We start from the raw sequence: 71,295 nt of genomic DNA, 5'->3' as shown, positions 1-71,295 counted from the left end.
TCATCCAATCCACATAGGCAAAATAATCAGATCTCATGAATTTTTCAGACAAACATGATTACATTAAATTGTTTTCTTTCCAATAAAGGCTAATTAATACATGTTTTCAAGTAAATTTAGCACAATTTTAATTACTTTATGAATTGTATAATTAAAAATCAGAAAATGTCATTCATCAGGCTATAGCCTCAGTTTTGGTTCTGAAAACATTACTGCTATATATAAAGAAACTGTGAGCCTCTCTTGAACTCCACAATAAGCTGAAAAAGCTCCTTCCTTCTTTCCTTCCTTCCTTCCTTCCTCCCTCTCTTCCTTTTCTCCCTTCTTCCTTCACTCCTTCCCTCCCTTTCCTACTTCCCTTCCTCCTTTCCTGCCTTCCTTCTTTCCTTTTCCTTCTTTTTTGATATTACTTTTATCCAGTAACTACTATAGTGACCTTAGAGACTGTGAGACTCAGGATATGCCTCTGTGGACTCTGCTGCTGGAGGGTGAACCAAAGAAGCAATGATGGGAATCTTCTGTTATCAGAACAGCAATAGTGGATGCAAATATGGACCTGGGTTGATAGAGGAGAAGAAAAATGTTTAATGTATACGACATGATCCCATTCCTCTTGGAGGTGAACTGAAGAAATAATTGTGGTGAGCTAGGAAAAGTATGCCGAGAAGAACATCTGATTACATCCTAAGGAGAGTTAGCAGCACTTCAGAACTGGAGAGAAGCACACAGCACCCTCCTTTTGATTGCAGTCACTCCCTGGTCACTGTCCTAACAAATTAAACTGATGGTCTGGGTAGGGATACTGAAGGAAATGCCACATCATGTTCCAGATGCCCTTTCTGCCCTGGGGCAGTGATGGGGGTACGAGGGGGAAGGGAATGAGGTTTGCAGTGAGAGAGGTAACTGAGGTTGAACTTCTTTTTTTTTTTAGAAGAAAAAATTATTTACTCTAGTTTTTTTTGCAGTAAGATCTCTGTATTCTGATAAAACTCCATTCAGTCTCACAAATGTTTGTGGAGCCCTCATTATGTGGTAGGCTCTGTGTCAGTTGCTGTGCAAGATATAGACACAAACACAAGCTACTGTGTGTGTTGAGTAACTTCCTGTAAGAAGTGGCATTTGGAGAGTGACAGACACTTGGGAGGAGGCTCTGGGTATAAATGAAGCTGAGGGGAGGGGAAATGGAATGCAATGACGTAGGTTGGCGAGTTATGAGTGCGACTGCCTTTGATGGTCCTCAAGAAGTGCAAAGAGGCTGGGCATGGTGGCTCATGCGTGTAACCTAGCACTTTGGGAGGCTTAGGTAGGCAGATCACCTGAGGTCAGGAGTTCGAGACCAGCCTGACCAACATGATGAAACCCCATCTCTACAAAAAATACAAAAGTTAGCTGGGTGTGGTGGCAGGCACCAGCTACCTGGGAGGCTGAGGCAGTAGAATTGCTTGAACCCAGAGGCAGAGGTTGCAGTGAGCTGAGACTGCACCACTGCACTCCAGCCTGGGCAACAGAGTGAGACTCTGCTTCAAAAAGAAAAAAAGAAAAGAAAAGAAAAAAGTGCAAATAAAGAGTTTTGGTTGCACTGGTTGCATGATAATCGTTGTTGGTTGTTGAAGTATGTTTAAGTAAATTACTTTACCTCTCTAATCCCCTCACCAAGTCTTACCATAGGAAGGTAATTCTATTGACAGAAGAGGGAAAGAAAGCTCATCCAACTTTAATACATTATTCAAAGTGGAGCCAAGATGTGATACAAGATTTTCAGATTTCAGATTGAATGCATCTGCTTCAATCACTAAAAGACAGAAAAAGACCTTACCATAACTAACAGGAATATAACCTGGAGAAGTAGGAGTGCTGGGAGTGCAGGTGTGGGGCACAGGAAAATGAATATTTTGAGTCTCCTTCCTGGAAAGAAAGTGCTTGGGGGAAGTTTCTAATTTCCAGAGGCTTAGAAGAGTACAGATAAGGGAATGGTGACTGCCGGGAGAAATTGACCATTGCCTAACCGCCCGCTCAAACTAGGGCGAGCTCAGCAAAGACGCAGGCCCCACAGAGAGCCCTTGGTGAGGCACCACTCTCAGGTCTGGCAAACTTAAGGGGCGATTCAGGTGATGAACACGAGGAAAAAGAGAAAACAATTAGAAACTGAAGAAGATGGAGAGGTTCTTGAAGATGAATGCTTCAAGTTACAGTGGCTTGACTTCTCGATTCTGTCTTAATTCCAAACAAGGTTATCATGAGGCTCTCTCAGGGTTTTTGTTTAACTATTAAACAATTGAATTTATTTTGATCTCAGCAGTTTTCTTGTTAATGTTATTTTTGACTAAAAATATTTGATTATAGTAAAATATACATAACATAAAATTTATCATTTTAAACCATAAAGATACACCCAGTCTTAATTGTGGAATGAGTGTCATTGCAATGGCAGGAAGGAAGGGAGAATCCCAAAGCTCCATGAGCTCCTGCCATACCTCCTCACACTCCCATTCATGCTGTCACCACCAAAACCAGCCTTGGAGGCTCTTGGAACTAATCTTAACCTACCGCTTATGCAGTGGTGTGCTGAAGGCCAGTTGTTAAAGATTTATCAGCACACCACTGTTGTTATTCCTGTTTAAGTCAAACTTTATATTCTCCTCCCCTCCAGTTCCCCACCAACCACCACCTCCTCTCCCTCCCCTTTCTTCTCTTCCCCCTCTCTGCCCTTTTCTTAATCTCTTGCTTCTCCTCCTCCCATCCTCTCCTCCTCCTCCCATCCTCTCCTCCTCCTCCTTGTCCTCCTCCTCATTATCTCCATCATCATCACCATCGTGAAAGCTATGGTGTATTCAACATCTATCATGTGCCAGGCACTATCCTAAAGTGCTTTACACATGTTACTTAACTTTCACATCATCTCTGTAAAGCATATATTTCCCCCCCTCCCCTTTTTTCTCTTTTTTGAAATAGGGTCTCACTGTGTTGCCCTGGCTAGAGTGCAGTGGCTCGATTATGGCTCACTGCAGCCTCGAGCTTCTGCGCACAAGCAATCCTCCCACCTTAGCCTCTCAAATAACTGGGACTACAGGTGTATGCCACCATGGCTGACTAATGTTTTAAAATTTTTGTAGAGACAAAGTCTCACTGTGTCGCCCAGGCTGGTCTCGAACTCCTGGCCGCAAGTGATCCTTGGGAGGCCAAGGCCTCCCAAAATGCTGAGATTACAGGTGTGAGCCATGGCATTCAGACTTAAAGTAGGTATTTTGATCACAATAGCTACCATATACTGGATATGTAGGGGCCACGAGAAAACTTCCCCTTTGCCCTCTGAAGTTTCATTGAAAACTCGTCTTGCAAAACACAGATTAATTGCGGAAAATGCTTACAAATTTTTAAATATGTACATTGGGAGAATCACAGAATGATTACCCAACCCCCAGTGGAGTACAGAAGGTTACAGAACGCACGGGGGCTCAGAGTATGGCCAGAAACAGGTTCTGGTAATAAACCAGGTTATAGTGGCAAGGTAAGTTACATGAGAGAGAGAAAAAGAGAAAAGAGGAGCTCTGGCTAGTAAACATGGTCTTTTTCATGTAAATAAAACCTCACTGGTAGCAGCCCTCAGAGAAAATAGATGGTAAATGTTTCTTTCAGATGTTTAAAGGTGGCAGCCTCTCAGTTCGCCTTTCCCACGTGTAGCCCAGGGAAGTCCTGGTTGCATCAATGCAGATTTTCTGCAGATGCAAATCTCCCCCACAAGACAGCTTTCTGTCTCCCTGAGCAGTCATCTCAAAATATATCAAAGAAGGCCGGGCGCGGTGGCTCAAGCCTGTAATCCCAGCACTTTGGGAGGCCGAGACGGGCGGATCACGAGGTCAGGAGATCGAGACCATCCTGGCTAACACGGTGAAACCCCGCCTCTACTAAAAAATACAAAAAACTAGCCGGGTGAGGTGGCGGGCGCCTGTAGTCCCAGCTACTCGGGAGGCTGAGGCAGGAGAATGGCGTAAACCCAGGAGGCGGAGCTTGCAGTGAGCTGAGATCCAGCCACTGCACTCCAGCCTGGGCGACAGAGCAAGACTCCATCTCAAAAAAAAAAAAAATATATATATATATATCAAAGAAATTTATTTTGCGGTAAAATACTTTAATTTCCTTCAGATGCTTCCTGTGTGCTAGACACTGTGCTAAGTACTTTACATTTTATCATTTTATGTATACTATAAAAGGGTGTGTATGTGTGTGTGTATCTATCTATGCTATGTTGACCAAAACAAAGGCTAGAGGAGTCCTGTGTTTCTCTGCAACATCAATTTAAAATATTCTCTCAGATCTAGTCTTTTTTTTTTTTTTTTTTTGAGATGGAGTCTCGCTCTGTCGCCCAGGCTGGAGTGCAGTGGCCGGATCTCAGCTCACTGCAAGCTCCGCCTCCCGGGTTCACGCCATTCTCCTGCCTCAGCCTCCAGAGTAGCTGGGACTACAAGCGCCCGCCACCTCGCCCGGCTAGTTTTTTGTATTTTTTAGTAGAGACGGGGTTTCACCGTGTTAGCCAGGATGGTCTCGATCTCCTGACCTTGTGATCCGCCCGTCTCGGCCTCCCAAAGTGCTGGGATTACAGGCTTGAGCCACCGCGCCCGGCCCAGATCTAGTCTTTTTAGTCTAAAAAAGAAAAGAAAATTTTTAAAAAGAGCCAAATTTATGACTCTGCAACCTCCCTTCACATCACAAGATTATTTGAAGAAAGGCAAAGTGGTCACATTTGGAGAATCTGATATTCTTGGCTTGATGTCAATCTCAAGGAATGGGGAAGTTAATCCTGCTGCAGATGGCAGGAAAATTGCTTTTTTTTTTTTTTTTTTTTTTTAGACAGAGTCTTGCTCTGGTGGCCCAGGCTGGAGTGCAGTGGTGTGATCTCGGCTCACTGAAACCTCCACCCCCTGAGTTCAAGTGATTCTTGTGCCTCAGCCTCCCAAGTAGCTGGGATTACAGGGGCGTGCCATCATGCCCAGCTAGTGTTTTGTATTTTCAGTACAGACAGGGTTTCACCATGTTGGCCAGCCTGGTCTCGATCTCCTGGCCTCAGATGATCTGCCCGCCTCAGCCTCCCAAATTGTTGGGATTACAGGCATGAGCCACAGCTCCTGGCCAAATGGAATTTCAAAGTCCATTTGGTAACTAAGCACATGGAGAGCAAGATGAGACACAAAGTTCTGAGCTGAAAGAGCAGAGTCTAAGGAACGGTGCAGAACACAAAATGCTCAGAAGGAATGACTAATGACATTGCCACAATGTTCTCTGCCTGAGCAATTAGGTCACCCCAGGAAAACATGTAGCCATTTGAGGATGGAAAGGAGCTTTGTCTATGCCTTACAGCTACTCACTTTCTTGCAGGCTCTGAAAAAGCCAATGGGGGAGGTTCACAAATGATTCTGTCTAGGACTTTGCTACTCAGAGAGCAGTCTAGGGCTCAGCAGCCCTGTCATCACCTAGGAGCTTTTCACAGCATCTGGAGCCTCACGTGAGACTAAATCAGAATCTGCACTTTCCCAAGATTCCAGGTAATTCCCGTGCACGTTAAAGTTTGGAAAGGATTGCCTTAAGGAATATTAGATCACCAAGGAAGGAAAATGCAAATATAGGCTTCCAACCTGATCATGCCCCACTGTTCAAAGCCGTTAAGTAGCTCCTACTGCCCTTGCAATGAAGTCTACAGCTCCTCATTTACTCAAGTAGGAAATACCAGGTCAATTTAATTTGAGTTAGAAGAGATTTTAGAAAAATAAGGTAATGTCACTTTTTTTGATACCAGAGTTATGGAATAAAATTCATACCAGCCACCTAAGATTTTATCTAAATCTTTTAGCCTTTCCATATCAAACATTCCATGTGAAAATGACTTGGAGTTGTCTAAACTGGGCTACAAGGCTACCCCAAAAACAAAGGAAGTGTCAGGCACAAAACACTGAAGTATAGGGTCAACACCAGGAAGTACATGTGAAGAATATAAGATGTGGTCCATGACTTGGGGTACAAGGGTAGGAAAATGGAGAATGTTCCCAGAACAATTGGTGGCTATTGTGGATTTTACGGTATTTGAGGCGGGCTTGAAAGAAGAGACTGAAAATTAGGTTGAGATTACAGACAACACTATAAATGTTAGATGAAGGCTTTGAACTTTTGGACGTATTAACTGTTTCCAAGCATGGGATCTTAGTTTAATGTCTTCCTGTTTTGCAGGATGGCACTCAAATCATACCACACAAGCCATGTGAGCAGTTAAAAATATTTATGAAACACCTAAAGTATATAAAGTACGTGGCTAGGTTCTGGATAGGGGATGGGGAAGAAATTGAAGAATCAGTAACGTTTTCCTGGCTCCACAACCCAGTGGGCAAGACAGAGTACAAACAACTTAATGTTTTTCATTCTAACGGTAGATTGCCATTGCACTCATGTGGAACCACGGATTTTATCTATACACATTTTTAGTCATAAAAGTAGACCACAAGACAGGTGCAGCTTCTGGTTCTACTAGTCCAGCTAAGAGCATCTTCAAAGAGGAAAAGTGGCAACTGTGTACTGAAGACACAGGAGGAAGGACTAAAAGTCAAAGGTTACTTCTTATCTGTCAGACCGAGAGCACATCCCCTCATCCAGTCATTTCCAGGAACAGGCCTACCATGGGGATAATGGTCAGTCTGAAGCTATGGGATGGTCCTATCTGGTCATCTTGGCTGCTGGAAGCAAATAGTCACTTGGGTCTACAATCTTTTTAATTTCTTCAATTTCAATCTCTCTCTCTCTCATTCCCTTCCTCTCCTTCTCCCTCTCTCTTTGTAAGTAGTGCACAGATTTAATATCGAAGGTGTGGACGAGAAGAGTCAAACTCTATAAAATATTTGAAGAGATTTATTCTGAGTCAAATATGAGTGACCATGGCCCGTGACACAGCCCTCAGGAGGTCCTGAGAACATGTGTCCAAAGCGGTCAGGGCCCAGCTTGGTTTTATACATTTTAGAGAGGCATGAGACATCCATCAAATACATTGAAGAAACAGTTGGTTTGGTCCAGAAAGGTGGGACAATGAAAAGCCAGCGGTGGTGGGGCTTTCAGGTTATAGGTGAATTGAAACATTTTCTGGTTGACAATTGGTTGGGTTTGTCTAAAAATCTGGGATTCATAGAAAGGGATTGTTCAGGTTAAGATAAAAATTGTGGTGACCAAAGTTGTTTTGAAGTCTTATAGTGTCTGCCCTTAGAGACAATAGATGACAAATGTTTCCTATTCAGATCTTAGTTAATCTCTTTAGGATTGGGAGTGTCTGGAAGAAAAAGATCTAGCTATTTTAATAGAGATTCTTTACAGATGTAAATTTTCCCCTACAAAGAACAGCTTTGTGGGGCCATTTCAAAATATGGCAAAGAAACATGTTTTGGGGTAAAATATTTTTAATTTCTTCCTTGTCTTGTGATGTTAGGCCAGAGTCAGATTGAAAAGTAAGTCACGACATACAGGGTTAAATAAAATCCATCTAATGAGAATTTATGATTTGTAGGGCATGACTCCCCAAACCCCTTAGATAGGAATTTGGGCAAGAAAAAAAAATCAGAGTTTAATCTTCAAAGGTAAAGAGTCCCTTTTAGGGCCACATCTCTGAATATGCTACCACAAACCCCCAGCTACTTAACACCAGCTGGAGCAGAGAGTAAAACGGCGTAACTACTCTTCCTTCTGAATAAGGAGCTGTAACAACCCAAAAGCTGGGCCCTGGCACCCCTAAATGGAAAGAAAAATAAATTAAGATTTATTTATTTATTTGATTATTTTGAGACAGAGTCTTGCTCTGTTAACAGCTCAGGCTGGAGTGTAGTGGCGCTGTCCTGGCTCAATGCAACCTCTGCCTCCTGGGTTCAACGATTCTCCTGCCTCAGGCTCCCAAGTAGCTGGGATTACAGGCAACTGCCATCATGCCCAGCTAATTTTTGTATTTTAGTAGAGATGGAGTTTCTCCATGTTGGCCAGGCTGGTCTGGAACTCCTGACCTCAAGAGATCCACCCACCTCCACCTCCCAAAGTGCTTGGATTACAGGCATGAGCCACCACGCCTGGCAAAGATTTATTAACATTCATAGAGCCAGGTGTGGTGGTTCATGCCTGTAATCCCAGCACTCTGGGAGGCCAAGGCGGGAGGATCGTTTGAGCCCAGGAGTTCGAGACCAGCCTGAGAAACATAGGGAAACCCTCATCTCTACAAATAACTTAAAAAATTTGGCTGGGTGTGGTGCTGTTTGCCTGTAGTCCCAATTATTAGGGAGGCTGGTGTGGGAGGATCACCTGAGCCTGGGAGGTCAAGGCTGCAGTGAGTCATGATCATGCCACTGCACTCAGGCTGGGCAACACAGCAAGACCCTGTCTCAAAAAAAAAAAAAAAAATTAAAAGCAAAAAGGCTGGGTGCGGTGGCTCACACCTGTAATCCCAGCACTTTGGGAGGCCAAGGCAGGCAGATCACCTGTGGTCAGGAGTTTGAGACCAGCCTGGCCAACACGGTGAAACCCCATCTCTACTACAAATACAAAAATTAGCTGAGTGTGGTGGTGACTGCCTGTAATCCTAGCTAGTTGGGAGGCTGAGGCACAAGAATTACTTGAACCTGGGAGGTGGAGGTTGCATCGAGCCAAGGTCATGCCACTGCACTCCAGCCTGGGTGACAGAGTGAGACTCCATCTCAAAAATAAATAAATAAAAATGAAAAAGAGAAACAAACAAACAAAAATTCAAGCAAAGAATTTCCATGTGTAGGGGCCATGTCAGCTGATTGCTCTCACCTGGGCTTTTACTCAAAGAAGTATTACATCATGATAATACATTTATATTTTTTACGTATATATGTATACATAAATTACATATACATATAATTTTACATAGACATATATGTGTATGCGTAATTTTACATAAATGTATATGTAAAATATATAATATATACAAATATACATATACCATACACATATGTGGTAAAATATAACAAAATGTATTATCATAACCGTTTTTCAGTGTACAATTCAGTGGCATTAAGTACATTTACAGCATTGTGCAACTATCACTACAATCTCTCTCTAGAACTTTTCCATCATCCAAACAGAAACTCTGTGTCCATTAAGCAATAACTCCGGATTCCCCATCCTGCCAGGCCCGGCCAACTTCTGTTCTACTTTCTGTCTCTATGAATTTGTCTATTCTAGGTTTCTCATGTAAGTGGATTCATACAGATGCGTCCTTTTGCAGACAGTGGCTATTTAAGTCAGACAGGCAAGGAGGAAGAGAAACAGCCAAGCCAAATGTAGATTCCCTCGGTTCTTTCCTTCCCTGGTGCTTGTCTGGGCTTCTCCCCCATGCGAAATCATCAGTCTTTCTTCCTGGGACTTCTGTGTGGTGAGGATGCCACTAGACACCCTCTGGTAGCTTACAATGCAGTTCATTTCATCTCATTTCCTTCCTGTTTTGTACAGGGACTGATTTCCCCTTTGCTGACTGTCAGTTGAGTTCAAAACCAGGGTCAAAGCTCTGCTCACAGCACAAATCACTTCTTGTGAAGCCTGGCTGGGTTTTGGCCGGCAGCTGCTAGGCTTTCGGTCTTTTATGAGGCTGTCCTGGCCACAATGGAGCTTTGTGTGTGATCAAGGGGTGCTGGGCATGAGCCCGGCTGGGCTAGCTAACACGGTGAGTTGTCCCTGACACTCATGACTTTCAAGCCCTGTGTCCTGGAGGGCACTGTGATCTGGAAGTTCACCTTCCCCGTGAAAAAAACCCAAACCAGCCTCTCCTTTTCCTGCATGGTGATCCGTCTGTAATGATCAGTGACATTCTCAGAATTAACGATTCAGGAAATTCTTGGAAAGCCCACGCCTCAGCATTTAGTGCTTGGGAAATTCTACTGTGAGATCCCGGAGAGGACAGAGCAGACTTCCAGTGAGCATTCCTAACTTGAAAACCCTGTCCTTGAATGTTCCTCCTTAGTCCTAGAGATGCTCTTTCAGAATGTGAACCTCCTGCGTCTGTGATGAGATGTTGAGCGTCTATACTCGGATTTAGTAGGATGTCCATGTGATAGTGCCTAGGCCTGCCTTATGGCAGTTTTGATAAAGGTGATTTCAGAGTGGCTTCAGACAGGATGACTAAAGCCCACAATCTTGGTCCAAAATATCCTAATCTCCCTACAAGAATGATTTTCTTGCCTTGGACTATGTCCAATCTGCCAACTAGTACAGCTGTTTTTAGTGTTTGACTCACTGATTTACCTGGCATGACATTTCCTCTTGTTTCAAGATTCTTTCTCTGAGTTCCTCCTTACTCCTCTTTACCTTTAAATGTCCCTGAAACTGGCTCTTGTCTGGTCCCTTTATTTCATTTTTCTTCCATCTTGCTGGTGGTACAGCAGAAATTGGACATACGGTTTGGTGTTAGATACACCTGACTTCAAAGCCTAACTGTGCTACCTACTAGCTCTGTGACCTTGGGCAAGTTACTTAAACCTCTCTAAGTCATAGATTCCCCCTTGTGAGATGGGAACAATGATTTGTTATTCTCAGGGATGTTCACAGACTTGCTTAAAATAATAAGACAAAGCACCTGGCACATAGCCGATACTCAAAAGATGTTAGCATACACCCACACCTTTTTCTTTCTGATTCATTTAAGGTAAGCCCTTCCCAATCGGCCTTCACCTGACCTGAATTCCTAGGACACTGTATTTGGAATTTTAAATGTTCTAAATATCCAGAGTTCTTGCAGGTTGAAGCTGGTCTAGGCTCCAAACAGGCTGCCCCTAAGGGAAGCAGGGTGATTGGCAGCTAGTATTCATCTGACTTTGGTCATATTGATTCAAGATTTTATCTGAAGATGGCAGCAACTAGTACATGGTGCCACCGTTTAGCCACTCCATGCCAGAGGTACCAGGCAAGTAAAACCCAAATTACCAGTGCCTTTGCTCCATCCTGGAAACGACAAAGGACAAAGTCAAGGAACCCAGGAAAGTGCAACGGGATTTGGTTTTTTGCAGCAAGGAATCTTCTAAGAAAGCCAGGACCAGTATCTTCTAAGAAGGCCAGGACCGGTTCACCTATGTGTCATTACCAGCGCAGGCAGTTCAGAGGTCCTTCCCCGGGAGAAGTTAGGGTACCGCGAGAGAGGGGCTTAGCTCCCTCCCTCCCTCCCTTCCTTCCTTCCCTCCTTCCAGGACTTAGGTTCCTTCTTCCTTTCTTCCTTCCTGGGCTTAGGTTCCTTCCTTCCTTTGGCTTTGGTTCCTTCCTTCCTTCCTTCCTTTCCTTCCTGCCTTCCTTCCTCCCTCCCTCCCTTGGGTTCCTTCCTGCCTGCCTGCCTTCCTCTCTCCTTCCCTCCCTCCCTCCTTCCCTTCTTCTCCTTTCTTTCTTTTTTTTCTTTTTTTTTTTTTTTAGACAGAGTCTTGTTCTGTCGCCCAGGCTGGACTGCAATGGCGCCATCTCGGCTTACTGCAACCTCCGCCTCCCGGTTTGCTCCTGCTTCAGCCTCCCCAGTAGCCGGCATAACAGGCGCCCACCACCACCCCCGGCTAAATTTTATACTTTTAGTAGAGACAGGCGTTCACCATGTTGGCCAGGCTGGTCTCGAACTCCTAACCTCAAGTGATCCGTCCGCCTTGGCCTCCCAAAGTAGGTGCTGGGATCACAGGCGTGAACCACCGCACCCGGCCAGAGCTTAGGTTTCTATTCGTGACAACTTTCTGTATTGGTTGGCAGGTTCTCCTAGCACCACCATGATCTCAGGACTAATCGCTGCACACCCGTTATGGGATTCCAAACCTTCGCTGCAAGAAGACAAGGTGACGAGTTGCTGACAGTGAAAGCTGAACTAACACGGACAGTGAAGTGCTAAATGAGTCGGACTCCGACTCCAGGTGAAGCAGCCAGCAGAGGTCAGAGTGAGGCAGCTCACGTTCTGGGTAAGCTGCAGGTCGATTTCAGGGCCGACTCATCCAGATTACTCAATCTTCATTTCAGGCAATTGTATGACTGCTAAATACAGCTGCTTCGGGCATCTGGGGTTGGGAACTCATTTCTGCCAGGTCTTTGACCCCTGAAAGCGTCGTTGCGTCTGGCCCCGTGGGTAGGGCAGGGCGGGATTTCTAGGAGGACCAGCAGAGGGGCGCATGGGTGCGTGGTGCTGGGCCAGGGCGCCGCGGCACCGGTGTAGGAGCGCGCATGGCCACAGCTCCTTCCATCTCAGCGGCGTCTCAGTGCTGCAGCGGGAACGGCTGTTTGCTTCCCTGAGGAGCTTCTAGAGAGCTACGGTGGCCCCCGTGTGGGAGGTGGGGCGGGGGGCGTGGCGGCGTGGGCGTCTCTGTCCTCTCCTCGGTAGCTCTCCTCCCTCCCCTTTCTGCTGCTATGGGGAGCGCGGTGGCCACGGAACGCTGCCCCGAGCCGCGCGAGGGAGGACCCGACGCGCGGCGTTTACCCGGCGCAGCGTTCCACCGCCCGGGTTTGGCTGGGTGAGGCGGGCGGGGCCGGGGGCGAGAGTGCAGCGGCGTGGGACGGAGAGGGTGGTTAGAGAAAGGGAAGGGAGGGCAGCGGGAGAGCTGGGATGGTGCAAGGGGCGCCAGGGAGGTTTGTGCTCAGCAGAGACACCCAGGTATCTTAGTGTCGGGGGCCCCTTGGAGACAGTGGGAAGGGGCTCCTCGCGGGGTGGCGGATTTCAATCCCGTTGACTTTGTAGGGTGAGGTTGACCCTGTGTTCGGCTTGGGCCGGGAAGGGCGCAGAAGCGGGACCTCAGGGCACTTTTACGCAGGGCGATTCTCGGTGACTACAAAGCCTGCGTCCTGCGTCCTCCCAGGCGCAGTGTTCCGGGATGTGGCTTTTCTCTGTTCTTGTCCTCAACACAGCCAAAGTCGTGGCTATCTGGTGACAGAAAAACATTTTGCTACATAACTGAGCTAGGCTGGAGTGTGAAATCGCGGCGTGTTATTTGGTCCGAGCGCCCTACGTAGCAACTCCCCGCCTCTCGCCCCCCCGCCACCGCCACGCAGGACACTGTCAGGCGGGCGTTCCCCCAACCCGCCCCTTGTGAAGTCCACCTGCTGACACTGATATGGATCCCCTGCGAACTAGATGCTGTCCGCTTGGAGAACGTGGAGAACTTTCAGAGGAGGGGTTACTTCGCCTTGAGTGAAAATTAAGACTCAAAGGAAAAGGTACACTCAAGAGCTGCCCTTACTAGGTTATTTCTATGAAATTTGGAAGGATCTTTGAATTGAAGATGCGGTGGGAGCGCGCAGAGGACAGAGAATCCGTAAGCTTGAGTTTCTTAGACCCAGTTTCTTAAAGCCAAAGTAGCGGGGAGATCTTGGCAAGTCAAGAAACCTCTTTAAACTTCAGTTCCCTTGCCTGGGGGGGGAGGGGGGGAGGATACTCCAGCCGTACCCCACTGTGTGATTTCGAAGGTTAATGGCCTGAAGGGAGGGAGGTGTTTTGAAGCCTATAAAGTATCTTATGAAGGTATCCCCACATTTGCTGCCAGCTCAAACGCTGCCGGCCGCCGACAGAACCTTGTTTGGAGCCGAGTTAAGACAGCATGTTTATGGCAGTAATGGGGTTTTCATGATTACCAGTCCAGAGTGTCAGGACACATCTGTTTCTCAAACCCCAGTTTCTGCACTGCCACATGAAACTGCTCATTACTGAGTGACAGCACAGCACAGGAACTTTGCCTTTTTCATTAACTTCTTTAGGGCCTGTACAAAATGGGAGATGGTAGGAGCTTTGATGAAAATTGAGGGTCATAGCCTCGGAGAGGGGTGGATGGTTAGATTTGACTGGACATAGTCTTCATGCAACCGTTTAACTCCTAAAACATTGTTGGCTGAGTTCTTGTTTTTTGATACAGGGAACATTCTGTCAGAGCCAAGGTTAAACATCCAAGAGTAAACGTTTGTTGGTTTTGTTTTTTTTTTTTTTTTTTTTTTTGCATGATTTTAGAGGATTATAAGTGAAAAACTAAAGAAAGGATACATTGCTTGCTGACATATTTTCCCCCCACCCATCTGAAGGCACACATAATAGCACTGGAAAATTTGAATAGTTTCCCTTGTTACCAAATCTACATTCATATTTCTAATATGGAACGATTATTTCTAGTATGGAGAGAAATACGGAATTTCTAACATGGAAGATTTAGCATGGTGTGTTATTGTAACAATTTAGGCAGTTCTTGGATAAGTATGTCCAGCCTTCCAGAGACTATAAGTGTAGTAATATTAGTGCCTGTTAGTCATATTGTGTGTCTTCCTGATACCCAATTAGATCTCTGATTGTTTTTTCTTTTTAATTAAAAGGAGCTGAAAGATGACACAGTTAAGAAGCTGGAAAATAAAACTAGGTCTCTTTAACTGTGCTGTCTTATTCTGAACTGAAAGTCTTTCTGCAATAATAATGATGGTGATAATAAAGCTAACCTTCATAGGACATTGTGTACCAGACTGATACACGTACTACAATTCTGTTCATTGTCACACTATCCTTCATGGGGAGGTTAAGAGCATTGCTCAAAATCACACAGCTAATAAGTCATTTTTCTCAGATTGGCATAAAAATTATATTGAATTGGGTCCTGTGTGTGTGAGTATTTTAACTTTTGCATTGTGTTTTATCCCACACACGGAGGCGACATGGATGGTGAAACTAGGGGCTCTGGACAAGGTTCCAGAGTTTGGACTGAGCATGCTGCTGAGTGGCTATGTGGTCATCACTTTACTTCCTTTTCTGACCCATAACATGGTGATAATAATTCTACATCGAATGAATCCTTTGTTTCTAGTGAGCATAAAATATGCTCTGTGAAAGTAAAATACTCAGAATGTAAAAAGAAGAGTTTCAGATTCAAGCCTTTTTGTCATCAGTAGGCTGGAAAATGAATAGAAGTTAAAATAAACTATACACTTAATGCGATTTTTCCAACAATTATGTTGAAAAATTATTGTTTAAAAATGCATTCATTCCAATGATCCTTAGCTTTATATTTATTAAAAGAAGTAAATGTAAATTAGACCTCAAAGTTTTTTTTAAGAGGTAACGTTGAAAAGCACCCACAGTCAACAGGTGCTGTTCACTGGTTGATTTTAGATGATGAAAATTGCAGGCCAGGTGCGGTGGCTCACGCCTGTAATCCCAGCACTTTGGGAGGCCGAGACGGGTGGATCACGAGGGCAGGAGATTGAGACCATCCTGGCTAACACGGTGAAGCCCCGTCTCTACTAAAAATACAAAAATTAGCCGGGCATGGCGGCGGGCGCCTGTAGTCCCAGCTACTCGGGAGGCTGAGGCAGGAGAATGGTGTGAACCCGGGAGGCGGAGCTTGCAGTGAGTGGAGATCGCGCCACTGCACTCCAGCCTGGGCAACAGAGCAAGACTCTGTCTCAAAAAAAAAAAAAAAAGAAAAAAGAAAATTGTAGAGTAAGTACGTTTGTAGAAAATTGTAGAGTAAGTACAATCATAGAGTAAGTATAAGAAGAATTGTATTCAAAGGTATTGTATTATTCTTATAAAGAATTGTATTCTTATACTCTTTTACATTCTTTTTTTCCAACAAGCTACCGTTGATCAGAAAAGAACTGAATTCCAAAAATATACGTAGGGCACTTCCCTATTCTCTCTGTATTTACTTGGAAATGATTCTTAGTTTTTGGCATGGCCACTTTGTTAAGTAAAGAGACTTCCACTTATCTATATGCATATTTTGCAGGTATTTTTAAAAATATGGCTCAATTGTTAAATCATTTTGTTAGTCCCATGACTTACGTAAAAATCTGGGAGTTTTTTTGCTTGCTCACTCTTAGTTTAGGCTTGGTTTTACGGTGATCTGGGCTCAGGAAGGTAGACATATCAATGTCACTAGCATTGCCAAGGTATAGGCAGTCTGCCGCATGCTGGGTGAATATTAATATTCGGAAGAGATATTTGAGTCCACAAGATTTAAAGGTCTTCTCTCCACCCCTGTGCTTGTAGAATTAGGGCTAGATTAGTTTAGCCTGGGCGTCCTGGGTCTTGGTCATTTGAAAATAGCTCCTCAAGTAGCCTGGCTGTGTGTCTTAGTATGGCAGAAACAATTCATTATTCACTCCATGTATCTTCTCTTGTATTGTGAAATTACAGATGATAGTTTTCTTGCTTTCTGTTTTTCCAAACAATGCCACCTGGACTTGTGGGTTTTGCTCATATGTTGACTGTTTCTTAATCAAGATAGCTTTAATAGTCTTCACCCCACCCCCATCCTCCAGCTGCCCTTTGGATGTTGCTGTGTAGAAGCCAAGAGAGTTCATTTTTGTTGGGGGCTGGGCTAGGTTGGTAATAATCTGAAGCACCTTGAAAGATTCTGACCTAATCGAGGCATAGGGAAATGATGTGTGTGTAGAAAATTTGGAACTGTGCCAGGCACAAAGTAAATGTCATGTAAACATTAGTTATGAATTGATGAGGAGAAAGGTGTCAGAAAATGAATGCTGTAGAGAAGGCTATAGGGCAGTACGTGGGGAGAGCAGTTACCTGTAGAGATGTGGTTTTGTCAAAGGTGATGGGAAAGGTCTCAGTTTTGAAGGTGATGGGTAAGGTCTTCATTTGAATAAAGATCCACAAGAGGGTATGGGTAGAGGGATGTAGAGGTGTCCAGGTAGCAGAGAAGGAGGTCAGATAGGCAACCTAGGGACTCATGGACAGATGTAGCAAATTGAAGGTTTTTAGAAAACCTACGGGAATTGTTTAATGGAAAATTTCAAACCTAAACATAGAGAGAATAGTACAATGAACAGCCTTCTCCCTTCGTCTAGCTTTGGCAGTTATCAACATGGCCAGTTGTGCTTCATCCATGTTGCCCACTGGCATTATTTTAAAGCAAATTCAAGAAATGCTACCAGTTATTTCTATGTATCATCCCCACTGACATTCTGTCAGTTATTTCTAAATACTTCTGTATATATTTCTTAAAAATAGGCACTTAAAACATAACCACAATACTTATCTTTTTTGACCTTGTTTATCATCTGTAAATCTTGGCCTGAGAGCCTTCTTGCAGCACTGGTTTAAAGATAAGCGTGGATAGACCGGGTGCCGTGGCTCACCTGTAATCCCAGCACTTTGGGAGGCCAAGGTGGGTGGATCACTAGGTCAGTAGTTCGAGACTAGCCTGGCCAACATAGTGAAACCCCGTCTCTACTAAAAATACAAAAAAAAATTAGACGGTCATGGTGGCAGGTGCCTGTAATCCCAGCTACTTGGTAGGCTGAGGCAAGGAGAATTGCTTGAACCTGGGAGGCAGAGGTGGCAGTGAGCCGAGATTGTGCCACTGCACCCCAGCCTGGGTGAAAACAGTGAAACTCCGTCTCAAAAAAAAAAAAAAAACCTCTGTCTTTACCAGGTCTTGATGTTTTTTGTTTTTTCCTTTTCTAGATAGTTCTATCATGACAATTTCACTTTTACTTCCTCTTTCTTCTCCTTACCTATTTTTGACACATTTACTCAGTATTTCCCTTCTCCTTTTAACTTTCTCCTATCCTTTCAGTATTTTTGTTCACAGCCAGATGTGTAGCTTGTGCTCCTTGGATCCTTGTAGCCCATGAAATACAGCTCCCTTTAGTTCTAGATCTTTTTGAAGGGAGATGAGCATTTCCTACTCGTGTTTTTAAAAAAATACTGTTATTGAGATTGAGATAGAATTTACATGCCAAACGCTTCACTGATTTAAAGTGTACAAGTCTAGCCCGGGGGCCGGGCGCGGTGGCTCAAGCCTGTAATCCCAGCACTTTGGGAGGCCGAGGCGGGCGGATCACGAGGTCAGGAGATCGAGACCATCCTGGCTAACATGGTGAAACCCCGTCTCTACTAAAAATACAAAAAAAAAACTAGCCGGGCGTGGTGGCGGGCGCCTGTAGTCCCAGCTACTCGGAGGCTGAGGCAGGAGAATGGCCTGAACCTGGGAGGCGGAGCTTGCAGTGAGCCGAGATCGTGCCACTGCACTCCAGCCTGGGTGACACAGCGCGAGACTCCGTCTCAAAAAAAAAAAAAAAAAAAAAAAACAAAAAAAAAACAAGTCTAGCCCGGCATGGTGGCTCTTGCCTATAATCCCAGCACTTTGGGAGGCTGAACTAGGAGGATTGCTTGAGGCCAGGAGTTTGAGACCAACCTGAGCAACACAGTGAGGCCTTTCCTCTACAAAAATAAAAAAATTGGCCAGATGTGGTGGCACACCTGTGGTCCTAGCTGCTCTGAAGGCTGAGACAGTAGGATCACTTGAGCCAAGGAGGTCAAGGCTGCAGTGAGCCTTTGAGTAAGTTGCCTAATGGTCTCCATTTCAGTTCTCAAATTGGCATAATAACACCTGAAAATTTGCAAATTATTATTTTGCAGAATGAGACTGGGAAGGGTGTCATATGCAGTGACCACAGGGAGTTAGTCATTTGGGTGTTTTGGGCAACCCTGCAGTTCTTTTAGGTGAAATATTCAATTTTCCGTGAACTTTGCCTTTCCCTTCTTACTTACCCATTTCTCTTGATTGCTTTCTGCCTTCTTTTGTGTTCTTCTGACAGCAAACCTTCAAAATTAATGGTCATTGCCAAAGGCTAAATCAGAGTGGAGTCTTTTGTGACACCACCCAGCCACATCACAGTATAGCACTGCTTCCTTTCTGTGGCTTTTATTACTACATAGTATATAGTATATAGATGAAATAGGAAAATTGTAGTTTACCACAATTCCTGGACACTGTTTTGGAAGCTGTCGAGTTAAATTATCGGGCGTCTTGACAGTTTATATTTGATATGTGATAGTTTTAGACTCTGTTATTCTCTTGGGGATATGAATCTTTGCCTAACGTCAAAGCATGAAGAGAAGTAGATCCCGAGAAGGAAGGGAAGAAGTTCTGGGGAACTGTGGTGACCAAGCAGCTCACATGCTACAGTTTAAGATTTATTCGTGCTCCACTCAGCATTTGTTTATTACTAGCCAGGGAGATAGTGAATAGACACACATTTATACATTCAGACATACACACATTTCAAGGATTGATAAGCAGAGGTAATACAGGTCTAAGCAATACTTAGCATCTTCTCAACATACTTCCTCCCACTGTCACAAAGGGGGTCACTATCTCCCTTCCACCAGCACATAAGCTGAGGAAGGGCAGGAAGCTCATTTTAGTCCCCTCTGTTACCCTAGTGCTACCAAAACACAAACAATGCCAGACCTGTAGTAGATGCTCAGTAAATATTTCTTAACTGAATAACTAACACACTACAAACGATATGGCAGCAAGGAACATAGCTGGCAATGGTATCAGCACCTGTGCTTAGTAACGTAGCATAAAATTGATAAAAATGAATTTTACCTTTCACTCTAGACTCTTATTTATTTGTGATTTCTATTCTCTGATATCCTTTATTCTAAGGAAATGGTTGATGAACATTTAGGTCATGATTTCTAATTTCTTCTAAAGGGTGACATCCATTCTTGACTTCCTTTCTTGAGTGACGAAGAAATAACCAACATAACCATACCTAGGTATTGTTTGATAATTTGTTCATGATTTCATTCATAAGTGCAAAGAATATATTTATCAAACACCTATTATTGCCACTGTTCTGGGTTCTGGGGACAAAGTAGTGTCCAAAATACCTTATTTTAAAATGTACCCTTGGCCACATGCGGTGGCTCATACCTGTAATCCCAACACTTTGGGAGGCCGAGGCGGGTGGATCACCAGAGGCCAGGAGTTCCAGACCAGCCTGGCCAACGTTGCAAAACCCCGTCTCTACTAAAAATACAAAAAAATTAGCCAAGCATGGTGGCGGGCACCTGTAATCCCAGCTACTTGGGAGGCTGAGGCAGGAGAATTGCTTGAACTTGGGAGGCAGAGGTCGCAGTGAGCTGAGATGGTGCCATTGCACTCCAGCCTGGGCAACAAGATGAAAACTCTGTCTCAAAAAAAAAAAAAAAAAAAGTGCCCTCATAGGTTTAACATTCTGGTGGGTGCTAGTCATTGAGGTTAAATATAATGAGATTTGTGCTAAAGAGAGAAACAGAGCTAAAAAGAGGGATAGGAACTGTTTGGGAGGGGCAATTGCTAGTTTTTATAGGCTGACCAGGGAGGCCTCACTGACAAGGTAAGATTTAAGATGTGTCTTTTGGCCGGGCGCAGTGGCTCACGCCTGTAATCCCAGCACTTTGGGAGGCCGAGGCGGGCGGATCACGAGGTCAGGAGATCGAGACCATCCTGGCTAACACAGTGAAACTCCGTCTGTACTAAAAATACAAAAAATTAGCCGGGCGTAGTGGTGGGCGCCTGTAGTCCCAGCTACTCGGAGGCTGAGGCAGGAGAATGGTATGAACCCGGGAGGCGGAGCTTGCAGTGAGCCGAGATTGCTCCACTGCACTCCAGCCTGGGCAACAAGCGAGACTCCGTCTCAAAAAAAAAAAAAAAAAAGATGTGTCTTTACTCTGATGTCCCCAGTTGTGTATTCAATAGGCAGTTAGGGTTGGGGCATAGAAAATCCTAAATCTTAAATCTGATGTACTTTTGCCTGTTCATGAAATAACTTCAAGAGTGTTTTACGTCGTGGGAGCTAAAGCTGCTCTGCCCTCAAAGTGCTAACTGCTTATGATCTGAAAGACTTTTGTGACGTCACTGTAGGTGTCATGGTGGCACTGAGGCATCTGTCCCTCCTGCAGAAGTTGCATCTTTGCTGTTAATACTGTGTCTGTGTGGTGGCTCTAGTGATGCAGTCATTCTTGATGGGGCCACTGACTCTGATGTCACAATGACTTAGCTGGAGGAGTCCTGAAGTCTCCTGTTTGTCTAGGGCCTTTGCTGCAGCTTATATGTTCACTAGTAATCTGGCCTGTGCTTACCTTTTAATCCCAGCTGGAAAATCTCAGTAGGAATGATGGTAAGCTTTGAGATTGAGATCTCTTCCTTTAAATATTTTTGGAAATTGATTTTATTTTTTGTACCTAAGTATCTCTGATTCAAAGGGCCCCCTTTGTGACAGTGGGAGGAAGTATGTTGAGAAGATGCTAAGTGTTGCTTAGACCTGTATTACCTCTGCTTATCAATCCCTGAAATGTATGTATATCTGAAGGTATAAATTTGTGTCCATTCACTATCTCCCTTCCACCAGCACATAAGCTGAGGAAGGGCAGGAAGCTCATTTTAGTCCCCTCTGTTACCCCAGTGCTACCAAAACAAAAACAATGCCAGACCTGTAGTAGATGCTCAATAAATATTTCTTAACTGAATAACACACTACAAACAATATGGAAACAAGTGACATACCTGGCAATGGTATCATAGCACCTGGCAAATTGTTTTTTGCCTTAAAGGTAAAATAAAAAATGGGGATATTGACCTCCTGTCACTACTGCATGGACTTTGATGGTTTCCAATCATTACTTTCTCCTCTGTGTCAATCTGCCTCTTCGAGAAACTCATACTCCTGGTGAGTGTCCGACCTGGCCTTTTGTCCTCTCTCTGCCACTGTCCAGCTGTGACCTTAGACATGGTTGTGAATATATTATGGGCCTATTCTAACTCTCAATGCTTTGATATTATAACCTTGCAAAGCAGCACCTGCTGGTTATTTTTGTGAAGCAACAACACTTTTGTAGAAGGAAGTGAAGCAAGCACCTGCTTCTGACAGTTGCTTTTTATGAGGAAGTTGGTTTTTGCTCAATTCACTTAGGTCATTCCATGTATGGGAGGCTCCAAATAAGGTCATTCTCTTTGAACTATTGACTTTAACTTGTTTATAAAAAAAAAACACTGGGATCGGCCAGGCACAGTGGCCCACACCGCAATCCAGCACTTTGGGAGGCCGAGTTGGGTGGATCACTTGATGTCAGGAGTTTGAAACCAGCCTGGCCGACATGGTGAAACCCTGTCTCTACTAAAAATACAAAAATTAGCCAGCGTGGTGCCCACCTGTAATCCCAGCTGCTGGGGAGGCTGAGGCATGAAAATTGCTTGAATCCGGGAGGTGGAGGTTGCAGTGAGCCGTGATCGCACTGCTGCACTCCAGCTTGGGCCACAGAGCGAGACTCGTCTCAAAAAAAAAAAAAAAAAAAAAATTAAAAACAAAACCACCTGTAATCACTACTGCTTTACCATTTGAGACTCCATATTTTTCATGTGGTTTCACATCTATAATCATCTCCCCTCACCAAACACACAAAAGATATGTGTAGAAAATTGAGAATAAACCATAACTTATATAGTTTTATTCTCTTGGAAATAATGAGGCTGTCATGAACTATGGACTCAGACTAAGAGTGGAACTAGTAAGAGAAAGGAACTAAAAAAGGAAAGTCAACCAAAAAAGGACACAAATAAGGATGTTCATTGTTATATACTTTATAACTGCAAAAAGTTATACATAAATTTCTATCAGTAGGGTCTGGCTAAGTAAGGTACGATGTATTTATACTAGAGAAAGTGACAAGACAGTTTAGGAGAATCAGATACACCTTGAAGACATACTGTTGCGTGAAAAAGAAGGTAAGTTGTAGAATAACTCCAGTATGATCCCATGGATGTGTATAAAAAAGAAAACATATCTTCTGGTCTGAAATATGCACGTTAATTCATAGATAAAGGTCTAGAAATAATAGAATGGTTAACAATGTGATTCCTGAGAATCAAGTAGGATTGTGGGGCTTAGGGTGATGAGAGCTGTTCAGTTTTTACTCTAGGCTTCTATGTTTGGGCATTTTATAAAAATGTCATGGTTTCCTTTTGTAATTATAAAATCCAGAATTATTGGAGAGGAAAAGATGTGTGACAAAGAGAAATTGGTGCACAAGGTGGGATTTGAGGTCAGGAGAAGGAAGATAGGCATTTTGGCGGGTGAGTTCTGGCAGTTAACACAACCAGATATACTCTGTTGATATTTTGTGAATGGTGATTTGGGGCTTTTGTAGTGTTTTCAAGATGCATGTATACATTTATATATGTGTACTACAGACAAACGATGCATTTATGTATTAATATATGTTATATACAAAAGGTATATATATGTATATGTGTGTGTGTATATATATATATGCCTCCAGAAACAGTATATGTCATTTGCAAAATGTATGTATATATACACACCCCTACAGTTGACCCTTGAACAATGCAGGGGTTAGGGACGCTAACACCCTGTGCAGCTGAAAATCTGCACACAACTTTTGACTCCCCCAAACCTAACACTACTTATAACCTACTGTTAACCGCAGCCTTACTGATAACATAAACAGTTGATTAACACATATGTTGTATGTTAGTGTATAATACTATATACTGCATTCTTACAATAAAGCAGAGAAAAGAAAATGTCATTAAGAAAACCATAAGGGGCCGGGCGCGGTGGCTCAAGCCTGTAATTCCAGCACTTTGGGAGGCCGAGACGGGCGGATCACAAGGTCAGGAGATCAAGAATATCCTGGCTAACACGGTGAAACCCCGTCTCTACTAAAAAATACAAAAAACTAGCCGGGCGAGGTGGCGGGCGCCTGTAGTCCCAGCTACTCGGGAGGCTGAGCCAGGAGAATGGCGTAAACCCGGGCGGCGGAGCTTGCAGTGAGCTGAGATCCGGCCACTGCACTCCAGCCTGGGCGACAGAGCGAGACTCCGTCTCAAAAAAAAAAAAAAAAAAGAAAAGAAAAAAAGAAAACCATAAGGAAGAGAGAATATATTTACTGTTCATTAAGTGGAAATAGATCATCATAAAGGTCTTCATCCTCGTCCTCTCATGTTGAGTAGACTGAAGAGGAGGAGGAAAAAGAGGCATTAGTCTTGCTGCCTCATGGTGACAAATATGGAAGAAAATCCACATGTTAGTGGGCCCACAAAGTTCAAATCCATGTTGTTCAAGGGTCAATCGTGTGTGCGCGCGCATGTATGTAAATTATACATATAATCTTTATTACTCGAAAAGGTATAAACTAGAATATAGGGCCCCCAAATAAAGAAGTCTCAAACACTCTTGAGACTCAAAGTCTCAAAAACAGTTTTCATATGTACCTTATTTTGGTCTACTGAACTTTTATTATTGGGTGAGAACAATTTCATGTTTTAGGAAACATGGATTCACTTCTATTCCTATATGAGTAATTCTGCCCCATTAATAGAACAGTTATATCTGCCACAGAAGTCTTTTCTCTAGCTCTTTTTTTTTTTTTTTTTTTCTGAGATGGAGTCTCGCTGTCTTCCAGGCTAGAGTGCAGTGGCACGATCTTGTCTCACTGCAACCTCCGCCTCCCAGGTTCAAGCGATTCTCCTGCCTCAGCCTCCTGAGTAGCTGGGATTATAGGCCCCTGCCACCACGCCCAGCTAATTTTTGTATTTGTAGTAGAGGTGGGGTTTCACCATGTTGGTCAGGCTGGTCTCGAACTCCTGACCTCAGGTTATCCACCCACCTCGGTCTCCCAAAGTGCTGGGATTACAGGCGTAAGCCACCGCGTCTGGCCTTTTCTCTAGCTCTTAACTTTGTCTCCATTTTGTTGGATTTGTTATTTCAATTCGTAAACATTTATTGAAACCTCGTATGCATCTCTAGGTATGGGGCGTGCTACTCGGCAGGGAACAGACAAGGCCCCTCCTCTCATGAAGCTTATAGTTAGGTGGGAGTCAGGGGAGAATGGTGGTAATGAACTAAAAAATAGCAGGAAGTGAGCATCTCTGTGATGAAAACTTAATGTTTATGGCGATGTGAGAGGCAATGATGGGGGAAGTACCTGAAGAAGAAAGGTGGTTAGGAAAGATATCTTTGAGGAAGTAATTTATAAATCAGGGCATTCACAACAGGAAAGAGCCAAATGTGTGATCATCTGGGGGAGGAGCATTTTAGAAAGAGGAAACAAAACAGCATTCCTAGGGTTAGAAGGAGTCTATAGGGCTCAAGAGCTTGCAGTGTGGTTGGGGCTTTTGGAGGCTGGATGAAGATAAGTGGGAGAGGTTTACAGGGACAGCATCATGTCAGGCCTTGAGGGCAAGGTAAGGAGTCTGGATTTTATTCCAGATTTGATGAGAAGACTTTGGGGGATTTTGATTAGGGCAATGACATGATCTGATTTAGGTTTATAAAAGATCTCTCCGAATACCTCTTGATTGTAAATGGGCAAGAGTAATCACTTCTCGGCCTTTTGGCTAAGATCAAGTATAGTATCTGTTCTTATCAGTTTAGTATCTGATATGTCCTCTATCCAGGGACAATATATTAAATGGATTTTTGGAGCAGGGACATGGGCTAGGAGCTTGCTCTGTCCACTCCACGCATCAACCTGGTATTGCCGTACCTCTAGGAACAGTGCACCCCTCTGGGTGTTAAAACACAGTGTTACTGGCTGGGCACGTTGGATCCCGCCTGTGAGCCCAGCACTAGAAGGCTGAGGCAGGTGGATCACGAGGTCAGGAGTTGAAGACCAGCCTGGCCAACATGATGAAACCCCGTCTCTACTAAAAATACAAAAATTAGCTGGGTGTGGTGGCACATACCTGTAATCTCAGCTACTCGGGAGGCTGAGGCAGAGAATTGCTTGAACCTGGGAGGCAGAGGTTGGAGTGAGCTGAGATTGTGCCACTGCACTCCAGCCTGGGCAAGAGTAACAGCAGGGAAACCTATTGGGAAGCTATGGCTGCACGTCCAGGTGTGAGAAGACGATAACTCAGACAAAGACGGCAGCTATAGCTATAAACTTGCTGATGGAATGAAGTTGGAGAGCTAAGGAAAGATAAAATCAGAAATGACTCCTAAATTTCAGGCTTGGGCAATTGGGTGACGGGGGAAAAGCAGGGAAGGAGCAGGTTTCAGGAGAAATGAGTGACTGTTTTGGATGTATCAGGTTGCAATGCCTACTGGACAAATGTCAAATAGGCAGTAAGATACGCTAGCTGGGAGATCAGAAATAGAGATACATGTAGGAGTTGCCTACATACACAGCGATGGTATTTATAGCCCTGTAATTGACTCCAAAGTCTCACGTTCACCACTGTGCAGGGTGAATGTGGCATAGGCCACCCTTCTATCTCTAGGCCTTCCCCTGGCTCTTCTTACTTTTGCTGTTGAAGGTTGCTTTTAGCTTCACAATGCAAAGGGCAGTGGGAGAACAGAAAAGCAAAACATTTCCCGAGCCTGTAATTACAGTGACAAAGAGTGCTTCTTGTTTGTGTAGCTCTCAACATTTTAATCATTACCTCCTCACTAAAGCTAAAATCTGAGCTTAGAAGTGAGTGGGTTTTAAAGATGGATTCTAGATTCATACTGTGTTCTCTAAATATTATGAACTGAGAATACATTGATATTGATAAGTATGAAAGGTAATGTAAGTTACATGAAGCCAAGCCTTTAGTGCTATAGATCATCCCTCTGTTTTATGTACCACTTTGCCTACTTCATTGAAACACAAGAACAAATTAAATGAAAATAAGAACATATGGAAATGGCTGGGCACAGTGGCTCATGCCTATAATCCTAGCACTTTGAGAGGGCAAGGTGGGTGGATCATCTGAGGTCAGGAGTTCGAAACCAGCCTGGCTAACATGGTGAAACCCCCTCCCTACTAAAAATACAGAAATCAGTCAGGCATGATGGTGGGCACCTGTAATCCTGGCTACTCGGGAGGCTGAGGCACGAGAATAGCTTAAAAACCTGGGGAGTGGAGGTTGCAGTGAGCCGAGATCGCCCCACTGCACTCCAGCCTGGGTGACAGAGTAAGACTCTGTCTCCAAAAAAAAAAAAGTATGGAAATGTATCTTTACTTCCAGATAGTATTCCTATCTTGGATTTGACATTTAATTTTATTAAAATAATTTTGATGCATGGATGTTATACATTTTTATGGGATTTATCAGTTGATCCTTTGTGATTTCTTAATTTTATGCTTTGAAAAATGTTTCCTATCCCAATGTCAAGCCTCTGTAGGTTTACTGCTAGTTTTATAGCTGATTTATTTATTTTTTGACTTATAAATCCAAGTGGACTTTACTGTGTTGGATAGAACCAAATACAGACTTCTAAATTTTTGGGTTTTGCCATCTCAAAATAACTTGTAGCCAAAATACAATTGAATTCTTATTTACTTTGAATGATTCTTTGCTCATTGCAGAATAGCTCTCCAGACCCCCAGCTGGCCATGTGGTGAGTTTGGGGCCCAAATCAAGTAGTACCAGCAATCAGGGAACTCCCTCTATCTGTTTTGAATGGATTCACACCAGTCACAAGCCTGGAAAGATGGTGTCACAGTCTACAGTCAGGCAGGATTCTCCTGAGGACCCCTGGGAAAGGATCACCCATTACTCTGGCATTATTGATGGATCGCCTGGACTCCTGAACACTGACCATCCTCCTTGCCAATTAGACATCAGGCTCATGAGGCACAAAGCTGCCTGGATCAACCCTCAGGATGTGCAGCAACAGCTGCAGGACTTGCAACCTCAGGTGCCAGCAGCCGGGAACAGTGGGACCCATTTTGTGACAGATGCTGCCTCTCCCTCAGGCCCTTCATCTTCGTGCCTCAGGGACTCCCTGGCAGAGACAACATTGTCTGAGGCTACTACAGACTCCATTGGCAGCGCTTCTCCCCATGGCTCGAGGGAAAAGAGTAGCAGCTTCTCTCTGTCCTCAACAGAAGGACACATGGTCCACCCAGGATACTCTCATCGAGTGTCTCTGCCCACAAGCCCTAGGATTTTGGTCACCTCCCCATATCCTGAGACTGACAGTGCTTTTTTTGAGCCTTCCCACCTGACATCTGCTGCTGCTGAAGGTAATTTTAGTAGGTGACCCCCCTCATTCCTCTCTCTTCACACCCTTGCTTTACCTTGCTCTAAAGCCTGCTTTATTGTCTTCCCCATGGGAGAAAAGTTCGTGGGTTTCCACTCTGACCACATGCCAGTGCATTGCCTCATTTAATATTAGTCAGCAGCCCGGCCAGCTGGGTGGTCACAACAGGTGAAATCTAGTATTGGCTTTCTCCTTAGACTGCAGAGAATTGTTACCTTTTTAGCTTAACGTAGTTGATAATCAATGCCATGTGCCATCTTTAAGCTGGTGTCCGCCTTCAGGAACTTAGAGTTCATTAAATGGTCTGCAAGGGAGAGCATCAGAAGCACTCTCAAGTCAGTGTGGGGGTTGGAGGTGTTTTCAGACAGTCACAGAGGGCTCCATTTCACACCAGTACCTAGTAGGTGGTGAACTCACTTCACTTGTTATATTTATCTGTATAGAGTCTGACGGGAAAATAGGAAGATTTTAAAACAATAACTACAGTACCCCCCGACGACTATACCAAACCCCTTTTTATTAAAACAAGGGCTCTCACTGCTATGAAGTAATGTACATATGCCTAAGACCCTAAAATTCCTAAAACTTGGATAATCCATGCAAAGTGCTACTCAAGAGTCAATAAATTAGCTGTCACTGTTATCTGTGACATGTTTATTTCATTTTTAAATATTTATGTTATAGTCACACTTGTCATTATTAATTTACATTTCTATTAGAACCCTAGTACAAATAATTAATGAAGCTTTTTCTTTCCAAGCAATTTAAAAAGTCATCAGTCTGCCTGCTGCCTGCCTGTTTCTCTATATGTTTATTTCTCACTAGCAGGAGCTCAACTTTGTTATTCGTTCTTTTGGAATGTTCTTTGGAAATGTTGGGGCAATCAAAGATGATGACAGTCTGTAACACATTTATTCATTGCTTAAGAAGAACACATTTTGGATAATCTTTCAATGGTTAATTTTGAGATAAGGACCAAGTGTAAGCGAAATGACAAGACTGATGACAGGCCTTTGTTTTTTTTTTTTTTTTTTCTATTTTTTTGCTCACTTGCTTCGATAGTTCTAAGATGTAAGAGTGACTTGCAAATTTAGTAATGGCTAAGTGAGAGATTAGTCTTAATAGACTGTCTCATAGAGGAAAGGCCTCTCCCCAACAGAGCACCACCATAAGGACAAGTTATAATAAACTGAAGGTGATCTTTGGGGCCTAGGATGCCCTTGCCTGAAACCTTTTGTTCTATCACGGTACAGGAAGTCGTACTACAATTTACAATTATCCTTTAGCTTTGTCTTTTTCTCAGAAAGAAAACAGGTACCCCAGCCCCTGTTGCCCAAAGACAAGGACTCCCAGCAGCTCCTGCCAGCGCCTTTAGAAACAACTCACAGAGCCGGGCGCGGTGGCTCACGCCTGTAATCCCAGCGCTTTGGGAGGCCGAGGCCAGCGGATCACGAGGTCAGGAGATCGAGACCATCCTGGCTAACACGGTGAAACCCCGTCTCTACTAAAAATACAAAAAATTAGCCGGGCATGGCGGCGGGCGCCTGTAGTCCCAGCTACTCGGGAGGCTGAAGCAGGAGAATGGCGTGAACCCGGGAGGCGGGGCTTGCAGTGAGCTGAGATCGCGCCACTGCACTCCAGCCTGGGCGGCAGAGCCAGACTCCGTCTGGAAAAAAAAAAAAAAAAAAAAAGAAACAACTCACAGAATGTTTTGAGAATATTTCTTAGACTCAGAGAGGGGATTCATTCTATAAGAGTAAGAAAAAGAAGCCCTGAGTGATCGAGTTTTCTTTCTGTGGTGTGGAGGCAGCAATAGGGAAAACAGCTATTGGCCACTAAGACGTGGATATTCCTATGACCGCTGCATCTCAGATGGCAGCAAAAGGGTTTTTTTTGTGTGTGTGTGTGTTGGGGGGGAAATACTTTAGGGAAAGACTGTCTGCATCTGTAAGCATTTCTTGAGACTGTAGGAAGGGATTCCACAGTTTCTTTGGTTTGCGTAGGAACTACACGTTCACAAGCGCTTTCACCTGCCTTTATCTCCTTAATGTCCTGATAAATATCCCAATTTCAGGGCTGAGAGCATTTTGATGCAGAGGCACAGCCGGTGAATGGACAGCTGGAACTGGAATCTACTCTGTTTCAGTTCTTCTCTGTGTTCTTTCCTCTATACTCAGAGTCTGCAAACTATGACCTGTGGACCAAATCCTGCCAGCTTCCTGTTTTTATAAATGAATTTCTCTTTTGTCTATAGCTGCTTTCTCATTACAGTGGCAGAATAGAGTAGTTGAAACAGATACTGTATGGCCCTCAGATCCTCCAATATATACCACCTAGCCCTTTAGAGAAAAGGTTTGCCAACCCATAGCTTCTGAAGCTAAGAAGTCCAAGTTTTTCCATGCAACAACTACTTTCTTGAACATGAAGCAAAGGATTTGAATGATCCTGCTTGCAACTCCATCACGCTGAGAGCTGTGTCACCACCATGTGCAGCATTTTGTTCTAATTTAGCAGGTTGGGACATCTCAGCTCTTGACACAGAAATTTTTGCTTTAAATGCTGCAGTAAGAAATCACATGACAGAAAAAATGTTTGTTTTGATGGTGGTCATTGCTAGTAATGGAGTGGCTAAGGGTGCAGGAATGGATGTGTCAGCAGAATGTACCTTCTGCGGTTTGTTGGTTTTGACTGGAAGAAGACTATCTTAGAGAAGCAATGCTGACCTTTTTTTGGATGGATTTTATTTCTCTAGACAGGAGGTTTAGGGCTGGGTGCAGTGGCTCATGCCTGTAATTTCAGCACTTTGGGAGGCTGAGGTGGAAGGATAACTTGAGCCCAGTAATTTGAGACCAGCCTGGGCAGCCTAATGAGACCCCCATCTCTGCAAACAAAATTTAGAAAATTAGCTGGGCATGGTGGCCCCTGTAGTCTCAGCTGCTAGGGAGACTGAGGTGGAAGATTCGCTTGAGCCCAGGAGGTTGAAGCTGCACTAAACTGTGATCACACCACTGCACTCTAGCCTGGGTGACAGAGCGAGATATTGTCTCAAAAGAAGAAGAAAAAAAGGAAGTTTAAGGTCAATCACAATGAGTTAGAGAAGCGATCTTATAATCCTTAGGACCCTGCTTCTGGACTGTGGCTTCTCACCCTACCCCAGCCCCTGTTGGGATTTCCTAAGACCATATTCTCTTTCTACCCTTTTCCTCATTGGTCTCCTCCACTCTGGTGGCTGAGGATACCTTCCAGTTGCTCCAACAGCCTCTCCTAGAAATGACCATCATTAAAGCAATATCTGCAAGACCTGCCATGTCTTTCTTTTTCTGTCATCTTAATTTATTCTAGAATTGTGCTTACTGTTTTTTTACATTATTTAAAAGCCGCTTCCTAGAATTGTTTTATTTTATTAGGTAATCTTTAAACTCCCTTTTCTCCATTTTTTAATAATTTGCTATATTGGCAGATGCTGTTCAAGTCAGTAGAAGAACCATTTCTTTGAATTCCTTCTCACCAGAAGTATTTGTGCTGCCTGTTGATGTAGAAAAGGTGAGTACTATCTTCTTTCTTTTTAACCATAGAGTCTTAATTCTTTAGATAATGTTGTTCTGATTTAATCTGAAAACTTCAATTTGATGAAGCATTACAAATAGGTTTCCTTTCAGCATTTCATTGATAGAGACTGCTAGAAACACTAAGCTAAGAAGGGTTCCAAGGCAGTGCCTGTGCTCAGCTGGAAAGTTTTCTGTGATTGATAAATGATGTCTGGCTTAGGCTTCCCCCAGCCTAAGGTTTTGTATAACAAGAAATCCAACTTGAGTTGTCCGTTGATTACAGTAAGCCAAATGTACGGCTCTGGACAATGTGTGCTGTAAGTCATAGAGTGACCTATGACAACTCAGTTAAATAAATATTTATATTGATATGCATTAATTCCACTTAAATAGAATGCCTTGATTTTTCAAATCTCATCTACCCTCTATGAAAAAAAGTTGATTATGCGTGTATTTTAATTGATTTCTTTTTCTGCAGGAAAATGCCCACTTTCATGTTGCAGATATGATTATATCAGCAATGGAGAAAATGAAGTGGAACATTCTGAGTCAACAGCAGACAGAGAACTGGAGTAAAGAAGAAGCCAGTGGGTTACTTGGGAGTGATCAGCCTGACTCTGACGTGACTTTTGATACCAACATAAAGCAAGAGTCTGGGTCTTCCACTTCTTCATACAGTGGCTATGAAGGCAAGTTGGGCAAATACGAGAAAGCTGTATGTCATGTGTTTCACGTACATTTCCTCTGTAATTCCCCTTTATCCACGGGGCATATATTCCAAGACCCCCAGTGGAAGCCTGAAACCTCAAATAGTACCAAACCCTACATACACTACTTTTTTTTTTTGTTCTTGTAACCAAGAGGGTTACTAAGTGACTAGTGGGTGAGTAGTATATACAGTGTGGTATGCTGGACAAAGGGTGATTCATGTTCCAGAGGGGACATGGCAAGACAGTGTGGGACTTCATCATCCTACTCAGGGTGGTGCACAGTTTAAAACTTAAGAATTGTTCATTTCTGCAACTTTTCATTGAATATTTTTGGATCACTTGACTCTAGGTGACTAAAACCACGGGAAGCGAAACTGCAGATAAAGGAGGACACATGTATGTCTTTAAATCCTTTGTCTAAAAATGTCTTGAGTAACCTCTGTAATCCTCACCATTTCTGCTGTCTTGGGTCAGGATTGGTTATCATGCTCCATTCAGTTGTCAAATCCTATGGTTTTTTGTTGTTGTTGTTGTTTTGTTTTTTGTTTTAATCTTGGACTTCATCCTACTTTTCTTTTTCACTGGAAATAAAAGTGGCTGATGTCTCCTCTTCCTTTGTTTTCTGTCACATGGTATTCTCCTGGCTCTTCTTACACCATCTTTCCTCTTCCAGCGAGTCTTCTTTTCTTTCGTTTAGTAATGAGCCTGTGTCATGCTAGGTGCTGAGCATCAGCAGTACACAGGGTGTGCTCCTTCCATCAAGGAGCCTGCATGCTGGAGCACGGCACCGGGAAGCCCTGTGGGGTAACTTGTAGAACAGAGGCGAGGACCCAGCACAGTGCATCACCGTCACTGAGGAGGAACGGCTCGGCTCACTCTAAGACCCAGGGGTTCTTCCCCGACAGACGAGTGCCTAAGCTATTAGCTCATGTTAGGGTTTGCTACTTTCTTACCATTTCCTAAGTCCTACCTCCAGTCCTATATTCTTTTTTTAAATCTGTATTTGCTTCCTGGCATATTTAACCTACTATACACCTTCAATTATCACCTTCAATTATTCCTTCTCAGCTATTATCTCCCAAATCTATGTTTTCAGTCCTGGACATCTCTTCTAAGTGCTTGCTGTCTATGGCTGGAGCCTTGTCCATCTGGCTGATCCCTCAGGACCTCTGACTGAATACTTCATTTCTGGGTGACTTAAAATGCTTCATTTTATTCATTGTTCATATATGTTCACTGCAACATAAAGGTGGGCATAGTTAACCTATAACTTAATATGTCTAAACTAGTCATTTCTCCATCACTCCCTCACAATCCTCTTCCTTCCAAAGAAAACCACTAAAGCTTGCTTTTCTTCTTGACTTCCTTTGCTACACGTTAATCAGGAATATTCAATAACAGAGGAAGAACTCACTCCATATGTTGTGTAGCATAATGCCTGACCCAGAATAGGTGTACGATCAAATGCCTGTTGAATGCACTAACTGGCTCAAATTAAAAGGGTTGTTTTGTCTTAAGATACAGAACATTCTCACTGAACCCAGTCGTGGGAAATGTATCTGGAACACATATGACCAGTATAGACATAACTCCAGTGTCTATCTTTTCGCGGACTTTAAGCCTCTCACCTCTTCTTTTTCTAGCAATTGCTTCATTCTTTTTCTGTAGCCTACCTACTTCTACCCACCCCTGGCATCTAGTTTCAGCTCTGTAGTCTTCCTGACTACTCAGCCAGGTCCTCACGGCTCAACAACTCAGTTTTGCAGGACCCTCAATCCAGATCACAGGGCAGAGCACCTGATGGGCCTTGCCTTGGTTGGATGTCCATGACTGGTTGGTCAGATGCAGCCAGAGGGCTAGGGGAATGTGATATGGACGATCATGCCTTCTGAGGCTACCAGTAGGGAGAAAATGAATATGGGTGGAGAAGTAATTCTTGTTTTAGTACACTGGGCTCTATCTTGGACTCTTTCTTCTTCCTTGGTCTTGTGCTCCTGTCCCGTTTCTAGTTAGTGAACAAATCAATCCTGACTTCTCAGTCATAATCACTCCTCTTCCATCCATTTCCTGTTTCTATCCCTTACCTGGCCCGCTGCAGTAGCCTTCTGGCTAGTCATTTTGTAAGAACTGCAATTTAGTTCTTCAAAACTGATTTGGTTTAATTTTCCCTCTTTCCTTTCAACTTGTTTCCCCTAGTTTATCCTGCACATATCTGTCTTCCTGGATCACAACTTCTTGTCCTCTATAATGGCTTGCCGACCTTGTGCCACATTTTATTCTAGAATTTTTAGCCTTGTGGCATCTGGCTGCTTCTTGCCTTTTAAACAGGAATCTCCTGCCATTCCCCTTGGCCGGATGGTGAGCTGTAGTTGAACTAGACTGTGTATAGTTGCTGGCAGACATTTCCCCCCATGGCTTTGGGAAGGATGTCCTGAAATGTGGGTTCCCCCAGTAACCACACATCAGGTCTTTCATTCTTCCCATCCTTCAGAAGCAATCTCCTGCCACTGTCACTGTGACATGCTCCCTGGTTTGTATCCCAGGGGAGGGGCACCATCCATGTGGAATGAAACACAGGTTGTGCTCCAGAATGCTCCAGTGCCATCTGCATGCATGGCTTTTCCTGGAGTTGTGTAGTGCAGAGCCCTGCCTCAGAACTTCTCAAGGCCCATGCAATGCAACTGTGTTTTGTGTGTGTGTGTGGTTCAGGTCTGTTAGTATATCAGCTCCCTCATGGGACTTTTTTTTTTTTTTTTTTTTTTTTGAGTTGGAGTCTTGCTCTGTTGCCCAGGCTGGAGTGGAGTGGTATGATCTTGGCTCATGGCAACCTCCACCTCCCACATTCAAACCATTCTTCTGCCTCAGCCCCCCAAATAGCTGGGGTTGCAGGCACACACCATCACACCCAGCTGATGTTTGTATTATTAGTAGAGACAAGCTTTCACCATGTTGGCCAGGCTGGTCTCAAACTCCTGACCTCAGGTGATCCACTTGCCTCGGCCTCCCAAAGTGCTGGGATTACAGGCGCGAGCCACCACATCCAGCCCTTCGTGAGATTTTAAACTCTTAGATGGATGAGACATTGTCTTGTTCGTATTTGTGTTTAGTATAATGCCTTGTCTGAAATAGGTATTTTTATAAATAGTGGTTGGGTAGAAATTGATGGTAGCTGAAACTTTAAGAAAACATGAATAAATATGAATATGTTAAATGAAAATTAACATTTCTATCCTCCAAATATAAATATTTATCTTGTATTAAGTATTCCTCTTGTGACATTTGTGGCAATAGATGTTCCTCCATGAGGTGGGTTGGTATTACTCAAACTGCCAGTTGGTCCTGAGAACATTAAAAAAGAAACAAACAAGAGTAGAAAGTATCAGAGTGCATCTTGCTGAGGGTGAGCAATGTTTCCCGAAAGTTTTTTGTTTTTTTATCAGTCACAATGTAAATTGTATGTTACTATGGGTGATGGGCAAAAGACAGTGAAAAACACAGATGGGCGCTCTTACCCCCATTCTGCCCATGAGGAAACTGCAGCTGGAAACGGTGGTTGTCCATAGTCACCCAGCTAGAATGGGTTCTTAAAGTCAGCCAGCCTACTGCAAAATCCTTCATATAACTTTTTTTTTTTTTTTTTTTTTTTTTTTGAGACGGAGTCTCTCTCTGTCGCCTAGGCTGGAATGCAGTGGCGCAGTCTCAGCTCACTGCAACCTCTGCCTCCCAGGTTCAAGCGATTCTGCAGCCTCAGCCTTCCGAGTAGCTGGGACTACAGGTACCTGTAAACACGCCTGGCTAATTTTTTTTTTGTATTTTTAGTACAGATGGGATTTCACCATGTTGGCCAGGCTGGTCTCAAGAAACCTGCAGGCACAGCTACAGGTTTCTGTGATATCATTAAAATCTCCAAGCTCTGTGGGAAAATAAAAGAAAGAGTGGTGAGGTCGTTTAGTCTGTTTCATTTCATCGCAGTCCATTTTATAAGAACACTAAAGTCACTCCCTGCATCTCAGAAAGAGCAAATTATTGATCCACCTGCCTCAGCCTCCCAAAGTGCTGGAATTACAGGCGTGAGCCCCCATGCCCAGCCCACATAACTTCTATGTAAACTATGGGATAGACTATTTCCCTAAACAACTGTATTCATTTTTCTGTGTTTCTCTCCTATGTTTATTCAAATGAAGACAGTTTTACAAATTTATATTTACAATGATTATATAATTATATTAACAATATAATCAATCATAATATGATTATTAATACTATTATCAGTATTAATAGTATTAATGCTATTCATACTAATAGTATTAATAATCATGTTGCTTTAGTTTTCACATTTTTTTTTTTTGAGACAGGGTCTTACTCTGTCACCTAGGCTGGACTGCAGTGGCATGATCTCAGCACACTGCAATCTCCGCCTTGCAGGCTCAAGTGATTCTCCCACCTCAGTCTTTCGAGCAGCTGGGACTACAGGCACAGGCCGGGCCACCACACTGGGCTAATTTTTTTGTATTTTTTGTAGAGACAGTGTTCTGCCACGTTGCCCAGGCTGGACTTGAACTCCTGGGCTCAAGTGATTCTCCTACCGCAGCTTCCTGAGTAGCTGGGACTACAAGAACACGCCACTGCCCCTGGCAGATTTACATTTTTAAATGATAGTATTTAATCGTGTGATTTGCAAAATCAATTTCCTATTATTAAACTTTTAGGTGCTTTCAGTGTTTTAATATTTTAAAACATTGGATGTACTGCAAATAGCTTCTTTGTGATGAAAGGCTTCTGAGTAGCTGGGATTACAGGCACTTAATCATAGTGAATGCAAAAAGCACACACAAACAGTTCCCTAATTTTTTAATTCTTTAAGTTGAAATGTTTAATTCTCTTAAACTTTTAGCCCTCTTCATTTCCCAGTTTCTATTTAGTTGGGTGTTGCAGGTTGTACAGTTTTTCTTCTTATTGGTAAAAACCTCCTTCCTTCCTTTGTCTAGGTTGTGCTGTGTTACAGGTCAGCCCAGTGACTGAAACACGTACTTACCATGATGTGAAAGAGATTTGCCAATGCGACATTGATGAATTTGTTATTTTAGGTAAGATTTGGAAACTACTTGGATGTGACTGGCTGCCTCCCCAATCCCATCCGCATACACATACTAACATACATCACACACAATACTATGCTACAGTGGCATTCGAATCAACTTCCTCCAAAATCAGATTATGTCCCTGATATATATAGTTATATATTTATATATATTTTTTATATATTTATATATATTTTTATATATATATGGGTGTTCTTGTTTCAAATGTCTGGATAGCTAATCTTCCATCTCACTTGTAGAGTTGAATGAAAAAGCAGATATTCATTGTGGTCTGATATCTCCTTGGCCTCTCAGTTATATTTTGGCGAAATTTCAGATGAAATCTCATCTTTGATCATTATCTGTACTCTTATTATCTGTTCTGTCCATTTCTCAGAACCTGAAACATGGAGATGCTGAATAATTTGCTCTTTCTGAGATGCAGGGAGTGATTTTAGTGTTCTTATAAAATGGACTGCGATGAAATGAAACAGACCAAACGACCTCACCACTCTTTCTTTTATTTTCCCACAGAGCTTGGAGATTTTAATGATATCACAGAAACCTGTAGCTGTTCCTGCAACTCCTCTAAGAGGTATCTGTCTTCTGTGCGCAGTGCACATAGACCCTTGGGCTGTCACCTCTGAGGCAGTGTGAACACTAGGCCTCTGACATTCTGGGCCTACTTCAACTACTTCCAATAATTTGTTCCCACGAATCTAGGATATTAACACCTAGAATTGAAACAATCACCCCCGAAGTTTCTATAGTGTTTTACAATATATAAAAGGCTTTTGTATGCATTTTCATTTAATCCTCATTTCAGTTAAACAGGCTGGCCGAATTTTGTATATGCATGTGTGTGTATATTTATGATTTCTGTTCTTGTTGTTTTTGAGACCGAGTTTTGCTCTCGTCACCCAGGGTAGAGTGCAATGGCCCGATCTCGGCTCACTGCAACCTCCACCTCCTGGATTCAGGCAATTCTCCTGCCTCAGCCTCCCGAATAGCTGGGATTACAGACGCCTGTCACCACACCTGGTTACTTTTTTTTTGTATTTTTAGTAGAGACGTGGTTTCACTATGTTGACCAGGTTCATCTTGAACTCCTGACCTCAGGTGATCCGCCTGCCTCAGCCTCCCAAAGTTCTGGGATTACAGGCATGAGCCACCACACCCGACCATGTATTTATGAATTTTTAAACCTAATTTTATTTTATTTTATTTTATTTTTTTTTTTGAGAGGGAGTCTCGCTCTGTCGCCCAGGCTGGAGTGCAGTGGCCGGATCTCAGCTCACTGCAAGCTCCGCCTCCCGGGTTCTCGCCATTCTCCTGCCTCAGCCTCCCGAGTAGCTGGGACTACAGGCGCCCGCCACCTCGCCCGGCTAGTTTTTTGTATTTTTAGTAGAAACGGGGTTTCACTGTGTTATTAGCCAGGATGGTCTCGATCTCCTGACCTCGTGATCCGCCCATCTCGGCCTCCCAAAGTGCTGGGATTACAGGCTTGAGCCACCACGCCCGGCCTAAACCTAATTTTATAGACATAAAAATTGAGACTCATACAGGATGTGCTTCAGGACACGAAGGCTGTGAGGTAGAAGCAGGGCTCAAATGCAGGTCTTCTGACTCTAAAACCAGTGCTCCTTCACCACACCTCTAAGTCTTAGTGCCCTCAGTAAATAAAAGATGCTTTATTTATTGAACATGGAGGAGCTATGTTGAGTAAGATACCTGGTGAGTGATTGATGCGTCATCTCATATGACAGCCTCTTCTGAGTTTTGGGGGCTGGGAAGAACAGTTGAAAACCTCAGGAAGACCCTGAACATACTCCTCATGAATATAATTTCCCGGTTTTTGCATCTCTTACATTTCAGTGTCACTTATGAGCCAGAGTTCAATTCTGCTGAACTATTAGCCAAAGAGCTGTACCGCGTGTTCCGGAAGTGCTGGATGCTATCACTAGTTAATTCTCAGCTGGCAGGTTCCCTGAGTGCAGCTGGCTCAATAGTAAGTATCAAAAAAAATTGACCTTGAATTGAAAGTTCCTAAATCCTCATTTTGCCTGCCCTGTTCAGTTTAAACATTTGTGTTTCCTTGTACGGTCATTGGATATTAGGGGAGACTCAAAATGAATGAGGAAACTGGCATGTATTGAGTACTTATTGTGCACCAGAGACTGCTCAGCAGTCCACATTATTTTATTTTATTTATAATTTTTTTTGAGATGGATTCTTGCTCTCACTCAGGCTGGAGTGCAGTGGCGTGATCTCAGCTCACTGCAACCTCCGCCTCCTGGGTTCAAGCGATTTTCCTGCCTCAGCCTCCCAAGTAGCTGGCACTATAGGTGCCTGCTACCATGCCCAGCTAACTTTTTGTATTTTTAGTAGAGACAGGGTTTCACCATGCTGGCCAGGCTGGTTTCCAACACCTTACCTCAAGTGATCTGCCCACCTTGGCCTCTCAAAGAGCTAGGATTATAGGCCTGAGCCACTATGCCCAGCCAGCAGTCCACATTTTAATCCTCATAAGTATCCTATTAGGTAGAGGCTGTCCTTATTTTTATTTTTAAGTGCTGGGCCCAGTCTCCCAGCAGGGCTGGTCAGCTGTGAAGCAGGAGTCATGACCAGGCTGCCTCACTGGAAAGTACATGTTGGTTCCCTCATGGAACACACTGCTCACTGCCATCAGAGAGCAGCCAGCCTTCTCGGGGTGGAGAATATTATGACAAAGGCTAAAATCGGGGTAGGGAAAATGCCCTCGAAGTGCAGAGGAGGGCGTGTTTAATTTTACCGGGGGAACGTAGGAAGGCTGATTGCAGATTTCAGAACTTGAGCTAAGTATTGGGCTGGCCAGAACTGTGACAGGTAGAAAGGTTGGGGGAGGACATTCTTGGCAAAAGGGAGCTGCAGCAAAAGCAGAGGGGCATGCTATGCGCTTGAGCAGAGTGATTTGGTGCAGTTGGATAATACCCGTTTGTGAGTATTTGTGTGCGAGAGGTTGTTCTTTATGGAAATAAGGTTTGAATGATGGTAGCCAAATTGCGGAGGATGTAGAATGCTAATTTGAGAAGTTTGGATTAAATTAAATTAAATTAATTAATTAATTTTTTGAGGTGGAGTCTCACTCTGTTGCCCAGGCTGGAGTGCAGTGGCACAAGCTCGGCTCACTGCAACCTCCACCTCCAGGGTTCAAGCAATTTCTGGCTAACTTTTGTATTTTTAGTAGAGATGGGTTTTCACTATGTTGGCCAGGCTGGTCTCGAACTCCTGACCTCAAGTGATCCGCCCATCTCGGTCTCCCAAAGTGCTAGGATCACAGGCGTGAGCCACTGCACCGGCTGAGAAGTTTGGATTTTAAATGACAGTAGGAAGGTCCAGTGGTTTGGGGGGAGGCACTGAACATTTATAAGCAAGGAGAATGGTCTTAATAGAGCTGTTTCTGGGGAAGACTAATAATGATAGGGGTTCTGATTGGTAGCATTTGTCAGTCTGTTGACTAAGAGGGGTAAGACTTCTGCTATTCATAAATGCATTCCAGGTCAAAATGACCTACTTACAGTAAATTTGAAGTCTGGAAATAAATGAACTAAAAATACTAAGAAAAGTGATCTCATCTGGGTGGTGTTTAAAGCAATTCTTTTGCAGATGGCTTTAGAGATGTGGAGGGCTCTTGGTATGTCCTTTAGTTCAGTTAAAAGCACTATTAATTTTTTGTGGTAAATTTTACTGTTGGAAATACATTTAGATGTTCCTTTAATTTAAATTCTTTGAAATATGCTTAAGTTGTTCCTAAATCATTTTATGTCTTATGCAGGTTGTAAATGAAGAGCGTGTCCGAAAAAACTTTGAATCCAGTATGAATGTTGTACAGGAAATTAAATTTAAGTCTAGGATCAGAGGGACTGAAGACTGGGCTCCTCCTAGATTTCAAATCATATTTAATATTCATCCACCACTCAAGTAAGTATGGGCTGCTGCTTGGGCCTCCAATCCATTTAAATCACATTGTAACAGATCCCACCTGACGCTCTATGGCAGTAGGTGAAAAAAATACATATGCTAAAGAACACAGGAAAATTTGTTTTAGGGAAAGGGAAGTTGGCTGTATTTTCTGGGTTAGGTTTTTTTTTTTCCTCTTGTTTACCATGGACTTTTGGGGCCTCTATAAGTTTTGACAAGTTGAGAATTCAACTATGCAAGCCTAATTGTAAATATTACATAGCAACTCACAATTAAATAGGCTTAAAGGAGATTTTTTAAAGTGGCTAATATCAAAACTTAAAAATTATATACAATAATTTTTTAAAAATTTGTTTCCTTTTTGAAAAAGGTAGAGATGGGATTTCACCATGTTGCCCAGGCTGGTGTTGGACTCCTGGGCTCAAGTGATCCACCCACCTCAGCCTCCCAAAGTGCTGGAATTACAGGAGTGAGCCACCTCGCCCAGCCTATGATAATTTTAAAAGACTGGACCTCTTTATCTTCCAGAACAATAAGTGTGAAATAAAAATGAATGAATAAACTTCTAAAAAAGGAACATTTAATCTCAGGGAAAGCACTTATAGTTAAAAAATGTTACAGAGACCAGGGAGTGGCCTCTCAAGTAGCTGGGACCACAGGCATCCACCACCACGCCTGGCTAATTTTTTGTATTTTTAGTAGAGACGGAGTTTCACCGTGTTAGCCAGGATGGTCTAGATCTCCTGACCTCATGATCTGCCTGCCTCGGCCTCCCAAAGTGCTGGGATTACAGGCATGAGCCACTGCGCCCGGCCTAGCAGAAGCTTTTAAAGAGACGTGGCTTTAAGGATGGGCACAGTGGCTCATACCTGTAATTCCAGTACTTTGGGAGGCTGAAGTAGGAGGATGACTTGAGGCCAGGAGTTCGAGACCAGCGTGGGCAACATATAGAGACCCTATCTCTACAAAAATAAATAAATAAATAAAGCCAAAAAAAAGCTAGCTGGGAATGGTGGCGTGTACCTATAGTCCTAGCTGTCTACACAGGAGGCTGAGGAGTACTTGAGCCAAGTCGAGGAGTTTGAGGCAGTAGTGAACTATGATCATGCCAGTGCCCTCCAGCCTGTGTGACAGGGCAAGACTCTGTCTCAGGAAAAAAAAATAAAAATTAGTTGTAGTTTTAAAAGACCCAGAGATTTCAACTAGAAATTGTATTGAATAAATCTATTTCTTTCCCAAATGAAAGGTGACAAAGTTAAGGCCCTTAGTTGAGAAAAGTGTCACGATGGCAATTTCTTTTCTAATTAGTGAAAAATATTCCATTGACCTTCTCTGAAATGTAACTAGTATCATTTTTTGTATTCAGGAGGGACCTTGTGGTAGCAGCCCAGAATTTTTTCTGTGCCGGCTGTGGAACTCCAATAGAGCCTAGTAAGTACGGATAATGGATCGCCTGCTTATTATGTGACGGCAAGGTCAAGAATAGCAAAGTAGGGCAGCGCATTGCTTGTGTGAGAGACGCCTTTGATGAGAAGTTGTTATAAGAGCTTCACAGAAGTTGCCTTCTTTTTCATGAGGAGGCCATCATGACTGACAAGGCTGTGTGACCAACTAGGACCGAGGACACCAGGACTAGCCTCCTAGTTCTCTCCCTGTTGGGCAAAAGCTCCAACCACGTGGCCTCCTGCTGCCCCTTGAAAATGCCAGGCTCACTTCTGACATATTTGCATTTGTGGTTTTCTCCCCGCCAAATACTCTCCCCGCAGACACCCCCATGACTAATTCCTTTGCTTCTTTCACATTTTCACTCCAAAGTCATGAGGTCTTCCCTTGCTGCTCTATCTAAAATGCCTGTCTTGCCCCACTGCTGGTCACAAACAATCCCATGTACACTTTATATTACCCATCCTTATTTTTTTCTTTATTTTCTTGCACAGTATTTTCTTAGAAGCTCCTTCTTTTTATTCTTAGCACAGTCTTTCTAAAATAGTCTCTTCTATGTTACTAATATGTCTTCTTATTATCTGTCTTCAACACTAGATTGTAAGTTCTGTGAGGCCAAATGTATTGTCTGTTATATTTATTACTTTAGTCCCAGCTTCTAGAAGAGTGCCTGGCATGTAGTAGGTCCTCGAAAGATATGTGTTGAGTAAAGGAATGACTTACCAAGGAGCTAGCCAAACTTCTCTGAGAGAATTTGAGGAGGTAGCCTGAGAGGATCATTCCTGGGCCAACTGAGGCCTAGAAGATTAGACTTTCCTGGGCCAGGCACGGTGTCTCCCACCTGTAATCCCAGCACTTTGGGAGGCCGAGGTGGGCAGATCACCTGAGGTCAGGAGTTTGAGACCAGCCTGGCCAACATGGTGAAACCACATCTCTACTAAAAATACAAAAAAAAAAAAAAAAAAATAGCCAGGCACGGTGGCAGGCACCTGTAATCCCAGCTACTCGGGAGGCTGAGACAGGAGAATTCCTTGAACCCAGGAGGCAGAGGTTGCAGTGAGTCAAGATCGCACTATTGCACTCCAGCCTGTGCGACAAAGTGAGACTCTGTCTCAAAAAAAAAAAAAAGTGCTCAGACTTTCCTCAGTCAGAAATGCAAGTTTACGCCTTGAGACTGGGAATCACTTGTTTTGCTCTGATGGTACCTGTATGTCTGACCTGCAAAAGGCTGGAAAGAGGAGCCTTGTGGCATGAGTCCCCTTAGCCTTTGATAGTCAGTATTTGAAGGAAAAAGACTATGAGGAGCTCCTACTTCAAGAGATAAAAATAGGAAGCAGTAATCGATCTGGGCTTCCTCTCCCACACTAGATGATAATGCCTGACGGGCATCACCATTGTTGCTGATTTTCTTTGAATGAGTCATTTTCCCAGCACATCTAGTGGGGAACATGTCTCTTTGGTTAACCACTGTGTCCTGGCACTTCCATAAATACCTAATGCATGAGTCAGAAACTGTACACATATGACTATCATTCCACTAACTTTTTGTTATTTCCCTAAGCTTGTTCAGGTATGGAGGTGTGTTTCTGCACTTTTGTACGTTGGCCTTGCCCTCAGGGAGCTTGCTTATCTTTTAGGGAAGATACACTCATCAGCCAAGTAAGTGTATGTAACAAAAGAGTCAAGAGTGCTGTGGGATTTACAGCAGGGGAACTTTGTCTGAGCTTGAGAAGCTGGGAGTAAGAGGTTTCATCAGAAACTGATTGCCCACAGAAGTAGGGGTGTTTGTCATGTGCAAAGGGCCTGTGGCAAGTAAAAGAAACCCTGTGTGAGCAGAGAGTAAGAATAGGAGGAGAAAACATGCCACAGAGGTAGGCGGAGCACAGATTGCAGACAGCATAGAAATAATTTTGGGCTTTTCCCGTTAACTTCCTCTAGCTTCTAGGATAAATTTTTTTTAACTTTCAACTTTGAGTTAATTTTAGACTTACAGAAGAGTTGCAAAAATAGTAGAGAGAGTTCCTGTACACGCTTCACCCGGCTTCCTCTACTGCTAACATCTTACATAATCATAGTATAATTATTCAACCTGAGAAGTTAGCATTGGGTACAGTCCTATTAATGAAACTCCAGGCTTTATTCAGATTTCACCAGGTTTTCAACAACACCCTTTATCTGTTTCAGAATCCAATTCAGAATTCCATGTTGAATGTAGTTGTGACGTTTTCCTTAGTCTCCCTCAATTTCCACACACCGAACATGACATTTTACCCTTTACTAGTTCAGTATGGCCCAACAATAAGGATAATAAACAAGTTATCACACCAAAAAAATTAAAACAATTCTCTATATTGTCTACTTCCTAGTCCTTGTTGTTCTTAAGGTATCATTTATGGCGATTTTTTCCATCTAGGTTGCAATCAAGTTTCACACATCACATTTAGTCATTGTTTCTCTTTAGTTAGCTTTGTTCTACTATGCAGTATGGTAGCCACTAGCCCATGTGGCTATTTAAAATTAAATTTAAATGAATTGAAATTAAGGATTCAGTTCCTCAGTCACACTAACTACATTTCAAGTACTCAATAGCCACATGTAACTCATGGCTACTGTATTGGACAGCACAGATATAGAATATTTTCATCCTCATGGAAAGTTATAGTGGACATCTCTGTCGTAGAATATTTCCCTTCCACCTTACCCCCTGACGCTGACTTTTCATAAAATGAGAACAATTGTGTTTTAGAGCAGGATTTCTCAACTTCAGTACCATGGACTTTGTCGTGGGCGGTGTCCTGTGCATTATAGGATGTTTAGCAGCATCATTAGCTGCCAGAAGCAGCTCCCAGTGGCAACTGAAAATGGCTTCAGACATTTGCAAATGTCCCTTGGGAAGCAAAAATCACCCTTGGCCAAGAACCACTGGTTTAGGTCACTTTGTATTGTTCTCTTTTAGTTAAAGGACTTAGGAAACTAAAAAAGATGGGCATTAGTGTATTCTGTATTGATAGTATAACAGCATGTATTCAACAAAGTTTAATGAATGAGTGAATGGATATTGAGTGTGTGTTGAGGAGTAGATGAAACTGTTTCTACCAGAAGCTCACAGGTGCCTAACCCTGAATTTCCCCCAGGAGCAGTGGTTCAGTATTGACTAATTCAGTGTTCATGGCAACTCTGTAGAACATAACTATAATGAATAACAAAAAACAACTCTATTTGTTTGCTTGTAAACATCAACTGAGTGTGACCTGGGTCTGAGGGACAATTTGGGCGTGTGCAAAGGCATTAGCTCCCTCTCCCTTTCCCTCCATCGAATGCAGCAGAGGAGGAGTGGGACACGGTGGCTGTGGGCTGGAGCTTTGGCAGTCCGGGCTTGGGTTGGAATCCTGCGTGGCTACATACTGTTCGTGTGTCCCTACGTGTTGCCTAACTTCAGTGTCTTGTGCTTTCATCAATGAAATAGGGGAAATAACTGTCCCTTCTCACAGACTTTCGAGCACAGAATGACGTAGTAAACATAAAACATTTAACAGATCTGTGGCACAGAGTAAGTATTCAGTAAGATTCCTTTCTCTGGTCACTCCCAGCCAGGCTGTGTTTTTTTTTTTATTTTTATTTTTTTGAGATGGAGTTTCACTCTTGTTGCCCACCCAGGCTGGAGTGCAATGGCACAATCTCGGGTCACTGCAACCTCCACCTCCTGGGTTCAAGCAATTCTCCTGCCTCAGCCTCCCAAGTAGCAGGGATTACAAGCATGCACCACCACTCTAGTCTAATTTTGTATTTATAGTAGAGACGGGGTTTCTCCATGTTGATCAAGCTGGTCTCGAATTTCCGACCTCAGATGATCCACCTGCCTTGGCCTCCCAAAGTGCTGGGATTACAGGCATGAGCCACCGCGCCCGGCCAGGCCTTGTTTATTTTTAAAGCTGTTATTTGGAAATGATCTTCAGAATCTGCAGTGTACGGGTTCTACAGCAACTGCTTTCCCATTCATGATTTCACTAATCCTCCCAATATATGGCAACTAAGATTTGTGTTATGCTGTATGATATTTCAATTACAAAGACATACATGACTGAAACTATGAATGATAAATATCAAACTTGGTTCATGTCAGAACCTAGTGTTGAGGGAGGGGCACTTAGGAGACTTCAACTGACCTGTTTTCTTTCTGAAGCTGGGTGGTGAGCGCACAGGTATTTGTCACATTCGTTTCTATACCTTTTGTTTGTTAGTGTATTTTATTAGAGACATTTCTTTTTTTTTTTTTTTTTTTGAGACGGAGTCTTGCTCTGTCGCCCAGGCTGGAGTGCAGTGGCCAGATCTCAGCTCACTGCAAGCTCCGCCTCCCGGGTTCCCGCTATTCTCCTGCCTCAGCCTCCCGAGTAGCTGGGACCACAGGCGCCGCCACCTCGCCCGGCTAATTTTTTGTGTTTTTAGTAGAGACGGGGTTTCGCCGTGTTAGCCAGGATTGTCTCGATCTCCTGACCTTGTGATCCGCCCGTCTCGGCCTCCCAAAGTGCTGGGATTACAGGCTTGAGCCACCGCGCCCAGCCAGAGACATTTCAAAAAGTGGTCTGTGAGTGTTTATTTTAGTAGGTTAAAAAGTGCGCTGGGCGTGGTGGCTCACACCTGTAATCCCAGCACTTCAGGAGGCCAAGACGGGCGGATCACTTGAGGTCAGGAGTTTGAGACCAGCCTGGCCAACATGGTGAAACCCCATCTCTACTGAAAATACAAAAATTAGCTGGGCATGGTGGCACGCCCTGTAGTCCCAGCTACTAGGGAGGCTGGGGCAGGAGAATCGCTTGAACCCAGGAGGGAGAGGTTGCAGTGAACCGAGATCATGCCACTGCACTCCAGCCTGGGCAACAGAGCGAGACTCCTTCTCAAAAAAAAAAAAAAAAAAAAAAAGAAGTATAAAGAGCAAAAATTCCTTCTTTCCCCTTCCCTCCAGAAATAGTCACTGTTGGCTTTTTGGTGGAGATCTAGACAGTGCATATGTGTTTATGTGTATGTTTATATATATGTTCTTAAATAAAATTGAGATCACATTGTACCTACTTGTAACTGGATGTCCACTTCCCATGCTCTTCCATGTATTTTATGGGCTTACGGCATTTCACGTTGAGTGCACCACACTTAATCAATTGCCTTTTGATGAACATTTTGGTTGCCACCCCCATTATAAATGTGCTGTAATGAATATCTTTTTATGTCACTGTGTGTACCTGTTAGCACTTCTGTCTGATGGAGTCACAGATGCAGGATTACTGTTGTACATGTAAGAATTGAAGTCTATCACAAAAATGTCTTCCTATAAATTAGTTCTATCAGTGCTGGACGTAAGTGCCCTCCTCTAGATACTGCACCAGTTCTGGGTCTTCTAAATTTATGACAGGCTGAGTCAAAACAGAGTATCTCACTTTTCTTTTCTTTCATTTCATTTCAATTTCATTTTATTATTTGTCATCAGTTTGTGACAGGATCTTACTCTGTTGCCCAGGCTGGAATGCAGTGGCTTGATGATGGCTTACTATAGCCTCCACCTTCAAGCAATCCTCCTGCCTTAGCCTCCCAAGTAGCTAGGACTACAGGCACACACCACATTGCCTGGCTAATTTTGTGTGTGTGTGTGTGTGTGTGTGTGTGTGTGTGAAGATGGGGTCCCACTATGTTGCCCACGCTGGTCTTGAACTCCTGGGCTCAAGTGATCCTCCCGTCTTGGCCTCCCAAAGTGCTGGGATTACTGGTACAAACCACTGTACTCAGCCTCACTTTTAAAATATGCATTTCTTTGTTTCTGAGATTGTTTTTCTCTGTTAGTTATCTGCATTTCTTCTTTCCATGAATTACCTATTCCCATCCTTTGTGCATTTTTGTGTTTTTTTCTCATTGATTTATCAAGGGATCTTTATGATGCTGCTTCCTAACATTGTATATATACTGCTTCACAATTTATAAAGCACTTTTCATATGTGTAATATCACTCAATCCAGTTCTGAGTCACATTCTGTGGTCTCAGAACAGTTAGCCTAAAGAGATTACAACCCGCCTTCAGTCTTCCTGCTCATGAGAGGAGTCTGGACTCCCACCCAGATTTCCAGATCCTAAAATGAATGTTCCTTTTGCTACACTGCAGTTTGCAATTTCCATCTTCCAAATCCAGGAGTATTTTGGGAAGGTTTTGTTTTTCCGACATCTGTTCCACAAGAGCAGAGCTCATGAATGGCCGTGATTTGATTCCCCGAGTCTCTGCCAGAGCCCTCCCAGCTGTCGTGAGGTTGAGTATGGCTTTATCATCATGAAACACGTCATCAGAGTCTTTGCATCTTGCATAGGAATTGGAAGTCGGGGGTAGACCAGGATAGGTTTTCAGCACCAGGTGCAGCACTCACCCTCTGGTATGCTTGGCAGAGTTTGTGAAGCGGCTCCGGTACTGCGAATACCTAGGGAAGTATTTCTGTGACTGCTGCCACTCATATGCAGAGTCCTGCATCCCTGCCCGAATCCTGATGATGTGGGACTTCAAGAAGTACTACGTCAGCAATTTCTCCAAACGGCTGCTGGACAGCATATGGAACCAGCCCATTTTCAATTTGCTGAGCATTGGCCAAAGCCTGTATGCGAAAGCCAAGGAGCTGGGCAGAATGAAGGTGAGCCGCAGGCCCAACCCCATCCCTCTCATTGGAAGTGTCCTGTGGCAGGAAATGCACATCACACTAGCTTAGGGAACCCACAGATACATGCTCTAAGAGGCAAATGGATCATAAAGCGAGTGAAGCGGCTGGGTGTGGTGGCTCATGCCCGTAATCCTGGCACTTTGAGAGGCCAAAGTGGGCGGATTGCCTGAGGTCAGGAGTTCGAGGCCAGCCTGGCCAACATGGTGAAATCCCATCTCTACTAGAAATACAAAAAAAACAAAAAAAAATTAGTCGGGTATAGTAGCACATGCCTGTAATCCCAGCTACTCAGGGAGGCTGAGGCAGGAGAATCGCTTGAACCCAGGAGGCAGAGGTTGCAGTGAGCTGAGATTGCACTACTACACTCCAGCCTGGGTGACAGAGCATGACCCTGTCTCAAAAAAAAAAAAAAGTGAAGCTTACACTTTGAAACCCCTCTCCTGCACAGGCTCTTTCCAGGACCCCACACTGAATCTTATACTTAGTATTATGTTTTTCTTGAAGAAGACCCCAAAGTTCTGTAAGTTTCAGGTTCCACAAAACCTGGATCCATCCAGGACACAATCTGTGGATCAGTGGACTCAGTTATGAAGCCTTGCTCTATAGGCTGTTTGCTTTCAAGGTTTGTTTTATACAAATGCAGCATTTCAAGGTTAGAAATATTTAAATTTGACTTGCACTTTTCCTGTGTCATTTATTACATTTAACTTTCCTTGTGTTTGGTTTCTCCCATTAGGAAATTCAGGAACAGCTCTTCCATATCAAGAAGCTATTGAAGACCTGTAGGTTTGCCGACAGGTACTATTCTCAGCTGGGACAGGCTGCTTTCCCTCCATTCATCTGCTAATCCTATTAGTGCCTCCTGCATCTGGCTCCCCCATTACACAGGGCTTCTTAGCACAGTGATGACCTCATGTCTTTCCTTGGGAAATCAGCCGTCTCTTTGAATTACTAAGCAATGGTGGAAAGCAGTAGTCTGTTCTCAAGTAGCTAATAAAGACATACCAGAGACTGGGTAATTTATAAAGGAAGGAGGTTTAATTGACTCACAGTTCCACATAGCTGGGGAGGCCTCACAATCATGGTGGAAGGTGAATGAGGAGCAAAAGCACGTCTTACATGGTGGCAGGCTAAGAGAGAGCATTTGCAGGGGAACTCTCTGTTATAAAGCCATCAGATAGGTCGGGCATGGTGGCTCATACTTGTAATCCCAGCACTTTGGGAGGCCGAGGTGGGTGGATCACGAGGTCAAGAGATCAAGACCATCCTGGCCAACATGGTGAAACCCCGTCTCTACTAAAATTACAAAAATTAGCTAGGCGTGGTGCCATGCCCCTATAGTCCCAGCTACTCGGGAGACTGAGGTGGGAGAAATCGCTTGAACCTGGGAGGCAGAGGTTGCAGTGAGTCGAGATCGCACCACTGAACTCCAGCCTAGAGACAGAACGAGACTCCGTCTCAAAAAAAAAAAAAGGAAAAAAAAATCAGATATCGTGAGACTTATTCACTACCACGAGAACAACACAGGAAAGACGTGCCTCATGATTCAGTTACCTCCCACCAGGCTCCTTCCATGACACATGGGAATTATGGGAGCTATAATTCAAAATGAGATTTGGGTGGGGACACAGCCTAACCATATAATGGAGAATTTAACTCATTAAGAATGGTTTAGCTGGAGGATGAAACAACTCTAGCCAGTGACCTTTTTATTATTATTATTGTCATCATTAAATTGTGGTAAATACATATAAAATTTACCATCTTAACCATTTTTAGCATATACTTTGGTGGCTTAAGTATTAACATCCTTATGCAATCATCACCACCATCCAGCCCCCAAACTCTTTTTCATCTTGCAAAACTAAAACTCATTTTTAACAACTCCCCATTCCCTCTTCCTCCTAGCCTAACTCCTGGCAGCCACTATTCTACTTTCTGTCTCCATGATTTTACCTACTCACATGCCTTATATAAGTGGAATCTTGCAGTATTTGTCTTTTTGTGACTGGTTTGTTTGACTTAGCATAACGTCCTCAAGGTTCATTCATGTTGTAGCATGTGTCAGAATTTCCCTCCTTCTTAAGGTTGAATAATATTTCATTGTATGTATATACATTTTTTTAATCCATCTATTCATCCATGGACACTAGTGTTGCTTCTCCTTGGCTATTGTGAATAAGGGTGGATATGACCATGAGTATACCAGGGGCCTTTTAAAACCCCTTATAGGGAGGCATGTCTAACCAAGTGGGACCATGGTCTTCAGAAATTCTACTTTTAGAAGTTTATCCTAAGGACATACTGATGGATATAGGCAGAGATTTAAAGTATAGTTTTTTTTGTTTGTTTGTTTTTGTTTTTGTTTTTTTTAGACAGTCTCGCTCTGTCGCCCAGTCTAGCGTGCAGTGGCACAATCTTGGCTCACTGCAACCTCTGCCTCCCAGGTTCAAGCCATTCTTGTGCCTCAGCCTCCCAAGTAGGTGGGATTACGGACATGTGCCATCACACCTGGCTAATTTTTGTATTTTCAGTAGAGACAGGGTTTCACCATGTTGGCCAGGCTGGTCTTAAACTCCTGACCTCAGGTGATCTGTCTGCCTCAGCCTCCCAAAGTGCTGAAACTACTAGTTTTGTTTTTAAATAAGAAAAGGTATTAAAAGTCTATTAAGAGGTATTATGCTCTCTCCCTGGGTGATGGGATCATTGGTACTCCAAACCTCAGTGTCATGCAGTATGCCTATGTAACAAACCTGCACACATACCCCCACATCTAAAATAAAAGTTGAAATTATTTTAAAAATCTACTGGCTGTTCATAATAGGGCAGTACTTACATTAATACCATGTCCGTAGAATAGAATACTATGCAACCAGTAAAGATTTAGGCATGAATTCATTCAGAGAGAGATTTTTAAGTGGAAAAAGCATAGGTTACTCAAGGGAGTTAAGATTATTTATTGTAGTTGGTGAAATCATAGAGTTTTTAAATAAATGGTTTAGCTTAAAAGTGTTTTTTCTAATCTTTAATGATAATGTATTGCTTTTTAATTAAATTTGGGGGGAAGGAGCATGCATTCTTTTTTTTTTTTTTGAGACGGAGTCTCGCTCTCTTGCCCAGGCTGGAGTGCAGTGGCCGGATCTCAGCTCACTGCAAGCTCCGCCTCCCGGGTTCACGCCATTCTCCTGCCTCAGCCTCCCGAGTAGCTGGGACTACAGGCGCCCGCCACCTCGCCTGGCTAATTTTTTTTTTTTGTATTTTTTAATAGAGATGGGGTTTTACCGTGTTAGCCAGGATGGTCTCGATCTCCTGACCTTGTGATCCGCCCGTCTCAGCCTCCCAAACTGCTGGAATTACAGGCTTGAGCCACCGCGCCCGGCCAGGAGCATGTGTTCTATAGTCATTTAGTTTTGAGCCTTTGCTTCATGGCCTTGGCATGGCATTGGTCTCAGGGCCTCAGTTCTTTCATCCACAACATGTAACAATACCTATACTTCCTACCTTGTGCAAAAATTATTGAATATCTATTCTGGACTTCAGATAAAAAAAATTGGTAGATCTGTGTTAAGTCCAGGGGGATGGTCAGCACAAACCAATCATTGCTGCACTGAGTGCTAGACATGTGTCAGCGCACCGTGAGGATACAAACAGAGGCAGCATTTAGCTCAGGAGTGAGGTGGGGTAGAGAGCAAGCAAGGATTCCAGGAGAAAAAGGCTGAGCTTAAGAGTAAGGTGGAGCAAAGAAGAGGGATTGGGGATTCTCCAGGCAGAGGATGCCGCAGGAGTGGGCACCGCAGGCTGGGTGGAGACTTGAAGAGAATTTGGCATTGTAGCATGCCAAGTCCAGTGTAGGCTGTGGCTGTTTTGGAAGTGCAGGGAATAGTGCTTCTACTAGCCATTTAGAGAATTCAGGTCGACACCTGCTGGCTTTGGAGAAGATTAAGTTTTGAATGCCCTAGGGACCATGACCACTGGCCGTTGGCTGCGTGAGCCTTAAGCTCAGTGCCTGACTCGTGCATTGGAAGTCAGGCTTGCCGGGTGAGTGAGAATTCTCCCAGCTGAGCCAATAGACCATAAGGCTGATAGACTTGAAATGTAGCTGGAAGAAATAAGGTGGGAATTTTGATTACTTGGTAATCAAAGGGTACTAGGTACACCTTCTTTAAGACTTAACAAACTAATGCTCAGTTTTCTTTTGCTCCATGTGTGCCTGAGCAGGCTGTAAGAGATGTGTGTCTCTGCTTAGTCAGCTTCTTGAAATCAGCTTTCATGGAATTTTAACTTCCTGGCTTCCAAGCAAACTTGCAAAATGTAGAATGCTGGCGAGCATGGCTCACTGTTGTTCTTGGAGCTATTTGTTTTTTAAATTGAGTTAAAAAAATTAAGCGTGAGTGCCAAGAGAAAACAACTGGCCCCATTCTTCCCCGGCCTCTGTGTGGGTGGGTTTCTGAATTCCTCTTTGTTTCCTCTCTGGCAGTGCATTAAAGGAGTTTGAGCAGGTGCCGGGACACTTGACTGATGAGCTCCACCTGTTCTCCCTTGAGGACCTGGTCAGGATCAAGAAAGGGCTGCTGGCACCCTTACTCAAGGACATTCTGAAAGCTTCCCTTGCACACGTGGCCGGCTGCGAGGTGAGGGTGCACCCGGAGCAGATGTGTTCCCGACGCACGGGGCATGTGCTGGGTGTTCCGCACTTCATTTCACTCTCACAAACCCTGAGGGAAGTGCCAGTGACCTAGTTAGAGATGAGAAAACTGAGGTCAGAGCCGTGAAGTAGCAGCTGAGATCGCCCTGCTGGTAAGTGGCAGAGCCGGGATGCAAGCCTGGACCAAGGGTTCCAGGACTTCATCTGGGTGCCCAGTTCTACTCAGGGCCCACTCTGCCCTGAAGCACCAAATACAGTCATGTGGAACCAGGATTCAATGGAACGGGAAGCTCTGTGTCTCCAAGGATTGAAGAACTGTAGGGCAGCAATGAGAAATGAAATTAGATCATTGCAGAGTGCATGTTTACAATTAGGCCCTTACCCTGGTACTTTAAAACTGCTTTGATGTGGAATTGGATGAACATGTATTTTTTTCTTTTTTTTTTTTTGATTCTGATCCATTCGTTGCTGCAAAACACAACATCCTTTTCTTTCTAGAGGCTGGCATCATAGACATTCAAACACTAATGTTTATAAAGTTCTGTAATAGTGAAAACTCAGCTTCTCTATCAAGAGAAGGTTGTAACTTTTTGATGTCTTCTTTTACAGCTGTGTCAAGGAAAGGGCTTTATTTGTGAATTTTGCCAGAATACGACTGTCATCTTCCCATTTCAGACAGCAACATGTAGAAGATGTTCAGGTATCTTAATAACTTAATAGCATAAGCTTAATAATAGCTTAACTAATTAACTAAACTAAGTTTAGTAACTTAAGCACAAAGTTAACTTAAGCTGAATAATAGCTTAATAATTCAAGCACAGTTATTTAAAGTACAGTCATGCTGGTGTGTGCTTGTGTGTTGGATTGGAGATAATGAAGTTTTGGGCACAGAAGGAGGAGTATTTGGGTGGGGCAGAGATAAAGGATGATGTCTTCTAGTGCAGGGTTTGGATAGAGGAGATGGTCCCTTTGTTGCCTATGCCCACTTCTCTGTCTTGTCATTGGATCAGTCATGCCCAGTGGTGACGTCTCTGACTGCTTTTGCACCACAGAGGCAGAGCTGAGTAGCTATTGTAGGGACCACATGGCCCACAAGGTCTAAAACATTTGCTATCTGGCTCTTTACAGAAAAGGTTGCCGACCTTTCTACGGTATTAGTGCCCGGGAGAATCCCGTGTTCTGTAAACTCTGTTTCATGGGAGAGATCCTGGTAATGCACTCTACCTTCACCCTTGATAGGGGCACATCCTCCTCTCAGGCCACTCCAGTGTTGTCTCCCCAACCCTTTAGGCAGTGTTGCAGGACTGGCTCCCCAGCAAGGAGACTCTGGGGCAGAGATTTGCCAGAAAAAGTTTCATGTTCCTCAACTTAATACCTGTGGCGGTGTGCAGGCAGCAAGACTGGGAGAAGGAGAAGTTGAACAGTGGTGGGGTTGCAGTGGAGCCCTCAGCTTATCTCACGGGCAGCTCTGGAGTTTGGTGGCCTTTCAGCATTGTTCCAAACTGGGGACAAATTGGGGCCAGCCTTCTCACTACATAGTGATCAGTCACTGAATGCAGGCTGGTGCCAGGCACGGGGCATGAGCTTGGACAAAGCAGCTTTCTCGATGTAGGGCCATTTCTAGAGAAACAATGTGGCTTGCCAACAGTTATCAGCCACCAGCTGTCTTGGCAATTGGGGAAACGCCTGCCTCGGTGCTTGGGCAGATCCAGAGGGCGCTGTGGCGTCCATTATGTCAGGCTCTCTGAGCCTCCTGTTCATGACCGGTTGGAAGAGTCCAACAGGTCTGCTGAAACGTGACCTGCTGAAATGTGAGTTTCAGCCTGGCTGGTTTCTTTTTAGAGACTCTGGGTTCTGGATTCAGACCCCCTCCCTCCCTAGGATGGAGATGAATGTCTGCAGAAATGTGAGAAAACAAGGTAGCCTGTTTGCTGACGGCTGTCTTCCTTGCTTGCAGCGTGCAGGGCTTGCTTTCACAAACAGTGCTTCCAGTCCTCCAAGTGCCCCCGGTGTGCGAGGATCACAGCTAGGAGAAAACTTCTGGAAAGCGTGGCCTCTGCAGCAACATGATGCCCCTGAGTATTGTGAAAAAGACTGTTCAGCATGCCTTATGATAACATCGATTTGTGTCCATTATTGGTGACATTGTTTTAGATATCTGGTATTGTATATTAAGGAAAAAGATGGTCTATATTCTCTTTATTGCATATACTTAATGTTTCAAAAGAATGCAGAGTCTGTGATTAAGCACAGGGTTGATAGTGGTTTTGTTTACAAATGTTCTGTTTTGGCTGCTATTGGTTTTTTAAAGAGGTTTTTTATACTTTTGTATTTGAATAGTGATGTTTAACTGATGTTGAGCCTGTGTGTGTGTGTGTGTGTGTGTGTGTGTGTACATATGTGAATTGTAACTGACAAGATGAATTACGCAATTTCTCTCCCTCTAATGCTTGTTTGATGAAACTGCTTGGTTCTTTCAGTGAACAAGAATATGACCCCAAATCTGTTTGTCCTGGCTTTTATTTCTTCAAGAAACAGACTTCCACTTAAATGCCATTTTGTGATTGTGTCAATCATACACATTTTATTTACTCCAGAGTTTCAATAGAGAGTACACATTTCTTCTGCAGCTTTATTTCATGATGAGTTTGAGTTGCTTAGCAGGGCGTGTAGATCCAGTTGAAGTGCAGTTTGAAGCAGCTGCCTCTAGATGGCATTCTTTCAGGTGGCACAAATCAAACCTGTATTTGTCGTCTCTGTTCCACACGCTGTAATGTCAAGGGACGCAGGAGTAGAACTCCATCCCTGCCCTTGAGGATCTTGCTTTATAGATGTAAAACTGAACATACGGTATTTGCAGATTTAAACAAATTGGGGGAAATAATGAACAGTGTAATTCTAGTAATAACATTAAAATCATAGACATCGACTAATAAGGTTAAATGAATCACAAAACCTTTATGAATTTCTTTTTCCTAGTAGTTCTTATATGTTTTCCTGAAACATGTGAGCCTATTCTTTTTTCTTCTTTCTACTTTCTATATACTTTCTCCTACTTGAGACAGGGGCCTTGAGGCTGGGTCCCTTCATGGTATATCTTTAGACTGAACGGTTTTCAGCCTAGGGCTTGGATGTTATATTCCCTGGGATTCGCATGCCCTGACTAAACCTACCTTGATTTTCTCAGACAGCACAGGCAGGCAATAAAGCATCACAGATTGTCCCCTAACTCCATCCAGCCGTGTGTATGTGTGTGTGTTATTCAATGGGACAGTATTGAGCACATGAAAGAAAGGAATGACTTCTGTCAGTCTCTTTTCATTCAGTCTTCTCATTCTGTCAGTGTTTTCTCATCCGTGATGCCTCTGCCAGAACTGTGCTCACATTCATCATTTAAGCCAGATCTTTTTTTAACTATTATAGAAGGTAGGCACGGCCGGGCGCGGTGGCTCAAGCCTGTAATCCCAGCACTTTGGGAGGCCGAGACGGGCGGATCACAAGGTCAGGAGATCAAGACCATCCTGGCTAACACGGTGAAATCCCGTCTCTACTAAAAATACAAAAAAATTAGCCGGGCGGGGTAGTGGGCGCCTGTAGTCCCAGCTACCCGGGAGGCTGAGGCGGGAGAATGGCGGGAACCCAGGAGGCGGAGCTTGCAGTGAGCCGAGATCGCGCCACTGCGCTCCAGCCTGGGCGACAGAGCAAAGACTCCGTCTCAAAAAAAAAAAAGAAGGTAGGCACATAGAATAAATAAAACTAGATTTCAAACAATGTTTCATTCTTGCCCATTGCTCATATTCCCTGTTAGCAATCAAGGGTAAGAGGAGTGGTATGTTCACATTCCTTTCTGAGGTAAATGTCTGTATCTCCATTTACAGGCATGGAAACTGAGGCCTAGAGAAGAGAAATAACTTGCCTACGTTCCCACAGGAAGTGCATGATGGAGCTGGGATTGGCATTCAAGTCCACCTGCCTCCAAAGCCCATGCTTAGCCCCTGCTTCTTTTGTGGCGTCTTTTCGAGACAAAGGAGTAAAAACAACCTTAACTGGTATGTGTTGCTCGAACCTGCGGAACTGGCATTGGGCGGAGCTTTTCTCACCTCAGTGTTGATGTAAGGCAGCCGCTGTGGCCCGAGCCTTGCTTGAAGGGCTCTGTGCTCGGGGTTTGTGTGTTTGTAAGGCACGATGAGCCTGTGTGTGTTACGTATCTTTGGTATTAAGGAAGAGTGCACAGCAGTCGCTAGGAAGTGATGCTTTTGATTTTTTATTTTGAGGAAGAATGAGGTCATTTAAATCACTGCAATGTGGGATTTGTCTGAGACTTTGTTCCTCTCCAATGTGGTACCAGAGGCTTCTTCCCAGGACGACACCTGTTATGGAAGTGATCTTCAGCCCACATGGAGCACCCCGTAGGGAAGTGATGAGTCGTGGCATAGATAGCTGTTTAATGGGTCTTCCTGATCGTGAGGGTTTTCTGTTCCATTCTTCCTTGGCTGCTGGAAAGAAGACAAATGCCTGGTCAGACCATTACCCGCTGTGAAGCATCCGTTGCAGTGCTGTGAAGGTCAGCGATTCATTTTCTGCCTCTACACTCTTCACATGGGCAATTCCAGTAGTGTGTCATTTACAGTCATGATTCTCAGCTGCAGAGAGGAAGTTACACCATCTCGAGGCAGAGGCTATAGGATGCGGAGGGGCGAGCCATCCCAAAGACGTCTGGTGTGTTGACCTGGGTGAGAATTCTTGGCCACAACTTCAGATTAGATCCCAAATATGCCACTTTCTACCTACCTATGGTGACTCTGGGTGCTCTAGTTTGGTTTGTTTGACTCCTGCAAACCTCATGCTGAAATTTGGTCCCCAGCGTTGAAGGTGGGTCTAATAAGAGGTGTTTGGGTCGTGTGCGGGCGGATCCCTCATGAATAGCTTGGTGGTGTCTTTGTGGTAATGAGTGAGTTCTCACTCTTAGTTCCCATGAGAGTTGGTTGTTATGAAGAGCCTGGCACCTCCCTGCCCTCTCTTTGCCTCCTCTCTTTCCTTACAGTCTCTGCACACGCAGGCTCCTCTTCCCCTCAGCCACAAGTCCTCTCCAGAGGCAGATATGGGTGCCATGCTTGTACAGCCTGCAGAACCATGAGCCAAATTAACCTCTTTTCTTTATAAAGCACCCAGCCTCAGGTATTCCTTTACGGCAACACAAATAGACTCAGACACCGGAGAAGCCATTTAAACTATCTAAGCCTCTGTTTGTAAAATGAGGGATATGACTCTCTGCAGTTGAGATGAGGATTAGAAATGAAAATGAAGCACCCACTAAAAGGCCTGGTACAAGCAAGGGCAAATGGTAATAATGAGGTCTAGACAGATTACAAACCGAGTCATACCCCTTCTTTTCTGTATCTCAGGGTCAGTTACTCCCTGGGTCTCAGTTTATACTCTGTAATACAAGGATTAGAACAATAGCTACTGCTGTGGGTTGAATTGTGTCCTGTGAAAGAATACGTTAAAGGCCTAACTCCAGATGTCTGTGCTGTGTCCTGTTGGGACGAGGGTCTTTGCAGATGTGGTTAAGTTAGGATGAGGACATAGTGCATTAGGATGAGTTTGGATCTAGTGACTGGTGTCCTTATAAGAAAAGGGAAATTGAGAGAAGAGAGAAGATGGAGGGAAGAACAAAAGCAGAGGTTGGGGTGATGCATCTACAAGCCAAGGAGCACCAAGGATTGCTGGTGGCCACCAGAAGCCGGAGATAGGCAGGGGGCAGATTCTTCCTCAGAGCCTTCAAAAAAAAAAAAACCCAACGTGGCTGACCCCTTGATTTCAAACTTCTGGCACTGAGAATTATGAGAGAATAAATTCCTGGTTTTTTTTTTTTTTTTTTTGAGGTGGAGTCTTGCTCTGTCACCCAGTCTGGAGTGCAGTGGTACGATCTCGGCTCACTGCAACCTTTGCCACCTGGGTTCAAGTGATTCTCCTGTCTCAGCCTCCTGGGTAGCTGGAATTGCAGGCGCACGCCACCACACCTGAATAATTTTTGTATTTTTAGTAGAGACGGGTTTTCACCATGTTGGCCAGGCTGGTCTCAAACTCCTGACCTCAGGTGATCTGCCTGCCCCGGCTTCTGAAAGTGCTGGGATTACAGGCCTGAGCCACTGCACTTGGCTCTGTTGTTTTAAACCACCCAGAGTGTGGTCATTTGTCTGAGACTTCAGAATTCAAACTGCTGGAAGGAGCATGGTAGACATGTTGGGAAGGGGTTTGACACTGAGTTTCTGCTCCCAGGTCTGAGCCTGCATGGCTGGCTTAGCCACTGTCAAACGCCACCTCCAGGAAGCCTTCCTGAGCTAATCCCCAAAGGAGGGTGAAGTGTGTCATTTGTCAACCTCCTTTACAAGCGTGCTTCCTTAAAACAAGCATTTAAGGATCTCTGTCTTTAAATAATTTCTCAACTGGTATGGGAAGGAAAACCGTAGTTCCCCTTTTTCACTTCACTAGAAACTAAAACAATACTTTTATGAGTAATGCTGAGGTAGCAGGCTGCAGGCACAATTGGGAAGCTTCAGCACAAACATGAGAAAATGAGAACCTCTGCATCCTTGCACGTCTGGGCAGCTCTCCAAGCCAAGAGGACTAAGGATTGAAGAGCTTAACCACATAGGTTAAGCAAATTGTGTATTTTTCCTTGCACTTTTTTTTTTTTTTTTTTTTTTTTTTTTGAGACAGGGTCTCGCTCTGTCTCTCCGGCTGGAGTGCAGTTGGCGTGATCTTGGCTCACTGCAACCTCTGCCAGCCAGTTCAAACGATTTTCCAGCCTCAGCTTCCCTAGTAGCTGGGATCACAGGCATGTGGCACCACACCCAGCTAATTTTTTTCTGTTTTTGGTAGAGATGGAGTTTCGCCATGTTGGCCAGGCTGGTCTCAATCTCCTGACCTCAAGTGATCTGCCCGCCTCGGCCTCCCAAAGTGCTTGGATTACAGGCATGAGCCACTGCGCCCAGCCCTTCCTTGCACATTTTCTGGTCTCTACCAGTGCTTCCAGCCTTCTGTCTCCCCAGAGCTGCCCCCTCTTTTCTTGTCTTGCCATGTTCCTGACTCCATGTCCTTGTTCTTGCATCCCTTGCCTGGGATCAGGACTGCCCCTTCATCCTGAGAAAGAGGCCCTGCTCTGGCCTTCCTCAGGCCACGTACATCCCCACTGGTGAGGAGACAAAGGGTAAGGGCACCCAAAGCCCCCAGCCCTCCTGTTAGATCATGTACCTGGAGCCCCAGACAGAATCCCCTGCCCTGTCCTCTCAAATCCACTTTTAGGGCTGCTCAGGTCTTTCCCCTGGTCCAGCCTCCAGAAAGTGAACTGCGCTGCTAAGACCAAGAGGCAGCTGCTTGTGGGACAGAGCCAAAGTGGGAAGAGACAGGGGCAGGGATTGGCCCGATGCTAGCTATACCTGAGCCACCATGCTCCAGAGCAGAGCACTGAGGAGTCAAAGATTTCAAAACTCAAACCTGCTTTCTCGGGTCCTGATGAAGGCATATTCACCATGGCAGGAGGATAAAACATATTTCAGATTTTAAATACTTGGATACATGGCACGTGGACCTGTATGTGTACTCTTGCATAGGCTCTGCAGATGGGAGTGGTGGGCCCCTCCCCTTTCCATCTCCCTCCCGATCTTGCTCATCCTTCAGGGTACTGCACATGCACACACACGCTCCCTTCGCCTTAAACTCTGATATCTGCATTTACCTCATTATTCCACTGGGAACAGCTCTCAGAACTTTTGGCAACCTTTGATCCTTTCTATCTGCCCTTGAAAGTCTCTTGGAGACTATGAGAGAGACTTGATTCTCCCTTTGCTCCTGCAGCCCCCGAAGGTCCACGTTCCTGAGGGTCCTACCCAGCTCCCTGTGATTGTTTGAAATAGAACTACTCAGGAGTGTGGCTCCTGCATTGGACTTCGCACAAGCAAGAGTAAACCTTTATTGTGTTCAGTTCCTGAGATTCTGTGGGCCTGGCTCCTGCAGTGTGACCTAACCTACTCTGGCTAATATAAGATGTCCTGATGCCTGTTGTCCAGGGGATGAGTGCTGAGGAAACAGGCTTGTCACTGTCCTAGTCTGTTTGGGCTGCTACAATAAAATACCTTACACTAGGTGGGTAATAAAGAACAGAAACTTACTGCTCACAGTTCTGGAAGCCAGGAAGTCCAAGATCAAGACAACAGCAGATGTGATGTCTATTGAGGGACTACTTCCTGGTTCATAGATGGCACCATCTCACTGTAACCTTACATGGTAGAAAGGAGAGGGAGCAGGCCAGGCGTGATGGCTCATGCTGGTAATCCCAGCACTTTGGGAGACCGAGGCAGGCAGATCACGAGGTCAGGAGATCGAGACCATCCTGGCCCACATGGTGAAACCCTGTCTCTACTAAAAATACAAAAATTTGCTAGGCATGGTGGTGTGCGCCTGTAGTCCTAGCTACTCGGGGGGCTGAGGCAGAAAAATCTCTTGAACCGGGGAGTCGGTGGTTGCGGTGAGCCAAGATCACGCCACTGCATTCCAGCCTGGCAACAGAGCGAGACTTGGTTCCTGCCCCTCTCTCCGTCTCCCCCAAAAAAAGAGAGAAAGGAGAAAGAGAACTTCCTGGGGTCTCTTTTTATAAGGGCATTAATTCCCTTTATGATGGTCCCACCATCATGAACTAATCGCCACCTAAAGACCCCACCTCCTAATACTGTCACAATTGGGGGTTAGGTCTTCAACACATGACTTTTGAGGAGATATAAATACTCAGTCCATAATGGTCATGCAGACATCAAAAACTATTCTACTCCTCTGAGTTATCCATATTATCTAGTATTCTTTATATTAAAAAATAAAGGAATATGCAGAGAGAAAAAAATTCTTTAATGTCACATTCCTTTCCAGTCCTACCTCTATGAACTTTTTCACAGCAACATTTTTGAAAGAACAGTTTTTAATGTTTGCCATCGCTTCCACACCTCTTTCTTCCTTTGCCTACAACAATAGCACTTCCCTCTCAACCATTCTCCCCAAACTGTCAAGGTCACTAACAATATCTAAATGCAGTAGTCACTGTATTGTCTTCATCTACCTCTCTACCACAGTTGCTTGCGTTCTTCTTAACAAAAGAGAAGAATATTTTATAATAAAATATAGCTAAAAAGCTAGACTATAATGAATTTTATCATATTGTAGTGGTGATTATCTCTGTATAGTGGGATTAGAATAATTTTCAAAAATTTTCTTTGTAAATGTTACCCTATAGACTAGATATCATTTTAAATAAATGATAAATCAGATGATACTAATGATAAATTACGGATGATAAATCAGATCAGTACTATACAATTTTTAAGAGTGATGGTTACATTTCTGCTGTCCATGCCCACAGTGGAGAAATCAGATTAGCTGTTGGGGACCACCTGAAACTTCATCTTCATAGAGTCTGATGATGGAGTTGCTGCCTGGTACCCAAAGCTCCTGGTTTTCCTGGTTACTTAGTAAATTACTGAAGATCATGTGAACAAAAAAGAACAGGGCCAGCTGTCAGATGGACCAGATGGATGGATGCAACCATTCACCTTCCTCCTGGAAGCTTTGGAACCCTGGAAACATCGTGACATTTGTGATTTGTCTCCTTCCTCTGCAGACAGTGGCCTCTTTTCTTGGTCTCCTTTGTGGGTTTTCCTCTTCTTTCTCTGTCCATCTCTAAATAAAGACAGAGATTCCAGGGCTCAGTTTTACCATCTCTTTTCTTCTCTTGGGATGGTCTTACCTAGTGAAATAGCTTTGAATGACTTCTAAGTTTGTAGCTTCAGCCCAGAGGCATGTACTCAGCAGCCCACTGATAGCTATGTTTGTATTAATATTTCTTTACAGGCTTTTCCATCTCAGAAAATGTCACCACCATAGACCCAGTCACTTAAGAAAACACCTAGGAGTCATCCTCTCCCTTTCCCTCACTCCCCAGATCCAGTCCATCAATAACTTCTGTCAGTTCTACCTACAAAACATGTCTTAGTTGATGGCTCACCACAGCCACTGACATTATTACAGTCCAAACCACCATCTCTCCTGAACTTCTGTTAGGTTGAACTACGTAGCATTGCTGCTATTTTATAATTGTTGAGCTACCAAATGGCAATTTCATGTGTGGTTCAGCCTAATTAAAAGCCTCCTATCTCCTCTTTCCACACTTGCCCCTCTATAGTCCATTCTCCACAGAACACCAGAATGTTTATAAAGCGTAAATCAGATCATCTATCTCCCGGATTAAACCCTCTGAAGACTTGATTTAAAATTAAGTTGACTGGGTGCTGGCTCATGCCTGTAATCCTAGCACTTTGGGGAGGCCGATGCAGGAGGATCACTTGAGCCCAGGAGTTTGTGACCAGCCTGTGCAACATAGCGAGACCCTGTCCCTTAAAAAAAAAAAAAAAAAAAAAGTTAGCTGGGCACAATGGTGTGTGCTAGTGGTCCCAGCTACCCAGGAGGCTGAGGTGGGAGGATTGGTTGAGCCCAGGAGTTTGAGGCTGTAGTGAGGCATGATGCCGCCACTGCATTCCAGCCTGGGTGACAGAGTGAGACCCCATCTCAAAAAAAAAAAAAGACCAAATTCTTTACCCAAGCAGATTTCCTGTCGGGCTTGACCTGCACCACCTCCTCAGCTGTTCCTCTCTTCCCTCCACCAGGAACCTCTTTAAAAATTCCTCTTGCCCTTTCCATGATTTCACCTGAGTACACCCCAAAATCTTCCCCCACTTTCCTTTGGAGTACAGTGAGTCTAAGTGATCCAGAATTTAGAGCCAGAAGCACTTGGATCCTTTCACTTCTAGTCCTGTGATTTGTGAAAAGTTGCTCCAATTTCTTAAGACTCAGGTTTCCTATTTGTACAATGCTGATAATCTGTCTCACAAGGTGGTTGTACAGATTAAATGATGTAAGTTATGAAAAGTGTGTTTAGCACCTTGTCTATCACTTTGTGTATAAAATTCAGTGGTTTTTTTTTTCCTGGCCTCCAAGCACCCTTGCCTACCCTTAGTCCATCCCCTTTCCTCTCTAAATCATAACTTGTCTATAACCTCTGGATTCAGCCCTGGTATAATTCACACATCTGAATCATTATCCCTGCCTCCTACTTGTCTGACCCTCTGAGTCTTCCATAAAAATAACATCAACTTTCCTAAGGGACCCTTCCCATTCAGTCACTTAAGTGACGTGGGGAGGAAAGAGTGATGGTTTTGGCCCATGGGCATCATGAGAATGTAGAGTGGTCCGTTAACAGTCAGGAAAGCTACACGGAAAGGGTGGCTTAGACATTCAAGTGGAGTGACTTTGGACAGGTCGTTTCATCTCTGCGTTTTGGCTCCCGTATCTGGAAAGCGGCGCATAACACCTACTTTGCAGGGTGATTGTGTGCATCTAACAAGATAATGGCAGTGGAAGTGCTATAATATAAAGCACACGGAGATGGAGCTTAGAACAGTTACTCTCTTCGGGTGCTAGTGCTTATGAAAACCTCATGCTGGTGGTTTCCACCTTCAGAGCACATGTCAGTTGCCATTGGATTTCCTCAGAGTCACCTCCCTGCCAACCGTCTTTCACTGTCAGAGTCCAGATTGGCCACGTTTCGACTGAGCTTCCTGGGGCCTTGTCTTTGGATGAGAGAAATGGTGTGGGAGTGGTACAGCCCTAGTAGAGTTGTCAGATTTGGCACATAAAAATTCAGGCACCCAGTTAAACTGAACTTGAGATATACGAGTAAGTTTTTACATATACGGGTACGTTTTTACTGTATATATGTCCTGTGCGATATTTATGTTTCTCCAACCCTGAACTCTATAGAAAGCTGTGTGGACACCTTTCCTGCACTATGGCCATTCACGGTGGCCTGTGAGCTAACGTGATATTCTGACCATGTCCTGACCAGTCCCAGAGCACGTGCCACCCTCTTGGCGAGTCATTTTACCCAGGGAGCTGCTGTTGGCAGCCGTGGCCAACTGAGGATGCTGATATATGTGCATCTGCACAAAGCTCTCCTGGTACTGGAAGACTGACCACAATTTTCAGGTCTCTGTCACCCACCTTCTGCGTCTTTACTTCTTGGGTGATCTCATGTATCCAGCAATTCTGAGTTGAAGACAGTTTAAAAATCTATCACTGAGCATCAGCCTTCCTCTGGAAGCACAGGTGTGAACCTGATCCAGTGCATACTTTAGAGACCCTTGCAGCCTCCAAAGTTGACAGTTTTAAACAGTCAGAATCGCCTTCTGATTCCAGCTCCTCCTCAGGCTCTCACTTGGTTCTAAAGCATGACCTATAAAAATGCTCGAGTAAGCACATCTTCGTCACCATGGGGGCAGGAGAGTGGGTCAGGCTGCGTACCACAAATGCCATCAGGCCCTCCCATTCCCTTGCAGAGTAGTCCTAGGACCCCCTGGAGAAGTCTCCGGAAGATGCATGCTAGGGAACACTCTCCATATACATACACATTACAAACACAAACACAAACACATGCAGAATTTATTGCCTTTTTCTGACCAAACCTGATTCCAATTAGGTTAACTTCCTCTATTAACTACCTCCTCTCCTCCCCAACCTGAAGCTGTGACATGCTGTCTCTGCTGTAGTGTCCAGATGGCCAAAGCGTGGAGCAGGGCTGACCCTGATGGCCCCTGCCTCTAGCCCCTGCAGCCATCTGGGTCCATGTGGGTCCATGTGGGATCTCAGTAGCTGCCCAATTCCAGTTCCCCACAGAGGAGGAAAAAAGGCAGAAAAGGGAAGTGGGGTTAAGATGCTGCAGTCAGTTACGGAATCTCCATTGACATTCTGGCTCCCCAAGTTTTGTTGCTGATGTGTCCTCTCTCATCCTTTCTGTTCTTGTAAGTTTATGTCTTTAAAATAATTCCTTGATTGTTGCTTTTGAGCAGTCTTTCTACTGTTGCTTTAGAGGGACTTGAGCAGTATGCAAAAGTAAACGTATGTTCAGGCTGCCATTTTTACAGGAAACTCAAGCTCACAGTCTTTTTATTTTATAATTATGGTTAAGCTTACACTCTTAACTGTTGTACTATGCCTCACCTCTATGTTTCACTGTCTCAGAAGCCCCTTTTTTTTCTTTTGAGATGGAGTCTCGCTCTGTCGCCCAGGCTGGAGTGCAGTGGCACGAGCTCAGCTCACTGCAAGCTCCCCCTCCCGGGTTCACGCCATTCTCCTGCCTCAGCCTCCCGAGTAGCTGGGACTACAGGCGCCTGCCACCACGCCCGGCTAATTTTTTGTATTTTTAGTAGAGACGGGGTTTCACCGTGTTAGCCAGGATGGTCTCGATCTCCTGACCTCATGATCCGCCCACCTCAGCCTTCCAAAGTGCTGGGATTACAGGCGCGAGCTACCACGCCCTGCCCAGAAGCACTTTTAACAGGGGACTACTATGTTTGTGGCTTTTGAAAGTTAACTGTGGTGATGGCATGGAAGATGGAGATATAATTGTGGTAGGGAAGCTGTTCTGAGGCTAGTATTGACAAAACTCTGTTACAAGAAAGAACACTGGACTCTCACCTTCCTGGGAGCATCACTCAGTGCTGGGGGATTGAAGTTCTGAAGTTGGATTAAAAATTCCTTACTAGAAAGCTGTGAAGCAGCAGCCACATGGGAGATAAACGTATGGAGAATTAATAAGTCCAGCAAAGCAAGGCTGTTCCTCACTTTGGAATACATTGCTGTTTTAACACTTGAACAACAGAAAAAGTAGTTGACTTGCATTTGTTGAATTAAAAAAAATTGTCTTCAGATATTATTTTCACACTCATGGTGGCATTGTACATGCAATGCGACCAAGAGCCCCCAAGGGGACCACAGGCTCTTGTCTGCCTCTCTCCACAGCACAGCCTCCTTTTTTGTTATTTCTTTTTCCTTCTCTCTCTCTCTTTTTTTTTTTTCTGCAAGCTTTTGGTTAAATTGTGGTAAGTCAAATATGCAGATGATGAGATAGTAGTGTAATAACAAGAAAGGAAGTAGATAGCTGCGGGGAGGATAAAATGGTTTTGTGCCTACATAAATCATGGCTATTTAAAAAATATTCCTCAATTCTTTCTCCTCTTAGTCTTGATTCCAAACATAACTGCAGATTTTTCTCTCATATTTTTACTTTACAATATTGTTGGGGGGTGAAGGAAATGATTATTTTCCCCTGCCTAGCATCTAAATTCCCTTCCTACTTTTGGGAAATTTCAGTCTGGTGATTCTTGCTGGGAGCCAAGGCCACATCCTGCCATAAATGCAACAATTTCCAGTCTTCTTCCTTCTCTGACCTTTTTTTTCAGCCAGGGCACTGGCAGGCGACCCAGGTACCACGGATTGGATGCATCCCGGCAGTTCTGAAATCAGGATCTTGTGATACAGGGAGGCGGGGCTGGGGAGCACCCATTCCAGGGGCATAGCCGTGGTGTGATGGTGCATGAGGTTCTGGCGACCAAAGGCTTCTCATTTCGGATTATTTCTAAGCATGGTTCTTTAACCTTCCTTGCTATTCTGGAAGCTCCTGATGTCCTTTCTACAAATCTCTGTTCTGCTTAAAGCAACTGGAGCAGATGACTCTTGCTTTCAATTGTGAAGTCTGACAGATGTTTTAAAAAGGGAATTTTCCAGGAGCCTGGTCCTAGTCCACAGCCACCAGGGTAACATGCCTAGTGACAGAGCTGTGTGCATGTACATCCAAGTACACGCACATCCAAGTACACGCACATCCAAGTACACACGCATCCAAGTACACGCGCATCCAAGTACACGCGCATCCAAGTACACGCGCATCCAAGTACACACACACAGTCTCGTTTACTTAGGCTTTCTTTGCTGTCTGGGTTAGGTTTTGGGGGCTTAAGCATGTTTGACTCCCGGTGAGAAGGGCCAGGCCGCACTTGCTGCTCCGGTTCACAGCCTGGGGGAGTGGATAGAGTGTGAAGAAGGAAGTGGGGAGGAGGAAGCCCATGGCAGAGAAAGCCATGACTTTCACCCTTGCCTTGTCCCAGCCCAGGCAGTGTTGACCTCGGAGGGCCTCTCATCCAGTTTAACCTCATATCCGGTCCGGTGAGGACAAAACACATCTTTTTTGAATAGAAGTGAGTTTGCATTGGACACCTTTTCACTGTTTCTAGCTGCTACAATTAGCAGACAGTCATAAAGCTGCAGAGGTGCTTCTGCTGAATGTTTGGTTGGTATTTGAAAGCATAAACCCAGAAGGACTGTGTCATTAAAATTAAGAAGAAAATATAAGGAGAAGTCTTTCCTCATTATTCACCTGGAAAACTCCTATTCACCCTTCATTGCTGTCCTCTGCGAACTTAGCCTCGTTCTCCAACTCCTCTCAGTATTAGTTACTCTTTCTGCTTTATTATTTTTATACCTTGTATATATTTATACTATTGCACATTTTTTACTGATTATTAGTCTGGCTCACCTATGATACCCTAAGGTTTTTGAGGGTATCTTGAGTATCTCTGAATGTTTTACCCACAATGCTCCTGACAGCAAATATGTGGGGGTTTTCCACACCAATGACCAATTCTCCTTCCCTCAGGACACCAACTGGTTGTCCTGCAGTTTAATTCAATTCTGGCACTAACTACCCAGAGTTAGTGTTGGACTGTACATATTTAATTACTCAGCCCCCAAAGACTGTCCTCACTTCAGATGCCGGACCCAAGTGTTGTGTGCCCAGGCTACTCACATTGCTGTCTAATTTGGCTACAAAGTTGGAGGTTCTCACAAGCCTCCCCTCTTTAAGGTTCAATAATTTGCTAGGATGACTCAGAGCTCAGAAAAGTACCTATATTTACCCGTTTATTATAAAAGATACAACTCAGGAGCAGCCAAATGGAAGAGATGCGGAGGGCGGACTATGGCGGAGGGCACAGAGCTTCCACACTCTCTCTGGGTGCAGCACCCTCCCAGTGTCTTGATGTGTCCACCAACCTGAAAGCTCTGCAAACCCCGTGGGATTGCTATGTTCTACCCACACTGATTTTTCTATTTTCAGAAGGCGTTAAACTCCTAGCTCAGAAGACGCTGTTTACTGTTCCTTCCCAGGGCTTCCCATCTTCAAATGTTGGGCTTCATCCCAACCACAGACCTCAGCTCAGCTCCCCTACCCTCCCCCTCGACTCAGTGGGTCTTCTTCTACATGTCTCCAAGTCAACACGGTTATGTTTTCATTGTAGCATGTAACAGAAGTTACAGTTCTCTTGTCTGCTCCCTTCTGACAACTGCTGCCCTCAGTAGCCTCTAAACTGAGGGTACACACATTTCATTCGTTTTAGCCTCCTCTGGCACACACCAGCTACTCCATATACTTTACTGAATGAGTGAATCATTGATTAAGGTACAAATCAGTGGGAAAATCAGGATGAAGATAAAATAAGAGGAGAAAATATGCCATGAATTCAGAGGAAATGTCAGAATACAAAATGCAAGTGCAAGATGCTTTACCTTCACTAAGGGAACATAAGTTTGGCCTTGAACTTTCTCACAGCTCATGTACAGAGCAGTACTCTCAGTTATGTGATTCAGGCCCCTGAGATAAAGATCAGACCTTTCACAATCAGGAAAGATGCAATTATTCCTAGAAATTGCCCCTGAGAGATATTTCTCTTGGGGGTCAGGTAGAGCCTCGGGACATCCTAAATCAATATATTAGCGCTTCAGTGAAATTTCTGCTTAATTGTAGCTGCTTTCTGCTGAAAGCATCTTGCCATGTAAGCCCCTTGAAGAAGGACCATATTTATTTGTTGTTATTTATTTTAATTTTTCCCTAAATGGAAAAGTAATGTATTACTATTTCTGATTATAAAAGTTATTCGTGTTCACTCTAAAAATCCCAAACCTTTGAAAATGTATGAGTTTTGTTAGCTATTCTCCTACACCTATTAAAAAGGGGATTATTCAGCAAATTCTGTTATGTGAACTACTTTTTTCTCCCAGTAATGTTTTTGGATATCTTTTCTTGCCAGTTCACATAGATCTCCATAGTTGTTTTAATGCCTGTATCGTATTCTATTCTGTGGTTCTACCATAATTCATATGACCAATCTAATTTTTGTCCAAATATTTTGCTCTTATAAATATCCTAATATTTTTTGCTATTATAAAGGTATAATATTATACCTATAGCTTTATTCACGGGTCTAATTATTTCCTTAGGATGTGTTTTTCTTTCTTTTTTTTCTTCATTTTTTTGAGACAGAGTCTTGCTCTGTCACACAGGCTGAAGTGCGGTGGCACAATCTTGATGCACTGCAACCTCCGCCTCCCGGCTTCAAGTGATTCTCTGCCTCAGCCTTACAGATAGCTGGGACCACAGGTGCCCACCACCACACTCAGCTAATTTTTGTT

At 44.0% G+C, this 71,295-nt stretch overlaps 1 protein-coding gene and 1 non-coding gene across 21 annotated transcripts; both read left to right on the top strand.

The window, feature by feature from the left end:
* Positions 1–11,632: 11,632 nt before the first annotated feature.
* RUBCNL (rubicon like autophagy enhancer) lies at positions 11,633–63,830 on the top strand. Of its 20 annotated transcripts, none has more exons than XR_004178598.1 (17): positions 24,455–25,025; positions 27,137–27,796; positions 31,274–31,356; positions 31,840–32,050; positions 35,799–35,846; positions 37,060–37,158; positions 37,687–37,747; positions 39,028–39,160; positions 40,967–41,112; positions 42,479–42,543; positions 48,979–49,217; positions 49,981–50,042; positions 53,722–53,875; positions 54,499–54,589; positions 57,768–58,453; positions 58,533–58,622; positions 63,302–63,830. XR_004178598.1 is itself a non-coding variant. In XM_031655716.1 (16 exons), the coding sequence occupies exons 3-16, from the start codon at positions 27,262–27,264 to the stop codon at positions 55,957–55,959; spliced, it is 2,040 nt and encodes a 679-aa protein (XP_031511576.1). In that variant the 5' UTR covers positions 12,486–12,503; positions 13,121–13,203; positions 27,137–27,261; the 3' UTR covers positions 55,960–56,391. The 20 variants fall into 20 exon arrangements, 10 of the variants coding, with proteins under 10 accessions (XP_021785112.1, XP_009190165.1, XP_021785111.1 ...); XR_002518207.2 differs by lacking the exon at positions 63,302–63,830 and adding an exon at positions 61,750–62,036; XM_031655716.1 differs by lacking the exons at positions 24,455–25,025; positions 57,768–58,453; positions 58,533–58,622; positions 63,302–63,830 and adding exons at positions 12,486–12,503; positions 13,121–13,203; positions 55,847–56,391.
* LOC116270636 lies at positions 25,159–25,349 on the top strand. The gene has a single exon (XR_004178789.1). It is a non-coding gene; the product is annotated as a U2 spliceosomal RNA (small nuclear RNA).
* Positions 63,831–71,295: the final 7,465 nt, after the last annotated feature.

The sequence above is a fragment of the Papio anubis genome, chromosome 15 (genome assembly GCF_008728515.1).
Source record: "Papio anubis isolate 15944 chromosome 15, Panubis1.0, whole genome shotgun sequence".
NCBI lineage: Eukaryota > Metazoa > Chordata > Mammalia > Primates > Cercopithecidae > Papio > Papio anubis.
The sequence above is the reverse complement of the archived record's forward strand: the minus strand, read 5'-3'. Positions and strand labels throughout refer to the sequence as shown.

What these genes read in the sequence shown, in the direction of transcription:
- RUBCNL (XM_021929420.2), top strand. Translation starts at nt 27,262, where the DNA reads ATGGTGTCACAGTCTACAGTCAGGCAGGATTCTCCTGAGGACCCCTGG. An exon ending in TGCCTGTTGATGTAGAAAAG is followed by an intron (nt 31,357 to 31,839) that starts GTGAGTACTATC and finishes CTTTTTCTGCAG; the next exon opens with GAAAATGCCCACTTTCATGT. An exon ending in TGATGAATTTGTTATTTTAG is followed by an intron (nt 37,159 to 37,686) that starts GTAAGATTTGGA and finishes ATTTTCCCACAG; the next exon opens with AGCTTGGAGATTTTAATGAT.